We start from the raw sequence: 72089 nt of genomic DNA on the forward strand, positions 1-72089 counted from the left end.
TGAGATGTCTACTCTTTTTTCTTCCATACACATGAAATGTGGATACTTTTTCTGTACACACAAAATATGGTATGGTTTTCCTAGAATAGCAGTCCATCCATCCATTCTCTTCCACTTATCATTTTAGGATTATAAGTAGGCTGGAGCCATAAAACACAAGGCAGCGTATACCCCGAATAGGTCGCCAGTCAGTCACAGGGCTAATACAGAGAGACAGACAGCCATTTGCTCTCATATTCACACCTATGAGCAATGTAAATTCACCAGTTAACCTCACTAACTTCATGTCTTTGGACTGTGGGAGGAGTCCCCAGAGAGAACCTCGCCCAAGGATGAGAATATGCAAAGTCCACACAGAAAGGCCTCTTATTGTGAGACAACAGTAGTAACTGCACTGCCGGGCCCACCGTTCTAACTTTAGAACAGATCCAACCCCCTTTATCGATGAATTATTAGCAAAAATGTGAGTGAATGTTTTTCAAAGCGTTTCAGGATTGTTAAACATTTAAAACATGTCCCACTGGATTTTTTTAGCTGCTGGACTTGATGTAGTTCCTCTACTGAAAACAACACAAGGCTTGATAATTGTTTACTTAACTATTCTATATAAGAAACATATTTGAGCTGGGGAACAATCAGAATGCAGTTCATTAATTTAGCCTATTATTACAGTAGCATATTAATATAATTCTGTATTGTGTTCTGCAGCTTGTACGCCATATTAAGAAATGGCTTCATTCACTGCTTATTCACGGCGGTTGTCATATACATCTTTATTATTTATGATTATTATTATTATTGTTTAAAACCGGTCAAAAATAATGTTTAAAGCTGGACTGAAACCAAGTCACCTTGCAGGTGGGCCTATAAGGAAATGATGCCTAATAATGGCACGATCAGATCGTTCCCATTGAACTGACGTCCACACATGACTTAAAGAGATCTGAAAAATGAGATTTTAGCTATTTAACAGGATGAGTTCCACAAGTGTCTGTGAAATGATTAAGCGAAAAGATTTCATTTATTTCACTGTGTGGAGGGAGATTGAATGAGTGAATAATTGATTTGATAGGATTTGTCCTTTGATGAAATAATTCTTCACTAATAGTTGACAAGCATTCATTGTGGTCACAACCTCCAGGTCTTTTATTTAGTTGTTATCAGAGGGCACAGGATAGTAGAGCTCATCACCATAGAGTTTATTTATTAAGGCCTGTTTGTACAGAGGCCTCTGGGGGAAAAGAATCTCTCCCTGGTTGGAATAAAGATGTCAAAGCGAATCAGATGGCGAGCTGATTCCCATCTGCTCTGTGCGGCTGCATTTGAGTTTGCCGTCATTTCTCTGCCTGTACCCTCAGTCTGTCCATCTCTTTATTTGTCTGTGAATAGGTAGAATGCTTCCCTGTCACAATTCCATCCTGGTGTGATTACCATGTAAATGTATTTCATTAGGATGTAAATGATCAACATAATGATGATTTTTAATTAGAATGTAAATGATGATTATTTGTATGAAGATATCGGCAGCTGTGAGAGAGAACTGTGACAGCGAGCTGTTGTTTCTGACTGACTGAGTGAATGGATGGATGGTTGCTCTTTCATTTATATAACAATATTCTCTCCTTCTCTTCTCCTTCGCTCGTCTCTGTTTCTTTTTTTGTTGTTGTTCTTGCGTCTGGACTAACAGAGGATACACACACAGAGTACATTTCTTTCTTCGCTGGACACAAGCGACAGCACTTGCACTTCCAATTAAGCTTAATAGGCTAAAACTGTTCTCAAATAGGAAATCTTCTGCCGTGTGAATGCTGTCAAAACTAGCACTGGGACAATACGACACACTGGGAATGGTTAAATCAAACAGAAACAATGCAAAAACATTAGTATTATTAATTTCTCTGACTAATGAGAGTCTATTTCTTACATCTAGGCTGCAGTATTGTAATTCCTTAATGTCAGATTGATATAAAAACATGATCCAAAACATTGTAATTAGAGTCCTAGCAGACTTTTTTTTTTTTCAAATGACTATATATGAAAAAGAGTTCCACAGCCTCTTTACCTACAATGCAAATGCAACTTTAGTTAGTAGTAGCTGTTGGTTATCTACTCTTATCTCGTAGATTAGCTTAGCTACTTTCCACCGCTCCCTTAGCAAAGTGGTTTCCACAGCAGGTACTAAGCAATGACTGTAGCTCCCCAACTTGATTTGGCAGAATTTGACTTTGTGAACAGCCACAAAGACAGTTTTCATGTTCAGCTGGAATTTAACCAGCAACCTTTTACTCGCTCAGCAAATATGTAAACCAGTGTGCCAAAAACTTAACTTATTAGACGAGTGCTAGCCTCAGAAATCCTGTTACGACCAAAATAACCCGACGATCTTTTCATAACTCTTGTTTCAGTGAAGGACGGCAGGAAGCAATCATTGATCACTCTTCAAATCCCCTTTGATGATTGGAGTTCCTATAATGGTGTTTGAGGCGGGCAATAATTGATAGGTGCTGACATGATGTGGATTGTGAGAGATGTAATGGAATTAAACTTTTCATCATGAGGCTGCAGGTCATCTATCTTGCAAGCCCTCTCTCTTTTCTCTGAGACAGCTCTTCTTTCTCTCTTTCTTTTTTCCAGCCTTTTGTTAGGTAAATGAGGAGAGGTTGACCCCATTCTCATTTAGCAGCCACCCGCTGGCCGATAGAAGACAGAAAGCAATGACGAGCTGAATGAGTGAATGAAACAAAGGGAGAGATTTTTTTTTTCTTTTCACCAGTGGCTCACTGCTGAATTTGCAGTGTATGCAATTTGTGTATACCTTGTAAATTAGTTCCTAGACTCTTGGATAGGATGGTAGAGACTAGCAGGAAAGTGGGTAGAGAGAAAGAGGGAATTAATTATTAATTATTAATTTAAAAATTAAAAATGATTGTAAACGTGTTAACAATGCTCTACTAACTGGAAGCTGATTGTGCTTTGCAAAACTGGATTTTACTGAAAAGAAGTTAATATAATTAGAGCTAAAGGGTTTCCCTAAATCAACAATTTTCCCAACTTACTGCTTTGATTAAAATAGTTTATTCCTTTTTTAAAGTAAAGAAAATTTATAGTTGTTGATCAATTTCCTTCAGAATTATTTGATACTGCAAGGCAGACGGCATTCGGTCACGTGGTTTCCACACGGTGACAACACACTGTAACCATTTGTTTGCAATGTGTATTTTCTTTGGTTTTATAGCTAGACATAAACTCTACTGTAAACATTCAAGCAAACCAACCAACAATTGATTGCACTGCACCAATTAACACTACAATTATTAAATAGCTATTTATATATAATGTCATTTTATTTGTGCATGTAGTGAACGGCATATCTTAACTCAAACCAGGTGATACTGAAAAATGACTTTAGTTCGTTTGTTACTGTTAGGTTGAACTATTATCTGGTTGATGTAAACGCTCACTTTAGTTGATCTAAAATGCTACAATGAGAGAACTACCACAGACTAGGACAGGAAATCACATTTCTCCCATATTAGCTTCACTTCAGTGGCTCTTTAAGTTCAGAAGTGAATTCATGGTCAGTACCAATAATAACTTGAAAACCTTTGTCCCAACCACATTGTCCCAATTCAGCACTTTGATCCAATCATAGCAGACACCTTTAAAAGGGAGATCTTCTTGTCCTTTCTTCTGGGGGATTGTCTGGTTATTGGGGTTCTCTCGGTAATACTGTAGGGTCTTGACCATCCAATATAAACTGCCTGAAGACGACTGCTGTTGTGACCTGGTGCTATAAAAACTGAACTGTATTAATCCTTTTTTTGTTATTAAAGTGAAATCCAAACGAAAAGGAAATTACAAAGCACAAAGTTCTCAAACGGGACTTAAACCACGGTCTCTTGGTTTATCATCTTATGTCTTATGGCACTACCATTTCTGTGAAGAGAAGCAGAAAGCAGGCAGGTTTGTTTATTATCATGAAATGTCTTCACAGCAGGCTGAAGTTGGCTAACATTGGCATTTATGTCCTACATGGGTTTAATGTACTCGAAGATCTGTCAGGCTTCCTGAATGCACCATAAAAATGGTGATAAAGTAATTCAAAGACACTTTCAACACGTCAGGTTAGACAAGAAAATTTTCCACAATTCAGCGCAGAAGCTGAAAAGTGCGACAGATACAGATGAACTCGTTTAAAAAATAACAGCAGTATTAACATTTGTCTAGATTTTTCATCAGCCTTTTAATGTCATCATTTCTGGCATTGAGTTTAAATAAATAAATTAATCAATTCATATTAGAGTTTGACATCTTGATGTACGTTCAATAATCCAGGTAATTATATACCAGAACACTGATTCAGTTCATCTGGACACGATGTTTTCAGTTTTGTGTCCAGTTATACGCAGGACAGAGAGGATGGACAGGAGAAACTAAGAGAGAAACAAAGAGAGACAGAAGATACAAAATTAACTGCTCTCAGAGTGACAACTTCATCTATCATCTTCATGGCTCTGAAGACTGGCTCAGGTCAAAGTTTCTTTGTGTAGCAGTCATGCTGACCTCTGCCTTACGAGTTTACTGCTCATCATACCAGCAAAACATGGAGATTTTCCAGCTCAAATCTGCTGCTGCATACATACATCGTACCTTTTCAGTCCTTTCCTAAACAGTGTAAATTCTTTCCAAGTGTAATAACTTCAAAAAAGGGTTTGTTTTCAGCTTAATGTGGGGTTTTCTTTTGTTACTAACAGTTAATGATTAGAGAACAAAATATCTTTTTGGACAATAATGGATTAATATAATGACTACTACAAATCCTGACTTTGAATTTAAAAAGAAAAATTATAAAAGTAAAAGAGTAAACAACCTGATGCCTGTGATGGCGCTCAGAGCTCCTGAACCTGAGCACAGCTGCTGTGTGTAAGAAATGACATCTGTCTCATTAATAACTTCTTGCAGACAGCTTGTACCTCCGTCAGTGCAAACACAGAAACTGTATTTTGGGCTAACAGTGGTGCTGAAATGCGGTAAGAGGCTGTCATTGTGCTATGTGCACCTCTTGTTTAGCCAAGAAGCTAGAAACTACATACAAAGATACACTAGCTTTACATTATGTATGAAAATCAGATTTCTTCCCTCTTAAAGTGAATGATGTTCCACAGTATTCTATGATATGCACAAGTCATCTTCACCTGTACATATCAGCACATGACGAATCACCACCCTCATGAATCTTCTTGTGCATTTTCTATTGAGTTTTCCTTGTTAAAAGATACAATTTAAAAACATGTTTAATTGAAATAACTTTATTTTGGAAAACCTCCCAAATAACTTGAGAAGACAAATACTTTACACTTGAAATTAGAAACAGGTTTATATCCCAGACTGAATCCAATTTTCACTCTTTTATTTTTTTTTTAAGTGTTTTTACCTTCAGGCTTCATAAATTGATGAGTTTCTGGACATTAGACCTTTGGAACTGGAACAATCTTTCCCCAACAAAGACATAATTTTTCAGTTTAAGATCAGAGTCCATGCCTGTGTTGGGACTTCTACAATACAAAACACATATCACCAGAATTCCCATTCTGAAATTCTATACACATTCCAGGCCAAGGCTTTTGGAATCTGCTTATGAAAACAATCACAGCAGACAGCTTCAAGTTTCATTAAGTTCTTCCCTTTACATTTCAGTTAACATCCTTGGTTTTCTACAAACACGCCGGTATGATAAAAATGACCAACTTAAAGTAGAGGTAATGTGTCTTCCCACAAACTCTCCCAGTGGACTCTCAGGAGTTTATTTCTGTCTGGAGGTTATAATCACCAGGGGAAGGATCCACTTTCCTGAGCTTCCTCAGTACCACTCAGGTAACAGCTTGCATTCTGGACAAAGCATCCACACCATCCAGACTCTGAACGGTAGCTGATAAACATGATGTCCCGAAAACTTTTGATCCACTTACAGTTGAACTTGTACTGTTTTGCAGCAACATTAAAATCCTTCAAATTCTGAAAACCATTTAAAATCCTTGCATCCTGTTTCTTCACAAGCATTAATAAGAGTAATTTATATTTCATACGTATTTGCTGAAGTCCTTTTTTTTTACATTCAAACTGGAGCAAGAAGGAATAGTTTCCATTTTGATGAGACCCCAACCGTCCCGTGGTTGAATTCACTGTTGATGATCACAGCAGGCATGAATAATTGCCTTTCATCACTACAGGCGTGGCCAGTACTGTGACATGTCTGTTTCATTTCCTGGAACTTGAACTGGAACTGAGACACCAGGGGAAATCAAACCTGGTAAAAGAGAGAACAAAAGCTTTCAGTGGTGAGCCATTAAAAGCACCACTTGTTGTATAATAGGTGTGTTAGACAAAGACATGACCAGATGAAAGACTTTCAGTTCTATACTGATGACGATCTACGTTGTGTTCAAATGTCTACACAGACATTTGGTGCTGATGTTCTTGAACACGGAGGTCAAAGAAAGCCTGTCTAAGGTCCTAATGTTGTTAGTGTGAATTTATAGAAAGGAAACACTGAACCAAAACAACAAAAAGCACTTTGAGCGCTCAAGTAGAGTAGAAAAGAACCGGTCCATTTATCATTTAACTACATTGTTATGGTCAGTCAAATAATTCAAACTCAGACTGACCGACATGACAGGCACAAAATGTTAAATGTCTGGAACCTGTGAGATCAGAAGGGATGACATCATAAAGTGCCATAAAGGTACAGCTTCATAACTTCCTACCTGCCGACGACGTTGCAGACGATGTCATTGATTGGCTGATGTGTGGCTGCATGTGTGGAGGAGTATATGTCTCATAACTTCTTCCATTTACAGTGGGGCTGGTGGGCAGCATGCAGGAATAAGAGGTCTGGTTGGATGTCTGAAAACATAAATTAAAACACCTTAAAAAGCAGAGTTTCATATTCCAGTGTAATCAACTTTTTCTGGTATGTGCCAGTAACCACAGATGCAGCTGACATGACACGTGAAAATACTGTTTTTCTTATTTTATATAATAGCTCTTTATGATGCTTTTATTGTTACCCCAACTGCAGAATCAAAAGAATTTTCCAAATATGACATAAAAATTGTATTTCTTATTCTTATTTGTTGTTATTTCTAACTCTATTGGTCTTTTGTTGTAAGGTGAGGAATTACACCAGCATTTAGGTTCATTTCCTTGACTATGTCACTTTTATATCTTAACGCTGGTCTAGGGTATTGAGACACCGATCCTACAGGTTACTGCAGAATGGTTGCCTGGTTTGCTCTGAGCAGATGGAAATGGTGTTTACATAGTGCTTTTTTATCTTACTGACCACTCAAAGTGCTTTAGATTTGACCATTCAGCACTTTATTCTATGCACTTGTTGCACTCTATCTACCTCACATGCATAGCGAGCACAAGACGCATGTCTTCAGACTGAGGGACTATTCAGTTAAATCCAGAGGAAACCAAAGCAGGCACAGGAAAAACAACCATCACACAGAAAGATTTTAGCCTACATTATAAATTATAACCTGATAACATAATTGCCACATAGTGCACTTCACTTTCCAAGCTCGGTAATCTAAATTTGTTTTCAATCAGTCATTCTACTTTATAAAGTCAATTCAAATCAGACAAAGACCACAACCTTCAAACGCTTCAAGATGTACAAAGCATCCCGCCAGAGGTTGAAGGTGCAACATTTTCACTGCTCTATTGTGGTGGACAGAAACTGAGCCTAAATGTGAAGCTTTCCATTTACTGATCGATCTGTGTTCCTAACATCTGTCAGTCAAGCAAGGCAAGCAGTGTGTGCCCAATAAGACAATGCAGAAGCAGACAGGAAGTAAAACCTACAAAAACAAGAAGAAATCTTTAGTCACTTCTTGCGTACATTCACTATGGAAGCCTTGGTAGTAAAGCTTTAAAAATGAAGAGTGGACTATCAACTGATGTTGTGTAAGGTTTGATAAAAAAGGCAAAAGTGACAGGCTCCAATAGATATTTGTGAATTAGCACATTGATGGGACATACTAAATTTACCATGCTAACACACCATAATTTTTCAGGAGTGCTTTTAAATCTCCCTGAAGATATTGACAGGTAACCATGCCACATATGGTTAATTCAACTCTAATCTTTTGGTTATTATCCTAATAGGGTTTATTATCTGTTTTTGAATCAAGGTGTAGGCCTGTTTTCTGAGCTCATTAAAATTATTTTAAAGAAGACAGACTAAAAAGATAATTTTATAGAATAGTGTAGTGAGGTTTTTTTCCTATGATGGGTTTGGTCTGTCTTGCTGGTGTGTATGCATGGTGCATATGACTGAGATCTGCTCTATGCTATTAGGTTGGTGAAAAACAGCCCTAGGTTTTCCAGTGCTGTTGACTGGTTGTATATTGTTCTATCTTGTAAATTAATCTTACTTGCATAGGCAGGCTGGCAGCCATACTGAAGCTGGGCATTGCTGGGAGGCTATAGCTGTTGGACAGAACTGGATCTGACCTTCCCAGCATGGATCCTGATGAAAAGGACACTAGATAGACAGAAATGGAAATATGGATAGAGCAACAATGTGAAATTTTAACAATACTGGAGGAAATATCACAATCAAATCATCTTTGTAATCAACAATCATTGTCCAAAGTGTCCAAGTGTCCAAGTATAGTGGGGCTAGACAGCACATACCCAATATGATGGGAAAAGTAACTGCATAATAAATGTAACTGGACTGCTAGTCTGACATTACAGGCCCAGATGAGTTTCCTTTAAACAATATGTCATACTAGTGTTAGGGAGAAAATATACATTTCATCTCAAATATGTTCAAAATATCATTCATTGACAAACTACTATTGTTCTTCTCTGCTCCACTGTTGTATGTCTTATAGTACTACCAACTGCTCATCAGTGGAATATCCTGATATCACTGGTGGCACTGTGTATATGATCATGTGCATGTGTCTACAAATAAAAGAAAAAAAAAATAGAAACAAACTCATAAAAGACACCCACACATGAAAAAGCCCCAGATGGACTTTGTGTGAAGTATTTGTTGTGTATCTTTGTCAGTACCTGGTGTAGTAGGCTGTGGTAGAGGCTGGTAAACACTGGTGTTAAAGCTGCTACTGATTGGAATATGGTTTGAAGAGCTGGACACCTGACGACGTTGATTTCTCAGCTTTTCCTCTCTTCTCCATTTTGCTCGTCTGTTGGAAAACCAAACCTGCATGTAGCATGAGATATGAGAAAGATAAATCACTGATCATAAACAAGAAAAAAGATGGGAATTTCATTTGTTAAAGTCTATCTTAAAACATACAACTGGCCACATTAAGTTTTCTCAAATTATTAGCAAAACAATCCTTGGTTTTTCAGTAAAGATGGAAAACCGAATTCTGCTTCTAATTTTGAAACTTGTTCTAAAAATACCTCAGACTGCTTCATCTTAGCTTCAGATACATTTACATATAAATGCATGTTTGTGCACAGTGAGGATGGTGAAGCAGTCACACTAAAATTAAATTTCCTTAAAGGACCTCATTACAGTCAATGTGGACAGGTGAAACCACAGTAACACAATAACTTTCCAATCTTGATTTCCAATTGATATTTCCAATCCAGTGTGGAGATATCAACACATATAATATTCTTCTGTAGAAGAAGTCGGTACACCCTTGATATTCGAACCCATAGCTGACATTGGCTAGCAAACCACTTTTCCATGCACAGGTTTTTTCATTTGAAAGATGTTTAAAAGTTTGTAGGTTTTAAAGGTTATTCTTTAATTTCTTTTTTGTTAGACATTTCTTGTTTCCATAAGTATACTTTTGCAAGGGCGCTTATGGGAACATCAAAGCAAAAAAGTCTGTTTCTATTTAAACTTTTGGGAAGATTGCTTCAAATGATCTTCTTGATACAGAATGTATTTAGTTGTTTGAAATTCTTTCCATCTGCAGATGATTTTCCTTACTGCTTTATTTTAAATGACTGAGAGATTTGCTTCTTTTATCTGAATTCATTTGAGTCTTCTTTCAATCTTATGGGCTGACACTATACACAAACAAAATGCTCCACTTCTAATCTTGAAGCCCTGATTCAAATTTTATAAGATTGAAGGTATGTATATATGTCAGTTTAACGATTTAACCCATTTATTTAAATGTCATTTATAAATACTCGTTCTTTTCGAGGTCAAATGCTCACATGTTAAAAAAGGCAAACATTTCCATGTGACATAATTTTTCATCTTACTGTACACACTTTCTTTGTAAACCTAAAAAAAACCCTAAATCTAGAGCGTACCTGTATTCTTGCCTCTGGAAGGTCTATTTTGTTGGCGAGGCGTTCTCGGGCAAACACATCTGGATAGTGTGTCCTTTCAAATTCTAGAACAAAATAATTTGCACATTATGTTGAATGATTGTACTATTACACATTAATTACACAATACAGTATCTGTTTTGGGAGGACCCCTGCTTCAAATGGACTGAAAACATTTGAAAAAGCTGTTGCATAGCCCTTTTTAAAATCTTATCGACCCCTTAAAGCACCTTTGCACTACATTTACCACACATACATTTAAAGAACACTTTGCAAATCAGTAGATGTGAGGTGAGTGGGAGTAGTTAATAACGCAGGTCCAGCTCATTTGTGATCTGACAAACAAAACAAAAAAACAGTTTATGCATGGGTTTTACACTTTATAAATGTTGCTCTTTGGAAACCTCATGGCAACGCAGACCAAGGAGCAGCAGCAAGAAAAATAACATGTTCTGATACAAGGGTGAAGTCTTCAGACGGACACTGAGAACTACTATTCTCTGAATTGTGACAGGTCATGTGGAATATAGAAGTCAACCACCAATGTGCCTCTTTGTTGCAAACCATTCTGCCATAAAAACTGAACCGTAGACTTTATGAAAAAATACACATTTAGCCCAATTTACAGATTTGATGTAAATACGATTATTGCAGCTGTGCTATGTTCATAAATGCAGACATACCCCTCCCTTGCTCTCTCATTAAGTCTAATATTTCAGCAAAAATTACCTCCTGAAAGATATTTTTGCCAAATCTATACAATTATCTGAAATGCTTCTCAGCAATAGTTATATAGTATTTTCAGTATCTGAATATTTCCAATAGTATTTTTGCAGACATTCATATTATAAAAAGAAGATCACTCCTCTTCAGTGAGACAACACCACAGAAAATTCCTGATTGGATAACTCCAAAATTCCTGAGCTGTCATCACAATGTCATTTATTAGATGAGGCTGAACAAAATTCAGTTCAATCCACTTAAATTTTATTTTTATTTATATAGCTCCAAATCACAATAACTGTTGCTACGAAGTGCTTTATACTGTGAGGTATAGGCCCGACAGTGTTAGAGAGAAATCCCAACAATTACACAACCCCCTATTAGCAAGCACTTGTCAACATGGCCTGATTCTTATAAAGAGCTTTTCTACTCCACCTGAGCACTCAAAGCCTTTTATATGACATGCCTCATTTACCCATTCACATGCATACACCTTTTTTTCTGTGCTTCTGTGCTTTCTAACATTCACACACGTTCATACTTTGATGGATGCATTGAAGAGCAGCTTGGGGTTTATATCTTGCTCACTGATATTTGGCTTGCAGACTGGAGCAGCCAGGGAAAAGTTTGAAACCTAATCTTAAAAGTAGAGAGGGTGCCCAAATCCAAACTGGGAGCAGATTCTCCAAAAGAAGGGGTCTGATAGATGAAGCCTCTGCCTCCCATTCTACTGTTAAACACTCAAGAAACCACAACTAAAGACGCGATCTTTAGTTGTGGAAAATCTCTGTTAGGACATACTGTCCTAATGTTATGGGGTTTAAGATATGATGATGGATTTTAACTTCAGTTCTGGATTTAACAAGCAGCCGACAATGAGAAGCCGATCTTTCTCGTTCCTGTTATAATTTTTGCTGCAGCGTTCTGGATCAAATGAAGGCTTTCTGGGAAATTTAGGGAACAATGTGATAATAACGAATCACTAGTTTTTGAACTAGTTTTGAGGCATCACTCGGAGATAGAACGGTTCTAATTTTAGAGATATTGCCCAGATGCAGGAAACCAGTCCTACATATTTGTTTGATATGTGCATCACAGTTTTATCTGAATTTAGAAGCAGGAAGTTAGAGGTCATCGTAACCCTCAGGTCTTTAAGACATTCCTGCAGTTTAACGAATTTGTGTGTGTTATCTGGTTAATTGATAGATAAAGGTGGGTGTCATCTGCATAGCAGTGAAAAAGTATCAGAATCAGAATGAGAATACTTTATTAATCACTAAGGAAATTATGTATGCTATGCCTTTTAATGATACTTCTCATAAGGGAAGCATGTATAATGGAAACAAAATTCGTCTAGTACAGAACCCTGTGGACTTCCATAATTAACCTTGGTTAATTCAATCCAATTCAATTAAATTCACTTTTAGTTATATAGAGCCGAATCACAACAACAGTTGCCTCAAGGCATAAAGAGGTTATTGTACTCTGCCCTGAAAATCTTAGAAATATGGTATCTAACCAGATTCTTACTCTGGATAACATTACCTTGGCCTCCAGTAACACTGTGAGGAACCTTTGAGTCATTTTTTGACCAGGATGTGTCCTTCAACGCACATATTAAACAAATATGTAGGACTGCTTTCTTCCATTTGTGCAACATCTCTAAAATTAGAAACATCCTGTCTCAGATAGTCTCTGAAAAACTAGTTCATGCATTTATTACTTCCAGGCTGGACTACTGTAATTCATTATTATCAGGAAGTCATAAAAACCTCCCTGAAAAGCCTTCAGTTGATCCAAAATGCTGCAGCAAGAGTACTGACAGGAAAGAGAGAGCATATTTCTCCTGTTTTGGCTTCCCTTCACTGGCTCCCTGTTAAATCCAGAATTGAATTCAAAATCCTGCTCCGATTGAATTGAATTGAATTGAATTGAATTGAATTGAATTGAATTGAACTGAATTGAATTGAATTGAATTGAAGTGGACTCTCCATTTTCATGAACAAACTGGAGTCTAGTTGATAAATATGATTCAAAAGTCAGGCTTATAAAATAATTAAAAGGGAAAAAAAAGGAAAATCAGGATACTTGGAGAGGGTCTTTATCCAAGCGCTTGCAAAGATGTATAAAAAAATATTAAACTAGTTTGTAATGCATGCATTACAAAAAAAACGTAACTAATTTAACTACAAAGGACAGAGTTTCCAGGAAGAGTTCCAGTTTTGGCCAAATCGGCAGGTACATATAGGAGGTTGTATTGTGTAGCTGTATGACGTTATGGTGAATGCCAGAAATTACCTTTTTCTAGTGCTTCTATTTGGTCCTGTGTAAAAGATGTTCTATTTCTCTGGAGTTTCCTCTTCAGCTGTAGTCTCATCTGAGTCTCTTCTGAGTCCTCACCATTGGTACTGACTGATACTGTGTTCTCCCCTCCCTCTGCCTGCGGACACTCTGCACCAAAGAAGAAAACAAGAAAGCACACACACAAAATGTTGTGGCAACATTACTCCAGTGTTTAATTTTTAAATTTTTTTTTAAAATAAATCTTACTATGTTATGTTATCAGACTTTGGAATTTCAGCACATACAGTACTGTAGAAAGGTCTTGTACTATCTGATTACCAGATGATATTGCATCTTGGTACTATTCTGTATTCATATCCAATAACTGACAAGCTGTCCAACACCACTGGCTGAAATGCAGCCCCAAGCCAGAGCCTCCACCGTGTCTCCAACCAAAGATTTCAATTTTGGCTTCATCTCTTGATAAAACCAGTTGGCACTGATTTTCAGTCCAGTTCTTGTGTAATTTTGCATATCTCCACATTTCCTCTCTGTCTCCCTTCCTTAAAAGTGGCATTGTAAAAGACACCCTTCCACTAAGATCATTTCTGACTCAGAGACTTTGGTGAACAGCAGACGGATCAGCAAGTGTAGGTAGATTTTTAGGTCTACCACATCTTTTTTTGACCTCCACTTGTCCGGTTTCCTCAAATTTTTAAGGCCTCACTGGATGGCATGGTGAGATATGCCACTGGCTTGGCTAATAGCTTTTTTGGAATCAGCTTGTTGGTTCAAAAATATCCCAGTATGCCTGTCAAACTGTGTTATCATTGGCATTTTTTGTGGAGTCAATTTAAAAAAAAAAAAACGGAATTAAATTGTGTTTTTGCACCTAAAGATACAATTTATAATGAGTTCTTTGCTAATTTGTGTATTATCTCTACACACAACACTGGTTCATCCCTTGAGTTATGTGGCTTTTTTATGCTTTATGATTTATAGATCAATGTTTAGGTAGCTTAACCAAAAACAAACAAAAACAACAACAACAAATGACTCTGAAAATGGTAAGTTCAGAAATCCTCGAGAACTATTGCAGAAAATAACTTTAAAAATCATAATAAAGTCTGCAGCCTTAGATATAAAATATGAAGAAATTTATGTTACTATTAGCTAATTTGAACCAGATTTAAGAAACCAGTAGAAGACACCGATACTTTGTGTTGCTCCAACTAAACCTGTCTTTGTTGTAGAAAGGTCCTTACCCATGTACTATGTCCTTACCATGAATTTTAGAGTAGACCCCCAAAACCTCAATAAGATTGGTATTTGGATATAACAGAGCAGAGCTTCACTGAAGTGAACTTTGTGTGGAGTGCTGCAGGAAGTGGGAGACTCCATTTAAGTTGGTATCATGTACTGGGGTATGTCTTAGATACACACTTGTGTCAGTAACATGAAATGTACTATTTTTTTCATGTAACTAGCTGATAACCTGACATCTCTAAATTAAACCAATAGAGTTTAAAAGCACATATGAGAGGAGATCTACAATTTGGTCTTTGAGCATACAGGAGCTCCAGCTCCCTGTGGAATGCATGTTATTTGTGGTGCTAGCCTAATTATTCATTATCCCCAACAGACAAGCGCTGCACAGCAGAATGAAGCTATTGCTCAGTGTCATAGTCAGTCAGGCAGAAAGAGATGGAAATGAGAGCAGACTCCCCCATTCCCTCTGGCACACATACACACACAGGCACAAACATGCTGTAGATGGATAGGAAGGCAGCAGCCGTGGTAGTATAGCATGACTTTGTTTCACTGTTGTACTCCCAGGGTGCTGCAGGAGGGGCAGCAGCATATGAGCCTACTCCATATAACAAATGGGGCCCTCATCCACACAAATTGAAGGAAAAGAAAAGCAAGTTGCACATATCGATGCTATAAAATGTAAACATTTTTGCATGTGGGCTATCAATGAAAACACACTGAAATTTGAACAAAACACTGGGGGAAAAAATAACTGTTTTGTAATTTGATAAAATGGTCAAATCTTGTCACATTGCAACCACAACTAGATTTAATAAGACAAGAAAAAGCATGACCTATAGGGCACCTAATGGGAAGTAGGGCAGACTCTTTACTTTGAGAGCAAACAGTTGTAAAATTATACAGAATGTCAAAATTACCTCTAAAACATATTTTTTAATAGTTGTTTGGCTTGTCCTGTTATGAAAACAATTATTAAAAGCAAATGTAATTAGCACATCATTTCTTACAGTGGATTGCTGCTGTTGGATGTCACTCATATTCTACTCGTACAAAACACTTTCTAGCAGCAAATGCTGGTTTATAAATCCAGTGACACAGCCCATTCAAAATGACCAACTAACCTACTTATCTGAACTGCTGTAAAACAGTATAGCACAGCACTGTGGCAACATATTGGAGAAAAACTGTATCAAAGTTGAAAACTTCAAACATAAAATGGTGAACCGCATGAATTGACAATAAAGTAAAATGCCCGGAAAGCATTTTCAGCACTTTTTAGTGTAGTTTAAATAGTGACATTGAAATAACACAAAAAAAGGAAACCTGTATTAGAGTAAATACACCAGTAAATAAATCGACGATCTGATGTGATAGGATGAGAAATTATTTCTTCGGTGAGCGTTTTGAATGAAATTTGTGGACGTTAAGGAATCTGGGTCTGAGTTAAATCTCTATTTCAAACATCTAAGTAACAGATGTTAAAAAAACATAAAAACTAACTTAAATTAAAAGAAAACTATCATACTCACATGATGAGAAATATTGGCAATTTCCCATTGCTTAATAATTCTTTTCCCTATTTAGATCATCATATACATCTGTTTTGTTTATACAGTCTAATATATACACATACACTAAGTATGCCTATCTAATAAAAAGTCCCCTGTTATGTTAAAATATATATATTTATATATATGCTCATACATATATATATATATATATAGATAGATAGATATATATGTATATATGTCTATATATATATATATATATATATGCCAAAGATGTTGATCTGTTCAATGAAGCCATCTACTCTCTTTGCAAAGAGTTTTTGCGGTTTCTTGGAGAATTGAGATAGCAAACAAACAGCCCTGTAATTTGTAAAATGGTGTCTGTTCCGTACTTTACATGAAGATATTACTATCTTTGTCTTGTTTGAAAATGTGTGAAGAGACGATATTGAATGCAAGATAACAGTTATAAGCTAAATGACTGACAGCATAAATGGATGGTGGAAATGTGAAGTATGAAAACAATAAGAAAATGATACACAGCACATGAGTTAGAACAATTCATTTCAAATTGAAGTCCTCGTAACTTTTTGGAGCATACTGCTAATCATAATCAAGTTGTGATTGCATAATGTAGCTGAGGAACCTTAGTTCAGAGAGCTGAATTTGGCTCGCAGTTAAAACCTTAAAGCTACCTGAGTAAAGATTTTTATGAAACTAAAATAAAGTTTCCAGAAAGAATTTCCCTCCTTTTAAACAAAGAATCAAAGCCTGAAATCTAAGGACATAAAACAATATTAATATTATTGTTACTGATGTTTCAATATTACTCGCACTTTTGGGAACTGTTAATTTTGTTGTCCTTCTACTATTAGTATACATTTCCAGGTCACTTCATTGCTTCATTGCTGTTCTGAGTTTTCAGAAACTTCTGCTTTATTAGGATTTCCCACACAACCATCTGTAGACAGCAGACAACAGTTCATGGAGTGAAAATGCTTATTGATGCCAGAGGTCAACAGATAATGGCCAGACTGCTTCAAGCTCTTTGGAAGGAAACAGTAACTCAGGTAACCAGTCCTTTTAACCAATGTATGCAGTAGCGCACCTCCTAACTCACAACTGGAAACTCACTGCTTGAATCAAATGGGCTAAAGCAGCAGAAGACCGCACTGGTCACCTGTCAGATAAGGCTACAATTCACATTAGCCCACCAAAATTTAACAACAATTTAAAACATTTGGTTTTGTAAAATTAGAAATCGTCTCTTTTGTGAATGAATTAGTGAAGAATCGCAGTGTTACTTTGAGTTAATGTCTCACCAGTGGCAGAGAGTGCAGTCCCAGGATACCATCCTGAGCGTCCTCCCCAGCTGCTTTGTGCATTGAGCATCTTGAGTTTGTCAAACATCCCTTCAGCTCCCACTGTGCCCATTTGTTGCTTGTCACTAGCCAAATTCCTAAGCACTCGATTTATTGATGAAACCTGGTGACAAACACAACAACATGATTACATAAGACACACCTTAGTTGTATATTATTGTCATTGGTGGAAAAAACGTATAACTCACTGCCAACCAGCTCCATCTTGTCAACATAACTGGTTAAGTTAGGTGTTTCGTGTTACTGCTTAGTCATATAATTTAACATGGCTCTGTGCTGGTGAAGTATTGGCTGTAGTGGGGGGGTGGATGGTTGAGGATGTAGCAGAGGTTAGGAGGAATGGCACACCTGACATGTGTTTCCTAATCATTCTCTCTCCTCATGTAGTTTGTGCAGGACCAGAAGTAATGATTCCTCTTTGTTTGATAATAAAGAACTGAGTGTAATTAAAATCTCCTCTCTCTTTAGTTATTGAGGTACACTGCTACACTGCAAACAGTAACAGAAATGTTGGAATCACAGCTAGTGTAGCAGGCGGCTGATCTGGCACAGATGCCAGTCAGAGGAGTTGGCTGTGCACTTCCTACTTGCTTCACGGCTGTGGCTTAGGAGGTATGGTGATATCAGTCTAGTATTTAGAAGGCGGGTGGTTTGATCCAACCTGCAGTTCAAAGCATCCTTGGGAAAGATACTGAACCCTGATGTTGCCCCAGATGCATCCATCGAAGTTTGAGTGTATGATCATTAAAAGTACTTAGGATTAGAAAAAAAGCACTGAATGAATGTATGTGTAAATGAGGCTTGTCATAACAAAAGCACTTTGAGTGCTCAAATTGTATGGAAATTGGGTTCCAGTCATCTGGAAAGTGAACTGAACTGGCCCCCCAAAGATCATCACTGCCAGTTGAGAGGCACTACAGTGGGAACTGTTCATTCCTCGATCATTTACACCCAGCAGCTGAAAAACACAGCCACATGGTGGTTGCAACTGACCGATGCAGCTTCAGGAAATGGTGGTCTTGGAGCAGTTTGTGGATGGACTGTCAATAGAAACAGCAGACTGGGTGAGGAGGATAAGTCACTAGCAAGCTTGAAGGCAGCGGTCACAGATGAATCCATGCGGGGGACCACGCTGCAGCAAGCTGTGGGCAGAAGGCTACATAGCTGATTCCAGCACCATGGAGGAAATCCCTTCCGTCTCAAGCACCTCGCTGATGTGTTCTCTCTGCCAGGTCACATTAATCTCATACAGCATCATGGTGAGACTTCCCTGGGAATGATGGTTCAGTCACTACTCTGTAGGTTGTCAGAACAGCAAGTTCTGAAAAGAAGCTCTAAAAGAATTGAAAGACATGCTGGAGATGGAGGGGAGAACCAGATTCTCGATGCACTAAGGTGATATCAAATCCCATGCCCTGGCTGAGTGAGCTCCTGGACTGGTTAGGCCAGGGGTGGGCAATCTCAGTCCACGAGGGCCGGTGTCCCTGCAGGTTTTCAATGTGTCCTCGAACCAACACAGCTGATTTAAATGGCTAAATTAGCTCCTCAACATGTCCTGAAGTTCTCCAGAGGCCTGGTAACGAACTAATCATGTGATTCAGGTGTGTTGACCCAAGGTGAGATCTAAAACCTGCAGGGACACCGGCCCTCGTGGACTGAGATTGCCCACCCCTGGGTTAGGTACTCGGAATTTAACACTATTGGCAGATTCCCTTATCTCCAGAGACCAAGCGAAAAAATGCCTTCTCCACTCTGCACCAATTTGTCACACTCACTTTTGTTTCCTTGTTTGGTGCCCTAGCCATCTTCCAATGCCTTCTGGTTGGGTGCCCCCCATGTTGCATATGTTGCCTCCTACCTGGATGACATAATCATACACTGCAACACCTGGGTTGAGCATATGCAGCAGGTAGCTGCAGTGCTGGAGTCCTTGTTGCAGGTTGGGGTCACTACCAACCCACAGAAGTGTGCAGAGAGAGGTATAGTATCTGGATTACCACTTTTGCAGTGGGCAAGTGCACATTACAACCTGCCCACAGATGAAGATCAAAGAGAGGTACATCAGTTTTGGGGGCTAGCTGTTTAGTATGGGAGGTTTATTCCAAACTTCGCAGCCCCCTCTGACCCCACCCAGAAAGGTGTCTCACATCTGGTCCAATGGGTGAAGTGGTGCCAGATGGCATTTGAGAGGGGAAACAGGCCCTCTGTGGTAAGCTACTGCTCCACACACCTAACTTCTTTCTCCCTTTTATCTTGCAGACCAGTGCTTCAAACTAAGGCCTAGGGGGCATTTATATCTCATTGGGTGTGTGGGGTCGACTGCCCACTGCTCCACATTCAGTCTAGTGATTTATCTATTTACATCAGCAGGAAAATGTCAGAATGTGAACCCACTATAGCAGAGTACAAAATAAATGCTTGTGAGTCTGGTGGACTCTTGATTGTAAACGTGCTACAGTGTAGTAAATATGGTGGGGGGGTAAGTTAAGTGGGTTAAGTCAGGTGGTGGGGTATGAGGCCCGGCTGCAAGAGGGAGAGGTGGAGCAGGATGGGGAGAGTGGCACATCTGGTGTGCATTTGCTAATCATTCTCTCTCCCCATACTGCAGGCGTGGGGCTGGAGGATGAGTGATGAACAGAGTGAAGCACAGAAGCAGTAAAGCTTCAGAGCTGGGCTGTTTGGAGGAGTGAACATTGTTCCTGTGTGCTGGAGCCGTTTGTGTAACTAAAATCTCCCCTGTCTGTGGTTACTGGGAGAACTTGCTACAGCCTCTTATAATTTTCTGTGGGACTGTTAACAATATGACTTAACAATGAGTAAATACAGCCGCTGTCCACAGTCAGATCGGGTATATTATTTGAGTGAAGTGTTGTTCTAAAGACACTTTTAAAGACAATAATGCTTCTATATGTAGCAACCCCACTTGCAGCATGTCACCGCACAACAAAAACAGATATCGTCTCATAAAACAACTCACAAGCACCCTGGGACAATTATTTTTGTCATTTGTTTCTATACAAATAAAAGTAATAAGGGTCTTACACTGGGTATATTGTCGTTGGTGCAGACTCCCTCTGCCAGCAGTCGGTCTCTGATCTCCCAGGCAAAAATGGATGGACACTCTCTCTTGTACTGAGCAATTTTCCCCACCACCTCCGGAGTGGCCACTCTGGGTTTACTCCCACCTATGGCTCGTGGACGGATTGAACCTGTCTCATAATACCGGCCTAAGATCTTACTCACACAGCCATTAGACACCTGGGCAACATAATAACACACATCTTTGTTAGACAATCTTTGGAACAATTATGTCTTGCCAGTAAAAAAATAAAAATAATAAAAACACTTATCTATTTTTTATTTGTTCACAATGTCTAGCAAGAATTAGCATTTTTCTGTATGACATGTGATGCATATTTTTGTGGTGTTGTAACCACCTTGCAATACCTGCAGTATTCTGGATATGTCACATGGTCGAGCACCGCTGTGTGCCAGCTCCACTATCTTCTGCCTGGTAGAGTCAGGTAAAGGTCTCCCATTCACAAACACACCTCCCAGCTGGTTTACTCCACTGTGGCCTACACAGATATACCCACATACCCACCATACCCACATGCACGTGCACACACACACACAAGCACACACACACGCACACACACACACACACACGCACACACACGCACACACACACACGCACACACACACACACACACACACACACACGCGCACACACACACACACACACACACGCGCGCGCGCGCGCGCCCACACACACACACACACACACACACACACAAAGGTTTTCAGCAACTTATTTACTGTATTATTTACTCTTATTTTACTCTATAACAACAGAGGCCCAAAGTAATAAAAAAAAAGCAGCATTAATGAAACAAGTGGATGAAAAGGGGGGGGAAGATAAATAGAAAGATTTCCTCCCACATTGTGTTTTTTGCGGTATTCTCATGTATTTTAGTTACTGTATGTACAGCATATAGTAATGTCGAACATTTCCAAATGTTATCTGTCTTTTTTTCTGTCATTAGTTAAATAAACAACTATGCTCTGATGTTCTTCCATGAGTTAAATATGTTTAGTTTTAGCCTTCTTTGACCCCGGCCGTTTGTTGTTGTACCTTCTTCTTTAAAAGGATTGAAAGCTTTTTTTTTTCAGTCAAGTTATAATAAAATAGAATAGAATAGCCCTTTATTGTCATTGTACATGTACAATGAAATTATGGGTTTTTTTGTTTTTGTTTTTTTCATAATGTTTCATTGTATTCGAATGTTTGGGATCATTGATGTGACGTTAAATTCACCTCCTTTCAAATTCCTCCAGACGGGTTGCAATACTTTCATTCAGTATTTGGATAAACAAACTTGAAATTATAGTGCATAGTTTTGCATTAGATACAAGAAAGCTGTGGTGGTCACAGGTTTGTCATGACACTTTTCATCCAGTTACAGTTAACTGGAAATTGTATGCTCGATTACTTTTGTTTTAGTGGGCAAAGAAGTACTTTATTTGTACACAGATAATACCTACATCATTTGCTAAAGTACTGAAAACTGTCCTTGTGACAGTTTTCAGTATGGGAGTTTCCTTCAGGATTACCATGATGAAACAAGCATACACACATAAAGACTCACAGGCTGAAAACAACACACATCTGCTGTTGAAGTCTTTGAGTATTACTCTGTATCGATTTCTGATGTGCTCACATTTGTTGATCTATAGCAATAGGTGTATGTGATCATCCTTATTATTCCTGAACTGCAGCAGCTTAGGTTGGAGGCCAACCTCCAGTCTCTTGGGTAAAATAAGTTTGAATGAAGCAGAAAACACTTTTAACATGTTGCAGGTCTGAAATGTTTCAGCGGCAGCAGCAGACACATGCTGTGCCGTGACACTGTTGGGGTTAAGTAGAGATTTATGCTGATTCAATTGTCTATTGTGTATTAATGGCTGTGAGGGGGGAAGCATATTGCAGATTTTTTTAAATCCTCTTGCATTAATAAATCAGACAACCATCCAATACACAAAGACGCACATGCACATGTACACACACACACACAAACAAAGAGAAAGCAACTGAGTTGCAAGGGTTTTTTACAGAAGTCATTTAGATGCACACATGTATACTCTGTTAGAGTTTTGTTTCTTTATTGCTAATGTCATCCATCCATCCATCCATCCATCCATCCATCCATCCATCCAGCCAGCCAGCCAGCCAGCCAGCCAGCCAGCCAGCATCATATAGCAGCGGTAGGGACATGTAGGCCTGCAGGGTGGAGATGGGTGAGGGGGATCCCACCTTCCTCCCCTGCCAAATCACACCCAGTGTATAAGTGAGGTACATAAGAAGCTAAAGAAAAAGGAAAAAAATTACCTTGGCCATTCTCTATGTGAGAAGTCAGACTATTTCCTGTTTCTATATATTTCATATATACCAATGAAAAGTAATGATGGGTGGCTTTACCTCAGAAAGTAGAGCAGGTAATCTACTACTCGCAAGGTTGGTGGTTTGATTCCCTGGCTGGTGCCAAATATCCTTGGGCAAGGCACTAACCCCAAGTTGCTCTCCGATGAGTATGGATGTGTCTGAATGTTAGATAGAAAGTACTTACATAGAAAAAGAAAGTGCTTTTGTGAATGAGGCAAGTTGTTTAAAGCCCTTTGAGTGCTCAGGTAAGGTAAAAAAGTGCTACATATGAGCCAGTTTATTTACCATAAGCTGTGAAGAAACGTATTAATTACTGATAGACTTTGTCAAGTTTGGGACCATTTGCAGTTTTTAGTGCCTCCAGAAACTCTTTCACTAAGGTTATTGAAGAGTAAAAGTTAAATCAATGTGATGTTGCAGAAGATGTTTAGTTGGATCCTCTAGCTCACTCAATTTTAATTCTAATTTTTATAAATTGATTAATCAGCGCTATGTGTATTGTCAAATACAGATGTCAGAAGACACATTCAGGGTTGTTTCAAGAAAGACAATGTTCACTGACAAAGACACAACCATAGCTGCAGTAACCTGCAACCAGCAAATGCTACTCTGGTCTCTGCATGTCTCTGCATATGTCTTTAATTAATGATTAATAAAACAATCAGCTGTGCATTTCAAAAAGCTGTCTGTTCATTTAGATGCATACAGACAACAGAGAAGAAGCCCCGTCTTCTCCTCTACTGCAGGAGAGCTGCTCAGCTAGAAAAACAAATGGATCTACTGGATCACAAAAGGTTTGTGTTCCACAAAACCTCACACTGTCAAAGCTTTGGATTTGAACAGCTCTTCTGCTTAATTAAATTATAGAAAGAGTCACGGCCTCCACAGAGGTTACTGCTGACTTTAGGTGTGAGACTGCATTATTTCTAATTGTCCTTCATGCTGCCTCACATCATGTTCACTTTGTGTTTTGGGGTTGATAGTTTCACTGAAAAATGTTAATCACAGTCTCATTTCCCCAAGGAAAACACTCAGGCCTTCCTCTCTTGACACACAATTAATAGACAGACATATGGAGTCAATTTGGACCTCTCTCTCTCTCTCTCTCTCTCTCTCACACACACACACACACACACACACACACACACACACACACACACACACACACACAGAGCAGGTGGGCTCTTGGGAAGAGATCAGCAGCTTTCACATTAAATCAGCTCTTTCACACTGAACCTGACTTCAATTAACTTTCACTTTAACAGTGTAGTGCTATCATTAACAAAGATCTTCAAATAAAACAAGAATATGGTTCATTCAAACCTTCCGTTGTTCAGTGTCCACACAGCACAGCTGTTTCCCATCAAACATTCTATTAGCAGGAAAAATATTGTTTGTTGGTGCCTTCAAACATAAATGTTTGATGTTGTGACAGCAGCGCGGTTAAGATTTAGTTACTCTTAGAAAAGAAACTGCTTGATAAAGCTGTGTGATGCATCTATTTTTTCCTACTTATCCAGTTATGGCTCACGGGTGCCTATATCAGCTGTCTTACGGCTAGAGTTAAAGCACACCCTGGACTGTCACAGGGCTGACAGGCAGAACCGTTGACACTCACAGTTTAGAATAAGCAGATAACCCATAAATATTTTTATACTTCCCAGAGAAAAGACATGCAAGTGCCAGACAAACCTAACACAAAGGCCCCAGCCCAGGCTTGAACTAAGGAGCTTCCTAAAGTCAATGTTTGAGGCAACAGCTCTAATCACCACACCACGAAACTGCTATTTTGTATCACTGTGTACTTTACTAAGATCCCTCAAGGCTCATCTACGTAGTAGACGTACACTTTCCGGCAATGGTAACTGTGACAAAGCTAGCTAGTTTTTAGCTTCTCATGACCAGTGTTTTGGAAAATCCATTATCTAAAACCTCCAAACCACACGGCGACAGCGGTAGAGCAGGTCTGCCAATGGGAAGGTCAGTGCTACAATTCCAGATGAGTGGCAGGGTACTGAAGTGTGTGCATGATAGCTAAAAAAAACACTTAAAGGTATCGAATAAAGTACTGTGCAAATGGGTGGGTGTGGCTTGCACTTTGCACTTTGACTGCTCAGAAGAGAAAAGTATTGTACAAAGTTCCAGTCCATTTTCAGGGGTGCTGCATTATAATCTGTTCTGTTTTGTACTATTTATTTCTGGCTACTGAGAAGCAGCACACTTCTTAGACCTCCTTCTAGGCAAAGGAAGAAGAGGTACTCCAGGGGAACATACTAAGCCAATCGCAAGAAAGCCAAGCTGCTTTCAAGGTTTGGCCTAGGGCCTCTTCTCACTTGTACTTGCTCTCAGTTTTATATTGGGCCAAACGCAAACTGTCTCCTGAAGTGCAGCTTAAAATCTAGAAGAAACTGTGCACATTTGCACCTTTTACCACAGAGAACAAAGGGGAGAAACAGAGATTTTTTTTATAGTGCAGCAATATAATCTATGGACCGCCTATACAGTTAGATATATGAAAAGTGCCATACAAATGCAGACTGATTAACATTTATAGACAAACCATAAGACAACATTTATATGACATCAAGACAATGTAAGGCGTGAAGGGAGGGGATGCAGGTCAGACTACGCAAAGCATTCTGAATCAAAGGTGATGCAAAGAATGAGCCTGTCTCAGTCCAGCATCTCGAGTGAATGGCTGGAGGAATGACAAGCCAATGACCCACAAAAGGGTTAATGTCAGAGTAAAAATTCTATTCAGTTGACATAAGTTAAAATATTGAAGATTTCATTCCTTGATGATTTGGTAACACCTGTAGTTGTGGTAACAGCAACTTATTTAAACTTATTTTAAGTTGTTCTAATATCACATCCTACAGAATCCTGTAGAGGAGCAAAACTGTCAGTTGTCATCGTCATAAAGAAACTGACTTATAACTGGCCTCTTCCCGTGCACATAACATGAATCTGGTAACAGCAAAACACAGTTACAGACGGTTCTGCAGCTTATTGCCTGCATCACACATCTTATTGCTTACTGTGGCTGTTCTTTCTCATTCCTTTATTACTTATACACTATTAAACAAATGTTCAATATCAGAGATCATCAGTGCTATGGCTGTTGTTAAGTGTGCTGCACCTAACAAGTTTTACTCTTTTAATAAAAATAAAATGCTTAATAACGATGGAAGGTTAAGTTTCGCCTAAGGATATGTTGCCCTGTAACTGAAATTAGCATTCGAATTAATAACACAGTGAATAACGAATGTACGTAGTTAGCTTCCCTGAGCTAGAAGCTCAGATTCACACTCTTGCCCAAATATCATCATCATGTCCAATTTCAAAATCCAAAATTTGTCTGAGACTTCAGAAACACACGACTGATCCCACAATTAATAAATGAACAATTCATTTTTTATATACAGTTTTATAGAGCAATCTTTGCAATTACCACTGTATAGTGATAATCTTTGTTCTCAATTGTGACTTTTTTGTCTTTCACTTGTTTCCTGTTTAGTGCCAAGTTTAAAGAATTCTGTTTAGAAGTAACTCTTAGACCTAATAAAGAGAAGTCGTCTTCCGTTTGGATTCTTTTTTTTTTATTATTTTTAATGAATTGTCAGGTTCAGACGTGCGTTTATAGGTCATACTGCACACTCACTGAATTATGCTGACTACTGTATGCTAATCAGTCATCAATAAATCTTAACGCATTAATGATCTAAGCAAATAAATAATGGTCATTTTAATGACAACCATTCAGCCATTTAGTAAGGATATTTCACAAATGAAATTGAGCTAAAATTGATTCTTGGCCTCATCGTGGTGAGACTGAGTGATACTTATCAGGCCACAGACGCAAGAAAAACAAGCAGACACATAGAAAAAGTAATCCATGCGCCTTTACTGCAGACACCTTTTGTTAGGTGGAGTTTACTGTGAGTCCTATAACCAGTGTAAATTTTAGGGACATTTACATACATGGTTTAAGAGATTATATATGGATTATTGTTTTTTTGTTTGTTTGGGTGTTTCTTCACATCCTCATAAGTGCATAATCCAGTGTGCTATCATTTTAGATCATAAGTCTAGAAGATATTTTATTGAATAATTTAAGCTTATTCCAACTTGGGCAATATTCATGTAGTTTATATTTTTAATTTCAACTTTAATAACACCGTACTCCCTGAGAACATCTACAGTGTTATTATCAATGGTAAAAAAAAAAAAAAAAAAGTGACAAAACTACTAAATTATACCTTATTAATGAAAGGGTGTTTGTTGTTTTTAAAGACATTAAAACACTAAAAAAAAAAGAAGAAAATGTTTTTACTTTCTGTCATTTGCTTTTATCTGACTGCTTTTATTCTTACCATTGTCTAAGTCAGTGCTGATGTCCATTCATGACCTTCCAAACCTCTCATTAAATATTTCTTTTTTGATCAATGGAAGTTAAAGTTAAAGAAAAGAAAATTAAGCTTAAAAAATAAAAAAGAAGAAAAAAACTTAATTAGATGATGAACTAAGAGTAGCTGAAACCACATTTTTGCAGCAGGTCTGGTAGATAATCTCTTCACCACACCACCGGTATACAGACTTTCAAATATTAAGGTATTTTATTTTGAAAATGTTTTCCTTTATATGTGATGTGTGTGGGAATGTGCATTTCATCAGGCAGCTTTGTTATTTACATGTCCGGCACGTGTGGCTATGACATTATGAATTATTTGGAGTCAGATTTCTGAGCACTTTGTGAATGTGAGGCTAACATTCATTCAGATCTGACTCTGTTTCTGTCTGCTCTTTCATGGTGGACAGATATAGTAGTTTTTAAACTTTTACGCCAGAAAAAGCTGATTACAAGAAAAACAATAAGCTGAAAGTTACTATAAGGACTGATAAAGCTGTTCCACATCAATGTTCCACTTTTTTTCATATTGTTGCCAGGTACACTGATGATATACAAAAACCACAAAGCAATAAACCAGAATTGTCATTTAATGTGATCAAACTGTTTTACAACATAAGTTGCTGCATTTACAATGTGACAGAATTAGAGTCAGCGACTTAAATATTTTAAATGATTGTAAAGGTTAGAGATTTCTACATGTATGTATAGCGCTATAACACCTGATAACACCAGACCTGGATGTATTATTTTTTTTTTTTTTTGATAAAGTAACTTTAAAAATGAATAAGAACAACATATACTTTTGAGAAGTAACTTACTGTTTTGCATCATGGAGGCCACACCACTCTCCCAGCTTGTTTGACTTCTGTAATCTGCACAAACAGAGAAGATGTGAGAAACAGCGTATACACATGCCTCTACCTGGATAGTGAATTGCAAGAAAGAATAACCTGAATCTCTAAAGGTCAGATTTGCATCATTAACTTTATGCAACAATGTAGAAGATCACTGACTATTTTGTTTTTAAAATTCTTTATAGGGGGGAAGCTGAGATAAGACTGAAAAAAGACCTTGTCTGGATGGTGGACTAACTATCCTGTGGTTGGTAGTAATGCACATATGAGCGCTCACACTCAAGACTCATGGAATGACATGATTTAAAATGTACAAAAAATCTTTCTCTGTACTTCTTTTTTTAATTACCTAACTGACCATTCATTATATTTTCTCGCATATATGTTTTAAAACTAATAATAAGAATAAATATGGTTCCAAAGAAATAGGTCTAGTCATGTAAAAAGTAGGGGTGGTTGCACCACAGACAAGGATCAAGCAAAAATACCCAATAATATCTTTTTCTCAAGTTTCTTTTTTTGTTTTTAAGAAAATATCTCCATCAATACTGTAAATTTACAGGACGAAAAATCTTTTGGGGGGAAAATGTGACTATTTAATTAAATACAGAAAATAGCCTAGCTAGCCAAATAGCCTAACCACTGAGCTCTCTAAGTGACAAACTATTTTTCCAGCTTTGTGGTTTTCTGAATGATTTATTCTACTGCACTTTACTGCAGCCAATAGCAACATGTTAATCCGCCTGGATAATTTCATATTTTATTTTTGATTATTGGAATTAGATGTTGATCATAATAAAATAATAGTCAAAATATACAAATAGTAATCTAAAAATGAATTATAGAAATATGTCAGTTAAGACTTGTGTTACAACAAAATTAGATTGTAGTATTTTGTCACAACGATACAAAGTTTTGCACAAAAATCCTCTATTTTGTGCAGTTTCAACATGATTTCGAGTGTAGTGTCCTGGTGAAATATATATATGAAGTGTTTTCATCTTTAGTATATAGAGCCGCTTATCAATCATTCAATAAATAAATCACCATTATGAAGCTTGATTAGGCAGAGCAATAGGAGCAGTTTTTTGTGATTCATGTGTAGAGAAACACATGACACCCCTGTTCTCAAAATCACAGCCCTATTAGGTTAAGTTGAGAAAAAGCTAACCAAGAAAGGCTTCAAAGCAGCTTTCTCTTAAGCGCTTGTCATTAACAACCTGCATAATGAACATTAAGCAGCTCCACACAAGAACAAACGCATACACATGCCGACTGTGGCACCTTGTTCCCGCTATAACTCGGGCTTTTCTCCCAGTGAAAGAAGACAAAGAGCCGGAGGAGCGGAGCGGCGGCTCAGCTCGGTAAATACCCGCCGGGCTTTGTGTGTCCGCGGGGTTTTAGTGTCGTCGCCTCGTTAGCTGCGGCTCGTTAAAAAACTCGCGACACAAAAACGCAGCGGGGAGCCCAATTTGACCAGTACAACTGACATAAAAGAGTTCTGTTGGACGCAGTGATGACAATATAAAAGTTTCATTCAGCCGCATTCACTGCGTGGATATGAGAGACAGACGGGGAGAGAGAGACAGAGAGAAGCAATTCAATTTGAAATCAGGAGTTTACATATATATATAGATATATATATATATGCATTTTATTATATATAGAGCGTTCCCTTATAACTTTTGACCAGTACAACTTAAAGCTTTAGGCCACATCACTTACAAGAGACCACAGAAATAACTTTTTACTGGAATCTGTTCCCACTTCAAAGTATTAAGAGGCTGGACTTTTTGGTAACTCATAATTAAGCAGTGTGTTCACGATCACGGTCTTTTAAAGGCTGTCCACATCACCATGGAACACATACACTGTCATACTGTGGATCTATACTTTGTACATCTGAATATAAGTTGGTATTTAGTGCTGCTAGTCTGGTTGTTATTTGGGTAGTTTTGTATTATTGTAGGGTCTTAGAGGCAACTGTTGTTGTGATTTGGAGCTATATAAATAAAATAGAATTGAATTGAATTGGATGGAGGAGTAGCCTGTGTGTTACACAGATATATAACTAACTGACGGTATTCAGTTAGCTTCTAATTGAAAATATTAACGTGGAACATGAAATGTAAAAAGAATGCCTTCTATTCTAGCTTTTGCATCATGATATTACTCGATAAAATACCTCTTAGATAGAATGAGGCATTTTCTCGCTTCCGTCAAATGAACAAAGTATCAGATGTGACTCAGGTGCACAGAGCAGACACGTGTCTTAATCCTCCTGTCCCCAGCACAACATATGGCAGCAGCCCACACTTCGCTCTCATCCCTTAGACACACACACAAAAATAATATGTTCTGAATTCGCACGCTGGATGAATTTATTCCGGCCTGATTAATCATGCGTTTAATTGGCTTCAATTTGATTAAGATGTTCATTAACGACTGACTTAATTAGATCATCAATTAAGAAAATATTTATCGTAAACTGCCTGTGGATTTCAAAATCATCTCAGTCAAAACAGCATCAGAGTACAATGATAGCAAACGGTAGACTCTGAAATAATTTTTGAGTGACGTATTTTTAAATGTGCTCCTAAAATAAAACACGTTTTCCAAACTGGGATTTCTAGTCGAGGCCTAAAAAATGAAAAAAAATAAAAAGCAAAGGTCTTCTCCCACAGTGTGATCGTAGATGGGTTTAAATAAACTGACGAGAGTAACTTTAATGGTTAGTGTCCACATTCTGTCGTTTTAGGGTTTGGAGGTTTTATTTGTTTGTTTTTTGTTTGTTTGTTTAAAAATGTTAAAGAAACGATACGTCCTGCATATTTTAGATGCAGTCTTTACAGACAACAAGTGGCTACAAACGGTGATGAAGTTCGTGTGTTTTATTTTGACCCTTCAGTACTGTTTAAATACATTCGTTTTAGTAAGATGGCAATTATTACCATCATCACTATGATCGCGATGATGATGTGATTGTTATAATATAATGAAACATTGCCAGTCTAGTGTCAAAAACAACGCCCAGGTTCGGTAGAAACACGGGGAGTGCGTAAAAGTGTTAGAAAGCGGTGTTCACCACTGTTCACTTGTCATTATAAATTTGATATTTAATAACTGGTCAATAGAGGACGCGCAACAATATGGTAAATATAGTCCTATATGTAGCCCCTTTAATATGGGTTTAAACAGAATATCCAGCATGCCCATAATATCCGACAACTTTGTTGCCGGATTGTTTAATTCCAATGGAAATGAAGAAAAAGGCGGGATTAAGTTTATTAGTTAAATTAGAGTTTAAGGCTCCAGCTTTTTAAAAAACACTCTGGTTACTTTCTGCGGTAAAGTTCGGGGAAACCTTGTCCTGCGTGAAGGCAGCAGCGGCTCAGTCCTCAGCGGCCGGGATCACCTGGCGCTCACCGCACCGCACAACTATGAAAAGAAGGAGTTTTTTTTTTTTGTTTTCTCTTTTCTTCCTGACCCGGCTGTTTTAGTCTGAAAGAACATAACCCTGAACAAAGCACAGCAATCCGGCCTTGGGCAGAGGCCACTGGCCCGCGATCATACACACATCAATGTCTTAAACGTAAAATCAATCAATGAATAAAAACATTAAAAATCGAATTAAATTAAATCACATACTTAAAACAACATTTCTCTCTGTCTGTAATGAAGTTTGTTGCAACAAAAGAGGGGAAGGGCTTGTTTGGAAAAGTTTGTCATCATTACGTGTTCCGTCTTTCTTCTCTTTTTCTCGTCCTTCTGTTTTTTGGTAATTTAATTAATTTTATTTAAAAAGGGGACCGAGTACAATTAGAAGATAAATGTTGCCATTTCACGCAGTGTACCAGAGTTAGCGTAACGCTTCTAATAATTTTCTCTTTCTTCCAACAACAACAATAGAAAAGAAACAAATCAAACGAGCTAAAATGCTTTTACATCAGCACTTGGTTCTCACCCTTCAACCTTATCCGTTATACGCCCGATAACTTTTCAACTCCATCCATGACTAAGAGAGAGAGTGAGCAAGCTTACCTTTCTGTGGCATGTTGCAGAATCAAAGTTTTGGTTTGTTTAGTTTTCCAACAACCTCTTTCTTCTATTCTTTCCTTCACTTAGTTTCTTCTTGACTGAAGAGACAAGTGCACAGAGATAGAGACACAGAGCTGGTCCTCTGAGAAGGAGGAGAGAGAGAGGAGGACATAGAACAAGTGGGAGGGCTGTGCCAGTGAGAGAGAAAATGGGGACCAAGAGTGGAAAGGATGGGGAGGAGGGTTTGAATGGTATGGGCTAAGAGTTCTCATGTGTTACTCTGATTTATTGGGTATAACTGGCAAACATTTAAAGAGATAGTGCTTTAAATTGTTACAATTGCATGCACATGCTTTGGACAGGCACGTTTTGACCTGGATTGCTTCAGTGGTTCATGTAGTGGATCTGAAAAGGTAAAAGAGCTTGGACATGATTAAACCTGTTGTCACTGTCTCCTTGATTTTTCTGTGTCTTTTCTGTTTCTTTAAGTCTCTTCACTAAAAAGTCATGGGGGGTGACGAATCTGGCAATATGAACTACATATGTTCTGTGTTACTAATTTCTATTTCTCATCTAAGCATGTCTTAGTTTTGTACTTTACTGTTTGGTGTTGAAGCACTTTTAGTCATTTAATCATGTTGAAATGAGAAAAAGTTATATTTTTTCACTTCAACTACACCCTCTGGCCATGGAGTAAAAAAGTTTGTACAGTCTTCCATTGTGTGCTCCCGTTCTACACTTTGAAGAAAAATGATAATTGAAAGCTAAAGTACTATTGAAAAAAGGTACACCCTTTAAAGTTAAAACTGAAATATTTTATTATATATATATTAACTGACTACAACACACTTGTGTTACTGAATTGCATTTAAGTGGCAACATGAGCAGAAATCCCGTAAGTAGTATTGACTTAACAGTAAATGCAAAAAGACTGTATTCACTGTTGATGTGGCTGCTCTGTTGGAAGTGTGTGAGCTGTAATGTTACATGCAAACAGGGAAGGAAGTGGGAGGAATACCAGGGCCTCAGGGAAGGTGAGTAGGCAGGAAGTATCACAGGCAAAAGTAAGTCCAAATCCAGAAATTGTTTAATTCAGTCAGAGGGTTCATCAGTCACACACACCAGGGAGGCCGTAGAGGATAGGACAAGAATCCAAGCACAGCTCACAAAACAAGGTAGACAGTGAATAAAATACCGCTACTGGAGTGCTGTGATCTGTCAGAGGATGGTGAAGCAGACAGGTCCGTAAATCCACTGGAGGTAATGAAGAAAAAGAGAAAAGGTTTAGCAGCTAACCCTCAGCAGCAGCTGATGATGCCACGCCTCCTGGTGGAGCTCTCAGGGGCTTACAGAACGAGAGAGAGCGAGCAGTTTCAATGTGTTACACACAAACACACACATACATTTATAAATTCTGCTTTTAAATAGCCTAGGAACCACGAGTAAGCCAGCAGTCCGAGAACAAAACAATCTACTGGAGTGATATGTTACTATATTATGATTGATTTCAAATTATGTTCTTTTGCCTCTTGTTTTCAATTCTTGATTTAATGGGGACCCAATAAAGAGACACTAATATGGGCCAGATTATTCAATATCTCTGAATTTAGAAGCAGGAAATTAGAGGTCATCTGTGCCTTTTTGTTTTTAAGACCGTTCCACAGTTGAACTAATTGTTGTCTCATTTATAGCTGTAGCTGAACATAATGACATGTCTGTGGAACAGTTTTCAGAAATTTTTCTATCATGGTTAAAATTTTATTTGTAAAGAAATTCTTGAAGTCATAACTAGTTAAAGGAAGGTTTGGCTCAACAGAGCTCTAACTCTTTGTTAGGCTGGGCTAAATGAAGGAAAGATTTTCTTTTTTCTGTTTTAAGATCCATGTTTATTATACCAGGGAGTCAAACACTTCTGATTTGACACTTTCTTTTTAGAGGACCAAAGTATAGAGGTGGTATGCAGTGAGGGTATAGTGCTGTTAATCAGATAATCGAACTCTGTTGGAATAGAGTTTAGGTAGCAGCTCTGCATTGTGTTGGCACATGGCATTGAACAAAACTGGAATTACTTCCTTAAACTTAGTTACAGCACTTTCAGAAAGACATCTACTGTAATGAAATTTATTCTCCACTGCTGTGTAATAACATTTCAATTTACAGTATGAATTAAGAAATTATCAGTGAAAAGAAGATTTTCAGGGAATCTAGTTAAGTTTTCTGTCAGGTTTACATAAAAACAGGATCAAACGCAGGACTTCCTGATTTGTCGACAGTGAGTTTATTTACAGTGAACAAACAATCAAAAATGTGCAAATAGTCCAAAGAACATGGTTTCCTCCATGGCGATTTCCCGACTCCCGTGCAGTGAATCCCTCACATGAGCCATCATGATATGTACAAATCTTTCAACAATATTTACAAATGTACTCCACACCTTGAGGTCTCCTGACAAAACAAGATGCAAACCTTAGTTACGTCGCACCAATGATGGACAAAGACAGATTCACCTGTGCAAGCTGGTGTTTACTGACTGTGTCCCTCAACGAGCATTGACTGAAGCTCAGCCACTCAGTTAAGTAGTGACCCAGTGACGAGGATCATCAGCAGCAGGTGAGTATGATTACTGGCAGGTGTGGCTGGCATCAGCTCAGGAAAACACCGTCACACACACAAACACAAAGACAGAGGGACATGAGGGACAGCAAACCCCAAACAAAACAGACATGGCAGGTCGACCGGCGGGGACTGGTGGACCGTGACATTTTCAGTTGTTATGCCATATATCAGAACAAGATCCAGATTATGATTAAATTGGTCAGTGGGCTCATTTACATTTTGAGAGAAGCCAAATGAGTATAATAATAGATTAAATACAGTGTTGAGGCTATCGTTTTCAGTGTCTACGTGAATGTTAAAAACACCCACTATAATTATTTTATCCAAGCACTACATAAGATAAAATGTGAGAATTCAAATAGAAGCTCGGAGTAAGGACCAGGTTATGACAGAAAACGACAAAATAAATGTATCAGAACAGAGTTGCAATAACCGGAGCTTTTGGCTGAGTTGGGAAAAATGATTTAAACATTCCATATTACACCTTCCATTCTGGGTTTCCTCTGGGATCTGCCGCAGTCCAAAGATTTAAGTAAGGTTATGTTAACTGGTGATTCTAAACTGGCTGTTGGTGTGAATGTGACTGTGAATGATTGTCTGCTTGTCTGTGTTGGCCCTGAGACAGACTGGCAACCTGTCCTGAGTATACAATGACTCTCACTCTTTGGCAGCTGGGATAAGCATCAGCCCCACATTATCCTGAAGTGCAAAGAGGAAGAAAATGGAAGGATGGATAATAACACAAGTGAAAATCAACTTTATTAAAACTTAAGTTCTAAATCTTATGAATTCATGCAGCTTGATACAGCAGGGTACCCCTAGTGGTAGGACTGAAACTGAAGCATGTTATTTTCATACCAGATTGGTCAGCGCCCAGGTTAACAATGACTGCCTCTATATCTTTTGACTTACAGGGTTCCAGTGATCAGGAGGTTTTGGGTAGAGATGGTATTAAGGAAAGAAATGTGAAAGGACAGATGGTAGTAAAATTGAATTGAATTAAATCGTATTCTGAATTGAGTAAAGGCAGAGGCAAGAATTATGGTTCCATTCAATTCAATTGCTCAATTGCTTAGACAGCAGTTGTCCTTCTTCTCTCCTGGATCACCTGGAGCTTTCTTTAGGTGCCTTCCCAGCTTGGACAAATGCCCATCTGGGACAACCATATGGGCCTCAGGGCCTTTTTGATATGATGTTCTTCTGCCTCACTGGCCGCTGTATCTGTGGTGATGGTGTGTGCTCTGTGTTGTAGCATCCTAATGACACCCAGTTTGTGCTTCAGTGGATGATGAGAGCCAAACCTTAAATACCGATCCGTATGCATGGGTTTATGGTAAAAATCAACTTATAAATGTCCCCCATTACTGATAGAAATCTGTCTAAGAAGGCTAACCTGCCACTTTTTATATCTTCCCTGGTGAATTGGATGTGTTGGCCCGTGAATTCTGGTACATCCTGAGATTTGATTTTCACCCAGGTGTCATCCACATACCTGAACAAATGACTTGGTGGTGTTCCAGGGTAGGATGACAGAGACCTCTTTTCCACATCTTCCATGCACGAGTTGGCTACAATGGGTGAAACTAGGGAACCCATGGCACACCCATGTTTCTGTGTGTAGTACTGACCCTTGTATGTAAAATATGTGGAATGAAGACACAGTTCCAGAAGTAAACAGACTTGGTCGCTGCTGAGAGCGGTGCTGGGGTTGGGGTCATACTGTAATCGCTTATGATCTACCTCCACTACTTCAGTGACTGAAACACAAGAGATGTAACATCATATGAGACCATTGTTTAATCTGCCTCCATAATAAAATCTCTCACCTTCTCAACAAAATTCAAGATGATCAGGATGTGGTGTTTAAAGCTGCCTCCTAGCTAAGTGTGAAGCGGTGAAAATGAAAATTAGCTCATCTAATTTTGAGGCCAGGGTTGTCAGCCGAAGAGTGAAGTGCCTGCTTTGAATGAGGGGCAGGTTTCCGCTCAAAATGAAGGAATTCCAGTACCTCTGGTCTTATTCATGAGAGAGGGAAATATGAGCTTGACAGAGGTATTGTTAAGGTGTCAGAAGTGATGTGGTTGCTGTACCACTCCATTGTGGTGAAAGAGAGCTCAGTGTAAAAAGGAAGCTGTCATTTTACCAGTCGATCTGTGTCCCTACCTCCACCTATGGTCACAAGCTCTGGGTAGTAACTAAAAGAATGAGATCACAGATATAAGAAGCAGAAATGAGCCATCTCCAAAGGGTCACTGGCTTTTTTCTTAGAGCTGGGTGAAAAGTTCAGTCATTTTGCAGCGACCCAGAGTACAACCACTACTCCTCCACATCGAGAGGAGCCAGCTGAGGTCATTCAGGGATCTGACTAGGATGCCTAGTGGGTGCCTCCTGGTGGAGGTACTCTGGAGATATCCTACTAAGAAGAGGCCTCAGGGCCAGTACATGCTGAATGAATTATATCTTTCGACTAGGCTTCAAACATCTCTGTGTTTCTCCAGATGAGCTTGAGGAGGTGGCTGGGGAGAGGAAAGTTAGGGCTTCTCTGCTTAGGCTGCTGTCCCCATGACCTGGTTCCAGATAAGCATCAGTAAATCAGTGGATGGAAACACTGATTGCCTATCAAGGGAAGTAAAAGAAATAAAGAAACATAAATGTTTCACACTGCTGTTGAAAGAAAGGGAGAGAAGTTTTCACTGCATGCTGGTCTCTACATAGATATAGATAGATAGATACTTGGTGCGGACCATAACAACTGCACTTAGACCCTTTGGAGGAGGTGGTCTTGGGATGGTTCAAAATGAACAACAGTGCAGTTTATTTATGGTATGAACATGATCCGACCCCGATCGAATCAACTACCAGGTTTACATTGCAAGTTTGAACTAAAAAATTATTCTCCTAGCTACATATGCTTTAGATTCTCAAAAGGGGAATGTACTGTCATGGTCCAGGTTGCTGAGTCCACCTCTTGGAAGAGACCTCATCAACACACCTGTCATTCTCACCTGTTTGCGATCTGGGATATTCAGCCAGCAGTATTTAAGAGCAGCACACGCAACTTTTCTTTGCCAGTTCGTCTGCTAACCCACGTTAGTATTAGGCCATCTTTTGCTTCTTGTGATTAATTGTGTGCTTGTTAACTTACCTCATTCTCCAGCAAACTAAGCCATAAAAAACATCTGTCCCATCTCTTTACCACAGTCCCACTCCTAACCTCTCTATCCCCCTGTTTCAGAGACCCTTGTTCAAGTTTCACGCACCACACATAATTCCCTTGTGTACAGCATTCACTTGTGCTTATAAATGAAGTCTCATTAACCCTGATTCCTGCTATCCTGTCTGAGTCTGCATTTAGGATCACATTCATGTACTGGCCTCAGCCCACCTTCACAAGTGCAATAGATGTGCAAAGGTCTGTATGGGCTAGCAAATAATTGTGAAATGAACGTAAACTCTCCTTGTTCTTCAGTAGACCAGAACACAGCACCTTATTCCTGTGTTTACTTTTGTTGGTCTCGTCCCAGACACATCTGGCCAATGAGCAGACTGGACATTCTCACATTGTTTGTACTGATGCCTTTTGGTTCATTGGATTTTCTCTTTGTGAAAACAAACCAAACCACAGGAAACAGCTACAAGTTTACAAACTCATCAACTGATTTGCACATGCTTTGCCACAGTGACACCTGGGCAAAGCATGTGCAGCTGGTGGCCAGGGCCCTGTAGTCCCTGGGGCAGGTGGGGCTCACGGCCAACCTATAGAAGTGTGCGGTTGCACGGAGGGAGGTACAGTATCTGGGTTACCACTTGGACAGGCTGGTGTGCTTGCAGATAGATAAAACATCAGCAACTGCATCGTGCCTGCATTCCTAGACCAAAAAAAAGAGGTGAGGCAGTTCTTGGAACTGGCTAGTTACTACCACTGGTTTGTGCCCGGCTTTGAGGCACTGACCAGGCCATGGCGGATCTTGTCCAACCCTTTTATTCTGCAGACTGACACCTTGAACAGAGGGCTTGGGACAAATATCCTGCATTTAAAAATTCTATTGTTGACATTTTCTTTTTAACCCCTGGTGAAACACTAAAGAAAAAAAGAAACCTGTGTATTACTAAAAGCTCACTCAAAGGGTTCTTACAAGTTACTCTAGATCTAAAAATTAATAGATCCTTGGGGCCTACTTTTCCAGTCCACTAAATTAAATTCAGTTAGTGACCAATTTAGAGGAGAGCTGCTGATAACAGGCCACCTGACAAGCATGCCTTCAGAGGAAGCAGGATCAACATCCAGAACTGAGAAGCAATTAGAAATGGGCGAGTATCCTTCCCGGCTTGATCTAAACTCTGTGTGCCTACTGGGTAAAACTAAAAGCTGTCACAAAGGGGCCAGAGGCCTGTACAAAAACTGAGCTCATGTGTGGGACCAAGTGCAGAGATGGTTGAGTTAGCTTTGTACAGTCTTTTTTATTTTTGCACCAAACACAAAGTAACAACTTGGCATGGGAGCGAAGAGTAAACACAAAATACCACTATGTTTGGGGTGAGGTTTCATGTCTAGGGAAACTAGCGCGGAGGTCTACGGCAGGCAACACAAGAGGGTAGCAAGAGTGGTCCCACTGAGGAGAGAGGACAAAAAGCAGTTAGTGTAACTCCTCCAGGTGTATATGGATTTAACAGAGGGAATGGCTTACATTGCAGGTAGTGTCAGATGATAGCTGATCTGAGTTCCAAGGAGTCTAATGTGCAGCAGTGGCAAAAGGGCAGGCAGGTGTAAGACTGAAAAGCTCCTTGGCAATGGAGCATGAACAGCAGTGGATATGGCCGGTTGTCCAAGTAGTGAGCTGAGCCGAGGATGCGAGCTGTGACGTGACCAGAGAACTGAAGCACAAGAGAACGAGGTAAGTACACAGACTTCAGAGACAAAAACATGGAGTGTGAGAGCCTGTTACCAATGTGGGTTAGTACACGAACTAGTGATGAAGAGATGGCAACGCTGGTCTTAAATATCTGCAGCAGATTGCTCCAGATTAGCTCCAGGTGAGGTGATGACAGCTCCGCCCCAGGGAAGGCACAGGAGAACATGGAGTCAGTGGAATTTTCCAGCAGTTTACCCGGACTTTGACAAAAGTGACTTTTTTAAACTGATAGCTGGTTTCAGACCTTCCTTTACTGGAGGCGCCTGGTCGAGATCCACATTTGTTTCTCACTCGATGCCTCCACAAGAGTTCCACTCTGGAGGTGCCCCAGGTGAGTGGCAACAGGCAGGGTGGGTCTACATGTATCCCTCCTTATTTGGTGCCTGTACATTGGGGTTTTCCTTGATAGACAGATGAGGTGGTTGCTTTCCTGCATTTTTGGGTAAGGGAACCGGCATTAACTGTGGTTTGTGCATACAAGCTGAAGGACTGTCATAGTTATTATGCCTGCATCAGATGATGGACATGAAAGATGAAGAGAACTGTCAAGCTCACAAGGGAGACAAGCAGAGTGCAGCTCTGGCAGTAACTTAAAAACAAAAATTCAGGTGTAGGAGGAAAAGATAGATAGATAGATAGATAGATAGATACTTTATTAATCCCCAAGGGGAAATTCAAGGTTCCAGCAGCTTAAGAACACCACACACACAGCATTCACTACAATGTACCAGGATGATACACAATAATCAACAAAACAACATTACTAAATCAATCTAAATCTAAATCAATCTAAATCAGCAGTAGCCAAGCGTATAATGTGCTGGGGATGCAGTCCTGTTTGAGGTGTGTGTCAGGATAATAATGCAATGGTGCAACAGTGCAAGGTTAAAATCTAGTGACCAACAGTAAATGTGTGCAAAAAAGGGTTTAACCATGGAACAATATTTTCAGGCATCAAAACTATCTTGCATTTTTTGCTCTACTCACACTGTGGCATAGACCATCAACCTTCCAACTAGTAAACAACTTCTTCTACCTCCTGAGCCACACCCATCCCGACCTATTAGCCTATCAGCGTAACAAGCCCAAGCTATTGTTAATAGGATATGAACCAGAATATCTCGACGTGAAGATTTTAGTGGCTTGGTGTCAAGCAGAGTCAAGCCTGCTTTCACAGACAATAGGTTTATACCTTTACAGGACTAGTCAGTCTCACTGAAAGGCAATGGTAGAGATCTCGTTGGTTGGATTGGATGTCTACTTTTAGATTTCAATGGACAAGCATTGCTTGCTTTGCTTATCCACAATACTACTATTGTAGTTCATTAGTATCGTGCTTTTCTTAAAACTCTGCATTTGTGTCTTGTCTTTGTCACTGTATGCCCTTTATTCTCTGCCAGAATCAGCAATTATCAGGAGAAAGTTATTATTGGCATTTAATTTTTTAAAATTGTTACTAATTTAACCAGTTGGGGTCTAAGTTGTCACTTGTAATGATCACAGTCCTAGCTTTAACCCTAATAACACTAGGAAATCAGAATATCTAATTTTTGTTTTTTATTAATTTAATCTCCCTTGTCTTGGCAATCGGGGAACTGACACACATCAAAAACTATTCTTTTTTTTCTTTTTTTTTTACCCTATCCCTATATTTTGGAGAAGGCCTTCTCTAAAATATAGGGATAAGGTAGGGTTAGGGTTACCAACTATGATCAATTTGACTTCAGAGAATTACATGTCCACTGGGTATCATTGATCAGAACAAATCACTTATAATGGGTGATTGTAGAAACAGGAAAAGATCTAAAAGGATAGAACCAACAGTAAACCGTTTTTAAACATTCCTACCTGATTGTCACATAACTTGCAGAAAAAGCAGCATCACTGTCACCACAGAACAGATGAGTAGACCTACAATTACTGCTGCTGTCAGAGGTCTGCTTCCTATCTGCAGATGAAGGGTAGATTAATTCACTGGCACTCTCTGATGGACAGTAGCTGAAAGAAGAGACAGCAACCGCTTGACCCTGGCTGACAGAAACACATGTCAACACTCTGCTCTCTGTCCTCAGCTCCTCCTTCTCCACCCCAGCCACTATTTCTCCTCTATCTTTTTTATTCCCCCTTACCTCCCCCACTACCCTACCTACCCTACCTTTTTAAAGACCTTTCCTGTTTGCGCTTCTATTTCAGTCACCTCTACTCCTACAACTATTTCTCCCTTTCATATATATATATTTTTTTTTTATTTCTACTTTCCTCCACCTCCATGTCCTCCCTATCCTCCTCCTCATGTATCAGAATCTGAGATTCTGTCTGATGCTGACAGGTAACAACTAATTACAGATAATCATCTAAATGGACAGTAATTACTTGAAGGAGGGAGGGGTTGGAGTTCTTCTTTACAATATTGTGAGTTGGTGCCTAGCCTTTGACTTGCTTTGGTAAGTCCATCACCTAGAACCATCGTACATATGTACTTAAACACATGCATGCACACTGCTTTTATTATGTCACTTTCATGCTTTCAAGAACATTGTGTAATTTCATTTGGCAATTCCAACATTCACATAATGTTAAAAATGCCAAATGTCTGCTTTTACAAACACAGTTATAATGCTGTCCCAAAAAATAGTTGCTGTAATCAAGGAAAAATGGCAATTCTTTTGGATTGACTGATGACTTTCAGTGACCAAGCATGCTGACCTTCCCATTTCAGATAGTCATTAATTTATGTTAGCATTAGCTGTCTTGCCAGCCCAAGCTAGCTAATCAAATCTTCCCTGACGTGGCAGACAGCAAACTACCACTCAGAATGTGTCCCTGTAGTTGCGATATCTCAGGATCAGACACCCATAATAGTAATGTGCCTCATCTTCAACACACCCCAGCACTATTTCCACACTGAGATCATGTGAACACTACTGTCTCTTTACACTGAAAAGAGTTTGGCAATGATGGCTTCAGCTGAGGCACCAATTGTATAGATCAAGGCAGACACACTGGACAACAGTAGTAGTGACAAGATAAATGCTGTCCTTCCACTGCTGGAATATGCTGAGGCAGCTGTGAAGCTGTGATTCCTCCAAGGGAGCCTCAACACACCTTGTATCAGATGAGACAATAGATTCTTCACACCCTCTGGCAAGGTTCCTTTGGGACAAGGGACTTGTGGAGATAATGTTTTCTCCATTGGTAACCTTTGGTAATAGGCTGCGCAAAGCAAATGCATAACTAAGCATTTGGGGCCAGTATTCTCCAAATGCACTGGAAACCCATTTTGGTCTTCAAACCCTTTTCAAGGAGCAGCCTCATTTGAACATCTTGAAATAAAGGAACTATAGGAAGAGTGAAGTGTGGGCCCACACACCTAGGCAGTGTCAGTCAGATGATGTTTTCTGTCAATGCAGGAGTCTGCATAGTCCTAGTGAGTTATCTCACTATGGAGATGTGGTTGAAAGAAAACTTGAGAGTACTAATCTTGTAACCCCTGTTTTTAGATAACTTCATTGATGTGTCTTTCTAGAATACTCCATTCATACTTCATATAAAATGAGGAAAAGGTCACTCAACACTACAAGAGGTAAACTCCTTTTATAAGGAAAGCAATAGCTTTGACTTGATAGTCTCACAACTGCCAGCCAGTCCCCACTACAGTTATGATAACGTTTCACTTATCGGTTTTCTTCAGTGTGTATGCATGCTTACATACTAAGCCAAAACAATACCTTTAGAATACTTTTGCAGGCATTTGTATCCAGAATCAGTCAGCTCTCTTTTTTTATCTTGGACCAATTTATTCATGTTTTAACTCATTGGAAACAAGTTCTGTTTTTCTTTACAATGGCACACCAAAAATAAAGACTTGCTTTGGTTTGAAACATTTATTTCTACTTCCTAATCAGATATAGCAGGGACCCAAAGCATAAATATAAGTCAGGCATCATAACAGGACAATTCTTAAATAAACATTGTGTGTAATATCAGAGTTATTATTACCAATCACATTAGAGAGACTGTGTGAATACTGCTCTAAAAAAAAACCTCTCTAAACGAGTGTCCATACAAAGCTGTCATGCCTGCTATCAATTGTGTACCTAGCTAATCAAGGTTGAAACCCTGTCTCTTAAAACATATGTTCCCATACAGCTGAAGTGCATTCTCTGCGATCGCTTTCTGAAGCCCTGCAGTAAATACTCCATTTAAAAATTGACACAATTTTAATAAAAATTAACATGGGGTAATTTGAATCTTAAAACAATCCAAAGGCATTTGCTGAAATAGGCTTAGAGAAATTTAAGTATATGATCATTCTGTAGTTTGTTGCATTGCTTTGTAGTAAGTGATTATTGGTCAATCTCGAACGTTGCTTTTATCTCAAAAAGACTCTTGAAAGAGTAGTTATAAAACAGTTAACTGATCATCTGCAAAGAAATGGTTAATTCAAAGAGTTTCAGTCAGGTTTCAGAATTCATCCTAGTACAGAAACAGCATTATTGAAGGTTACAAGTTGTCTTCTTATGGCCTCTGACATATCTGTGCTTGTCCTGCTAGACCTCAGTACACCATTTATTACTGCTGACCACAACATTACATAGATTACAGCAATATGTTCAAATTAAAGGTGTTGCACTGCAGTGTTTTCCATCATATCTATTCAATAGACTCCAGTTTGTTCATGTAAATGGAGAATGCTCTTCAACAACTAAAGTTAATTATGGAGTTCTACAGGGTTCCATGCTAGGACCTATTCTGTTTTAATTATATATCCTTCCCTTAGGCAGTATCATTAGAAGGCAAAACATACTTTTACTGCTATGCAGGTGAGACTCAGTGCCAATGTGTTACATTAGCAAGCTTTTGCTACTGAGCTTCAGTTTGGTATACTTGCAGATGCAACATGTACATTGTGCCTGATGCAGATTGTCCTTAGTCCTTAATAGTCCTTTTTCCTCCCTCAAAACAGTTAATAATCTTTTCACATGCTTATTTTAAAGTAAACACTGGCTGGTCTTGTAAGGTCCATTTGCCATCCTTCACCTGGTACAAACAATTAATCGTCCATTTCCTCCACTGAATTTTCTCTTGTTGCTTGCTATTTAAGTAAAGTCTTCACCATTTCTTCCAAAACGTTGAAAATTCCACACCCTTGTAAAATGGGCCCGGGAGCTGTCACCAATCCCCTCCGGGGCCTTCCCCAAACCGCAGCTCAATTCATGTTTAAGCCATTCACCTTTATCTACTAAAAACACTGTCAAACCTTAGACGAGGACGTGGGCCCAGCTAGTGAAAGTAAGATTTACAAATGTTTGCAGTGATTTGTGTGCAACTTTTGAGGACTCACAAGCACATACGTCAGCTCACACACAAATATGAAGCAAGTTTGCTGACACGTTTAACTCCTTTTCAAATGCATGCATCCAAAACGGAATAAATAGTGATTATTTATGCAATTAATTTGGAATAATTACATTTTTGTTTATTAGAATTTGTGATGAAATTTTCTTTCTTTGCAAGTCAGAAAAATTGAAATTTAGTTTCAATATTTAGATGGTAACTGATACTGATATTTAAGTAACGTTTGTTATTTCCCTGCTATAGCTGTTGGATAAAAACACTGTTTGGAATTCATGCACAGAAAGATTACCGGGCATACAAACAGAAACCCTTCCCTCCAACAGACAAAGAGATGGGGGAGGTGTTTGTCTGTTGGTTCCTTGTCTATTACAGGGGACATATGTATTGTTGTAAGTTGAGAAGCTGAGTATTTAACTGTTTTCTTCTTGATAGTCTTGCTACACATGTATATCAGATTGCACAAATTTGTTTATTTATTTTATTTTTGGCCTTTTATTGACAGAGACAGTGAAGACATGACACACTGAGCAACACAAAACATTTGCTGACACTTGCATTTCTGCCTTTTATTTATTATTCTGCCTTTTGTTATTCTTTTTCACATAGGCTAACTGAAATTGTAGACATGTTAGTATGTATAGCAGCTTGAGCAGCTTGGGGAGATATCAATCCATCCATCAGCTATATCAATCTTTTTAAGGGTTGTAGACTAGTTAAGATTATACTGTGGACATGAAGCCAGTCTGTCCTGTTTACATCCAGGCCTGTTGCAAACCTAAAGGTGACAACTAACCTTTCCTGCATGTTTCTGTGCTATAGTGAGGCTGATCCATCTAGAGAGAACTGTTTAAAACTTGGGAGAGCTCTCTCCCTTTCCTTTGCCTCAAAAATGTTACTAATGCGTATGATATGATGCACAAGCGTAAAGTAAGATTTACAAATGTGCAGTTATTTGTGTGTAGCGTTTGAGGACTCACAACCGCACACTCCAATCCACACACAAATACCAAGTAATGTGACCACACCTAAAACCTATTTTACAAATTTGTGCATCCAAACCTAATAAATACAATAGTGATTATTTATGCAAAAAGTGATTACACACAATTTATTCATGAATGAGATCATTTTTTCTCAAAGCTCTTTGAAAAAAAAAACAGGATGTCCCAGATTTATAGTGGGACTTGAATGCAGTTTACATTTGTGGATGTGTGCAAAGCTGTCATCATGAAATCTGTGTCATAAGCCCATGTCGACATTCAACATGATATTTGCATATAAGGCAATTGTTGCACATGCATTTAAGGTTTTGTAAGTGAGTGACAGGGATGTTATGTGTAGTTTTAGACATTTATGCACAGGAAGCGTTTTGAAAGAGAAAATTATCTGATTTGTGAAGCTGAGTTATTCCAGTTTTTATTCCAGTTTGACACACATTTATCAAATAGTTTTACATGTGGTCACAGTGCTTTGTATTTGTGAGCTTATGAGTCCTCAAAAGTTGCACACAAATCACTGTAACCATTTGTAAATCTTACTTTACACTTATTGATCATATTGTAAATGTTCATAACACTTTTGAGTGAGGTTTCTCTCTGTACAAGTGCTTCATTGGCTCATACACTTGATCATCACCACTTACCTACAGTATAAAGCTGTGGACCTGAACTACCCATCATGCACACTCAGTATAGCATTGTTACTAGCTATATGTAAATACCTCTGATTTCACCTGTGTTTTTGCTTATTTGAACAATGCCTTCACTACTTTGTTGCTGAAGTGTGCCAGCTTTAGACTTTTGCTCACTCTTAAATTTTTATTTTATTTTTTTAATGTACTTTCCATCGACATATAAGGAAATATTTTGTGTTTTAATTTTATGTCATATACAATTAAAGAAACATAATTAGTTATATTCATAAAGCTCTATGCACTGTAAGCCTAATGAAGTCAGAGATCTGATTTTTTTTTATAAAAATATATACAGAATCGCCATGCTATCCCCCAGTCAGTCAGTATGATTTAATATGTAATATTAATGTCATTTAAACCTCCTGAATGAAAACATGCAACAGTTATGCTAAAACCCATTTCATATTACTATCAAGACCTACTTGAGGTCAAATTGTACCATTAATGTAAATTTACTATCAGTATCGTTAGCTGAAGTCAGTGTTGATTTGGATTTATATATCAGCATTTACAAAATGAATAACATTTATAAAATTAACTCAAATCATTTTGACAGAAAGCTTTAATGATTAATTCACCCAAGCTATAATAATCTTAATGTAATCCTGTGACGTGACCTATTACATGCACAGACAAAGCCTGCAAATTACAGTGAGATATTCCTGTGTGTGTGTGTGAGAGAGAGAGAGAGAGAGAGTGAGAGAGTGAGAGTCTGTGTCCTAGGCATGCATTCAGCCAAGCTTGACCAGTTAAAAAAGTTTTATGTTCTTCAAACAGCCGTCCTTTTAGCCATTTTCATAGATGTCTCATTCCCTCATTGATCAAAGCTGGAGACCAGGAAGCTGAGGGGGGAGGCACACCTGTGGGCAGTTTGTGCATTTGTGTTGTAGATATGCTTTGCTCTGATGGGAGCCCAACGGGAGACAAGCAGCAGACAAGTTGTGTGCATTATACATGTTATATTATGCACATTATACACGCAGGTAAATAAGCAATAACACTGTAATTTATCATCTCAACAGCTAAGCCGTCTCCTACTAACTATTATTATTGAGATATGTGATGGGAAGCAGCCTTTAACAACTCCTGTAGGATTTTAGTGAAGAAAAAAAAAGACTTTAGAGAAAAGATCCTGGGAACTCAGAGAGGACCAACCCCCATCGATGCCAGGTTTGATAAAAACAGGCAATTTCAGAAGAAGTTTTAAATACCCATGTAGGTATCAGAAATTAACCATACTGCACAGTTCTCAAGCTCTTTAATTCTCTACAGTGTTTATAATATTACATCTACACATTTTAATATACCTAATGATGTAGGCCTTGTTAAAAGTTACATTTTTATAGCTATGTGCTCCTATCTTTACTAACACAGTTTTTTTTTTCCTTTATTATTTTTGTTTGATTGCTTTACTGCGCAGGTAGAATTATGTGGCGCCATCTTCATCCATTTTTTCTTTCATTCTTTGTGCCGTCATGCTCCTGACACTGAGAGTCATCATTCATCTTTAGAGCTGTGACATCTTCTGTCTCAGTATGATGGGTGATCTCTCTCCTCACTTCAATGACTATTATCTTTAATTTGCAGAGTCTCAATTAACAGCTTATTGCAGGTCAGTGATTAACAATTAGTTGATTTTTTTTAATGCAGAATATTTACAAGGAGGCTCACAGTGGTGCCCATAGCTTTAATATGAACAAAAATTTAGAGGTACAAACTTTTTTTCCTCACTTAATTTTAGAACATGTTAAATGGTAGACATTTTTGCAATGAAATAATAATATTATATTGCATGAATTCTTTTTTTTTTTTTTAGATTCTTTTTTTCACACTTTATTGGATAGTGAAGCAGTAAAGACAGACAAAAATGTGGGAAGACAAAGGGCTGCACCAAGGTGGCATGTGGACCAAGCCCCATACTGCATGACTGACTCAGCAGGCTTATGTATAAACTAGGTGCGTTTTATCACAACTATATAATCAATTCAGTTTTATTTATAAAGTGCCAGATCACAACAAAAGTTGCCACAAGGCACTTTATATTTTAAGGTATATACCTTTAGTAATACACACAGTGCTTGACCCAATTTAAGGCAACAGAAGCCCTAAAATTAACAATATTGGCGGTTTTGTGTGTCTGTAATAGTTAATTTGTCAGTTTGCACAAGCTCTTTAATCAAAATTATCTAATACTAAATTATAATTATGTTTGTTGTCCATAAATTTTTAAAATTGTAATTAATTTAAATTTTTTTATAAAGACATGGAAAAGTAAAGCACATGTTTTTATTACAATTTTAATTTTGCAGTACTTGTTTTATTGGTAGAACTTGTGCTTGATTATTTTTGATATTCGGTGTAAATAAAAATATACATTTTCATTTTAAATGTGTTTTTTGACAGATTTCTAAAATATGTGTTTTCTTGTTTTTATGAGGGCTGTGTTAATAAATTTGTTAAGCAATTTATTATTTAAAAACGAATTTGCTTTAATGTAGTCTATGTGTGATATTGTTGTTACCTATGATTTTAAAATAAAATAATAATGCTACTATGCTCTGATATGTTTTCTAATGTCTTCACCAGGAAACTTGTTTGGTAAAAATCTATAACAGTGTAAACTGTAGGAACAGACATACCCACGGCACATTATCAACACGTAAAGAGTTGATTATAGCAGCTTTTTTCCTTTACAGTGTTGTTATTGTGGGGTCAAATGTATAGTCCGACTGAGTCTATAGTGTAACATTTTGGATATGTGATGTCGTCTGTGTTTGTCACTTTCCTACACTGCATGTCATAGAAAGTGTTCTGAGTATCAAACACAAACACAGTCTATTAGTTGCATCCTAAAGATGGAGCATGCAACATCAGAACGTAAAGTAAAAGAGATCAGTGTACACGGTGCTTCCTTACTGTACTGAATTCATAGTAAGTTTGACACCCACTGATGTTTCAGTTCCTGATCCAAATATCTTTCAGGACAATCAGTACATTTGCTCTTTCTTTGTTTTTCCTGCAGTTTCACCTCTTCTAAAGTTAATGTTTTCAACCTGAGAACATGAGACTTTGGTATTTGGTACACTGTTAAAAAAAAAAATCCTAGAAAAACAGTAATATTCCAGCAGCTGGGGCGCCAAAATAATACCATAAAATAACAGAAAATAACTTTCTCATAAAAATACGGTTATTTTCAGGAATGACAATACAGTTTGTTGCCCTAATTTTACATGGGATTTTTCCTTTTTCAAGTGATTTTAAACATTAAATTGGGAACATGTTAATGTGATTAAACAATGAAATTACCTATAAACAAGGTCAATGAATGTGGCAATATGAATAATAATACTTAAATGTACAGAAATATACAGTTAACAGTTAGTTTAAATAATAATGGATTGCATGCTCTGGGACAGACTGACAGAGGCGAGGCTGCCATATCGCACCATCAGCCCTCTGGCCATCACCAGTAGGCGGTAGGTGAAGTGTCTTGACCAAGGACACAACGACCGAGAGGGTCCGAGCCGGGGCTTGAACCGGCAACTTTCTGATTACAAGGCGAACTGCCAACTCTTGAGCCACGATCGCCCTAAATAGCAATGATTATTATTATTATTTGATGTAAAAAAAAGTTTATGAGAATCATTTTATATATTTTTCCATAGCATTACATTTGAATTTAACAGTTCAATCTTTCAAATAACGGACAGATATTTGTGAAATCATGATACATTTGTGAATGTATTTTAACAATCTAAATATGCATATGTACAGACAAATACATTTAAAAAACAAGAAAATTATGTTTTCTATCATTACAGTGATTTTACGTTAATTTACATTTGAAATGTGAAATCACAGTCTATTTATGTAGATTTAATGATATTCTAGAAGAACAGAACAAAACTGTAAAATACACAGTAAAATACTTTTATATTAGGTTTTTTTTTTACAGTGTATGCTCACACAGAGCGCGGGAAGAGCTCTCAGTCCCTCACTGTGTCTGGAGGGATAGGGGCCGATGGGGGTGGGGACGTACGAACATACATCACACACAGAGTTAATAGCTGCTAAGAAATCACATTTGGTAAATTGCATTGTGGCACTAACCTTTTCTGTAGTAATTAAATGAGTGAAGAGAAGAGGTTCGCCTTAATGAAGTCTGCAATTTACTATCACACACACACACACACACACAACAGAGTCTGCGAGAGATCATCAGTTTATGAAGCCTTGCAAAGCAAGATATTTTAATTTCTTGATAATAAAATGTAGCTGTTTAAGGGTTTTTTTTTAGTTGTTTGGTTCTTGCATATGAAGAGCTGCGTCTACACTCTCACATGGATGTCCAGTGGGCTCTCAGGAAGTGATGGTTTCCACCAGAGTTATACCAATCCTTGATTTTGTTGTCTGGATGAATTGCTAGTCAGAAAAATGCCTGAAATATGATGATGGCAGATTTAGACTGTAACAGGATTTCTGTGTTGGTACATACTCTCCACTGATTTTGTGCTGTCCTCTTTTGTCTCTGGGTCAGTGGGCCTCCAGCTGTCCCAGCAGCCCCTCAGCTGGTGTATGTGCTCAAGGTTTCAGTGCATGTGCAAGAGTGTAACCATATTGTGAGGGAACTGGCATGATTCACTTGGCATGAACCAACTCAGCAGCTTCCATCAGTTTGTTGTCAGCAGTAAAATACTGTGAAATACTGAAGTTTCTCTGGATTAATTGCTGAACCTGATTGGGTGTAAAAGTTAAGCAATGTAAACTCAGACTGTGATGGTATCAATGAAACGAGATCCACACAACAGTTTTCTCACTGTCAAAATGTATTAATAATGAATGAACAAAAAGACCTAACTTGAACTGATGAATTGGTGCTTTAAACAAGGAATAACTGGAACATAAGAAAACACAGGGAGCTTTATTATGGCAAGCTGTCTGCATTTGCATTGCCCAAAACTGACTAACTGCATGCTGGTCTGTTTCTTGTGTGTGTTTATGGACTCGTTTTTTTCATGTCAGTAAGGATAAATTTGTGAGAAATTTATTTCAATAGGAAATATATTCGTGTCAGAACTAGTATTTTTTTCGAGAGAAACTGTGGAGAAATGACCACGACAACAAAAAGAGCAAAGCTTTAAAAAACATGGCAGCTCTTGTATTTTAACCCAAAACATGATTTTTTCTAAACCTAATCCTGTAGTTTTAAATTCTCAATTTTAACCTAGACTTTTTAAATGCCTAAAAATAAGTCTTGTTTTAACAAATCAGTGGACTGAAAAGTTGTGTCGAGGCACATAAAAATAATAGAAAATTTGCATCCAGAAGCACGAATCAGGGGATTGTTACTGTTTCATTAACTACAGTGAGAAAACAATGAATATATTTATGCAGATATTCACTGTAATCCTATTTGGCATTACATATTATTAATATTAGGGAAGACAAAATGTTTCAGACAGTGTTTCCAGGCCAAATGTTTCCAACGTTACACAATAACCACAACCAGCTCCATGTATAAAAATCGAGTCAGCTAATGTCATGATGATGGTGTGGCAGGCACATGTGCGATCTAAATGCAGGACTCAGATGAAAAGGTTTAACTGAGAGAGGCAGCTTTTATTTTCTGCAACAAAAACCTAAACACTAAATACAAGAAGAAAGAACATATCCTAAAACTGAAACTGAATCCTGGAAACTAGAACTAGGAGCATAACTGAGGAGTGCTGGGAATACACAGCAACAAGGGACAACACGACAACAGGCAGAGGAAGACAGAGGATAAAATACACAGAAGATAACGAGTGGATGGGAAACAGGAGGGAAACACAGCTGGAACTAATCAGACATAATGAGACAGGGAGGAAGCAAAACTGAATACATGCAATATTGGACAAGGGACTATCAAAATAAAACAGGAAACATGAGATACACACTAAGACGCGAACTGACTGAATACAGGGAACAGAGGGAGCGGGAGACAACTGGAGCACAGATGAACATCAGGAACATCAGAACTCATAAGCACAAAAAAACTAAACACAAGTCACTCAGAAAGAAAATAAACTCAGAATATAACTTTGAACAGATTCAAACTGTAGAAATACAGAAACCCAGTGCCATGACAGCAAATTTTCTTCATGAAATAATTATTGCTACCGTTTGTCTGAGTTATGCAATGAATTCTCAACCCAGACAGCAAAAGATGCAGCTACTCAGCTACAATCATCTCCCAAAGCCTTTGCATAATTCACACTCTGTTTGGATACACCTTCAAAACAACTTAACAAAGACCTAACTGCTCATTACTTCTCACCTAATCTCACCTAATATTTAAAACAACAAAATCAGAAAGTATTAACGATGTTACTGTAACGTCCCCAGTCCTCAAAGCCGGCAGTGTGGTGGTGTTTACAGTGTGGTTTGTTACACAGAGCAGCTTTCCAGTCGCTCCCTGCTGTCCCTGTGCTCATCACCCTCCAGATCCCAGAGCTTCTTACTTCCCAATAAGAGTTAGTGTGATCAGGTGACTGCTGTAAACCACACCCTGAACTGTCTGCTCCACCCATCCCTGGCAACCAAGCCACAAACCACACCTCACCACAGCCCCCATTCGCCCACCTTAGGCCTGGAACTTGCTTGCTGACACCAGGTGAAAGTGGTCGCAAAGACGATGCTACAATAAAAACCTTTTTACAGTTGCTTTGGTCACTGCTTTGGCAGACTGCCACAGTAACTCATACTTTGCATGAAAAAACAATTGCTTACCTGCATACACTCACAGTTCTGACACACTGTGAAACTGAAAAAGTGCAACACAAACTAGAAACGGAGAAGTCTGCCCTCAAAGAAAAAGTTGTCTCATTGCTTCAGCCAAGACTTGTCAAAAGCTGTATTTACTTTAAAGGCAAATAGTTTCTGCACTATTATGTAGAAATAGTAGATAGTAAAATTATTACATTATTACAATAATTCACAGATAATTACACTTTTGATTATCTGTGTCCTTTATACCCATACCACTGGACATGTGACACGGAAGTCTTCAAGAAACCACAATGTGCAAATAAAACTTGAACTTTACAAAACTGAATCTTTTCTACAAAGCTAAAGCTGTGCCAGTCATATCTTATCTTGACCAATCTTATATAACAGCTATTTAAACTGATATATTCAATAAATATTAAATATATTATTCTTGTATTACACACCACCTCAGTGCATGTTTAATGAAAACAACATTTCAATAACTTGATCCATTTAGTTCAAAACTGAAAATCTAATTGGGAAATTGCTGTGATAGCTGTTTAAGTGTAAATCCATATTTGTAATTGTGTGAGTATATGTGTGTGCTTGTATGTCCAGTGAATAAAAAAGCATTTAATTGCATTGTTCTTTGATCAAGGCATGTTTATAGTGGGTGAAAGTTACATTAACCTTTTCATCAGCCCTGACATTTCCTCTCCTCCAAAATGGAAAATTAAAGACCATTGGAAAGTCATTAGTGAAATTTACTGCTTCTGTTGGCTGGTCAGCCATTAGAAAGGCTGTGGGACTGTTCACAATCTTCTGCCATGTCACTTTTTATTGTTTAAAGGAGAAGTACATGTAGACAAAAGGCTTTTAAATATTAACGCAATTAAAATTATATATATAATCTGCACAGCAAAAAATGTCATCAAAAAGGAATTTGAATTATTTTTCTTGCACCAGCCTGGGTGCTGTGTGGGCAGTGGTGCCTACACTGTTTTTGGCAAGCCGACAGCCAGTAGTATCACATAATTCAACTCCATTCATTTTAGGTTAATTTATATATAGTGCAAAAATCACAAGAACAATTGCCTCAAGGCACTTTGTATGGAGGAAGTAAGAACAGGAACAGGAAGAAGCCTCTCGCAGAACCAGGAAGGGCGAACATCTCTAAGCACATGCAAAAATGAAAACAGTTCTTATATGACACATAATAATACGCATACTGAATGAGGTAGCATCAAGTGTAAGCTAAAGGTGCCAGATAAAACTGAGAGATTTAAATGCATAGCATAAAACAATTATGGAGCTGTCTTTGTTTGCTGAGAGTTTGTGTAGCCTGTCAGTGCTGATAACAATTCACAGAGACTCAGATGATCTAGCAATCTCATCTGGGATTTTGTGAGATTGGTGGAAAGATGCTGAGTCCATTTTCAGCTATTCCAATATTTATTCCAATGCTTATTTAGTCCTTACACCTATCGAGAGCTACTGAAAACAACAACCACACCTATACGAAAACACATCAACTAGAGAGCTACAAGCTTCGGCACTGACTGTTACTGTGTGCAACTTAGGAACATTATTAGCACTTATTAGCACTAAGCACTAACTCAGAATAATATGTGTTTACATTTCTTAAATATATTTCTTATATTAGCACCTTCATGGATAATATTGTGATGGGGTTAATTTTGTAGTCTGGTGCTCCATCTGATGCTGTGGTAAACGGACTGGTTCTTATGTAGCACTCTTCTACTCTGAGCACTCAAAGCGCTTTACACAGCTTGCCTCATTCACCCATTCACACAAACACTTTCTTCTATGCTCTTTCTATGTAACATTCACACACAATCATACTCCTGTGGATGCATCAGAGAGCAACTTGGGGTTAGTATCTTGCCCAAAGATGTTTGCATGCAGACTGAAGCAGATGGCAATCGAACCACCAACCTTAAAACCTTGTAAGGAACCTGTTAAACTTGCGACTGTGTCTGTTTCTGAGTCTGTGTTTTGGTATGACAGCGTATCTATAACAAGAATAAAGTTACATTTTATCTTTTGACTTATTTGCCATAAATCAGAATTATTATAGTGTCTACTAAATAATGAAAGCATTGGTGAAATGTCAGTTACTGTTCCCTTTGAGTACTTTCACTGCTGTATTTGGCATTTGAACACTTCAGTGATACATGCATTCAGTGCATGCCCACATGTTTGAGTAAAATCTCTAAAGTGCCAAAAAGAGTTTTGTATTTTCTAATCAGTTTTTATTGTTTTTATTTAGATTTTTTTTGCATTTAATTCAGTTTATTACAGGTGGTATCCAGAGCAAATTCTCTCTGCTCAGTTAAGCTTTTATTAGTTTCAGTGTTAATTTTCAATTATAATTGTATGAGCTAACGGGTAGATTGGACTCGGAAGATCACAGTTCAGTGCATTTATTCACAGTGACTCAATATATTTACAACAAACACAATCCAACAAAGGGGCTAGAGATCCAGTGGGCCCAGGGAGCAAGGGAATCCACACATCCTATTCACAGGTCAAAATCTCAGTCAGACTCTCAGGGTTAGGATCACCACACCATTGAAGGGAATGGAAGGGAATCCTTAACCCTAACTGTGCCAAGGAAACACATGGTCAGAATCCAAAGACGTCAGAAGCAGAACAAACACACAGCGCTGCAAGAGTGCTGATAGAAATTCCAAGTTGTAGTATCATATTCATCTTTGCACCTGTCTTCTTCCAATCAGATATCCCAGAATGACTGTGAAGAAATACAGGCAGACTGATATTTTAAAGCTCCCACTTTAAAGTAAGAAAGGGGTGGGAGTTGGGGCTGCGCTGCTATTTGGGTGGACAAACAGATCATATCACAATATAACTATTAAAGACACATGTTCAAGTTTCGTAAGCTATCCACTGGAGTTGAGGAAAATTTTTATTGGAAGGGGAAAAAAGATGACCCCTTCCGTACTTATGTTCTGCAATTTACAGTATAATTTAACTCTGAAAATTTAGGGTTAAATATAACTTTACATTGCAAAGTCTGAATTCTACTTCATGGTACAGACCCCTGTCTGCAAGAAAGGAGGAACAAAGAGCAAAGTGCACTTGGCAGAGTATAACAATGTTGTGCAATGCTGCCACCTTGTGGTCCAAGTTGAATGGAAAGTTGATTCAGCTCCAGCTTTAATGAAGCTTACAAACAATCTTCTTATAGCCTCTGACAGCAGGCTCATCTCTGTGCTTGTCCTGCTAGATCTCAATACTGCTGACCATAATAATTTATTACAGCCATTAGGGCATGCTGCAGGTATTAAAGGTACTGTGCTATGTCAAGAGAGGTTGGACAGATAGTGAAGCCCCCCTGGCTTTCCTCTGTCATCACATCTGAGAGGGCGTAAAAGTTCTTAACATCCAGCCTTATCTGTTAAGAATGATACCGAGCACTACTAGCAGATTTTGTGGTATGTTTTTTGCTCATAATAAATCATCTTTATTCTTAATCAACGATATAAATCAAAGTCTAAGTCTTTTGGTATGTTAAATGAGAAATAATTGTGAGTAAAGAGATCAAGTGTTCTAATGTGTGAATTTTGATTAGTGTCTGCAGGAATGTGAAAAGATAAGACATGTGTCACCAGCCAATTATTAAACATGGTCCTGAATAAGAGAAATGGTATTAAGCGTATTAATGGTTGAACACAAAATTATAATTCATATGTGAGTTTGCTGGTGGTTAATTATGCTTAATTGCTTAATACTGATCATTTACACTACGGGTCAAAAGTTTTAGAATACCCAAATTTATCCAGTTATGTATTGCAGTTCAAGTCATTCAAGTCCAATGAATAGCTTGAAATGGTACAAAGGTAAATGGTGAACTGCCAGAGGTTTAAAAAAGATAAGGTTACGCAAAACTGAATAATAATGTACATTTTGGAATTATACAAAAAGGCCTTTTTCAGTGAGCACAAAATGGGTTAACAATGTAAAGCTGTTCTGCACCAATGGAGGTCGATCAGGTCTTGAAAGCTGGTGCTACTAATTCCTACACGTGTTCCAACTTTCCTTCCTTACTTACAACCCCCTCTGTCTGCATAAAAGCAGTGTTGGAACACACTGTGGTGTCGTGAGCAGCTGAGCAGTATTGTACTATAGAAATTAGTGTGTTGGTCCAAAGATGTTGAGAAAAAGGAAATTAACAATAGAAGAGAAACAGACCATCATATCACTTAAAAATGTAGGTGTTTCCTATAGAGAAATAGCAAAGAAAGTCAAAGTGTCAGTGAGTCCAGTTTCCTTCAACATCAAAAGACACTTCCAAAGTGACCCAAAGTGCTTTATACACACATTTATTTGCAATCAGGTCTCCTGTGAAGTGGTGACAAATTAAAGGGAAAAACAGTCAACAGTTGTGGGTAGTGGTTCAAATTCTTCCAATATGCTCAGCTGAAATTACATCTGTGATTCCAATAGCCATAGCACATGTCCCATATCTTTTCTACACTCCATAAACCACGTGAGGTGCATCATCACCTGGAAAGACACCACTGTCGTCTGGAGAACAATGTTTTCGCATAGGATAAAGATTATCACTACAAAATAAAAAGGTCAGTACAAAACAATAGTAATGTTCTAATGTGTCAAATGATAAGTGGACCCAAACCATACCATCTATCTAATGGGCAAATACTCTTGACGCTTTATTACGTACACCTTGCAGATATCAAGATTCATCAGACCAGGCAATGTTTTCCAAACTTCTATTGTCCGCTTTTTTAAATCCTGTGAATTGTAGCCACGGTTTCTCGTTTCTGGTTGATAGGAGTGGTACGTGTTGTGGTCTTTTGCAGCTGTAGCCCATCTGCTTCAAGGTTGGATGTGTTGTGCATCCAGATATGCTCTTCTGCATACCTTTATTGTAAGTGTTTGAGTTTCTGTTGCTTTCCAATCGAATTAAAACTGGCCATTCTTCTCTGACGTCACAGGTATTTTTGCCTGGAAAACTGCTGCTTACTGGATATTTTTGGTTTTATGGATGACTCTCTGTAAACTCTCTGTCAGCGGTGCCGTAGTCCAGAAAGCATTTTCAACAAACAGGCGTTAAAGGAATGTAAAGAAAGTAGTGGCTGACATTTGTGTTAGCAAGCAGTTGAACAGCAGTACCTAGAAAAATGATTGGTGTCTATTCTATTTATACTATTCACAAACTTTTGGTACATTTAGTTTAGACAGAAGATGTACAAAAAAAAAAAAAAAAAAAAAAAGAACAGCTCAACATGTAATAAGCTTATCGATCCTCTGTGCAGACAAGCTAAAGAACAGAGTGAACTTCCCAATGAGGAACTGAATGGGCAGATTTTGCAGCCTCTGCGATTACAGAAAAAACTCCACCAGTAGCTTTGCACTTGTCTTTATAACATCCTTTACATTTTATTGACCTTTGGGTCCATTAAAAAACAAAAATAAAAAAATATTTTATTTCTGAAAATTCTGCTTAAACAGGCAGATAGTTGGTTATCATTAGCTTCAATGCCATTCACTTAACAGTAAGAAAAAGGTTAACAGTATTCCTGGATAACAAAAGGACAAGATGAAACAAGCCGTTCCTGGATACTACACTGGCTTGTCTGCGCCACTAATGTTAGGATTCTGTTTATGCATTTTAATATGTTGAATCAGGTGTACTTTCCTTTGGAAACTTTTATTACAACTTGAACATCTGAAGGACTTGTCCTTGGTGGTGTGTGCCTTTGGAGACGCACTTTCTTTACGTTTCTTGGAGTCGCTTAAAGGTCGTTCTGTAGAACTGGTTCTCATACCTGAGTTTGCTTTGTGAAGAACAAGTTGCGAACCCTGGATAGAAACCTGTGCTGTTTGTGTACCTGTGTGATTTTTCAGTTGCTGCCTACAGTCAGACTTCTTCTCAGTATGAATTTTTGACGACCTTGCAACAAAAGCTTGTTTGAATTTAACACTAGTTGAACCTGACTTAGATTTATTGCTATCCATCAAATCATTATCACTGTCCTCAGTCTCAGTTTCAGATGAATCAGAAGTCTTCTCATCACTAACTGGAGTTGCATCTAACTTCTGGGCTGGTTGTGAGTTAGCAACGCTATTGCCTATCACTACTTTAAAATAGGACTGCTTTGTATTTATTCTTTTCCAGTCATCATCGCTGTCTTCAGTCTCACTGTCTGAAGAGTCGGAAGTCTTGTCACTAGCTGCGTTGGTCGGTGGTTCTGCTCCTCCACAGCCGTCACCATCACTCTCTACTTGCATATGTTCAGTGGACTGGCAGTCTGAAGACTCTGCGTTGTTGTGAAGCTGAGCCGACCAACCTTCCTCTTCATCAGCCTCCCTCTTTACAGCAATGGATGGCAACTCTGTGACTGAATTCTCTCCCAGTCCTATACGCGTCTCTCCCTGGCTTCTCCTGAGTTTCTCCTGTTCCACTTCAGTTTGTGAGCATTCAGGCTCCTCTTTCAGAGCAGGTCTCCACTGCTGCTCCAGAGACGTAATCTCTTCATTACTCTTCTGCAGCGGCTGAAAGTCTCCACGTAACACTGGAAAGAAATTAAAAGTTTTAGTTTAGTAGATAATACGACACCAATAATAATAATAAATCACCTCCATATTCAAATCTCATGATTTCATATAAAATGTGAATACATTCTTTTTTACTCAGCTTTGGCTCTGGTGCCATTAAACAGCTTCCACAACCTAAGAAACCTGACTTATAGAACGACACCCGCAGTGATCGATTGGATTAGTCTAATACAGCTGTTAGAAGAGCTGCACCGCATCATACTGCTCATCACTATACCAGTATACATTTTTATGTGATATGATGAGTAGTTACATTCCACAGTGAACACATGGTGGGCGGCATGAGGAAGATGCACAAATCTGTCAACTCAAATATGTGGAGCTATCGCTGTGGGAGCCTTTTCACACCCGCTGTGTTTAATCTGCTTAAATCGAACTCCGGTTCTGGTTCTCTGACTCGGGTGATTTTTCCTTGTGTGAAAACAAACCAACCCACAGGAAAAAGCTACAAGTTTGCAAACTCAGAGTGAACCAACTAAATCGTAAGGTAAAGAAAAGATGTGTGTGACTCCACGACTAAGTTGCTGTAGTATATAGTTAATCGCACTGTTTTACATTTTAATTGATGTCCAAAGCCGTAAGTTGTCTCCTAAATTTAATGCAGCCATCAGCCACCAGATGGAGCACTGTAGTGTAAAAATGTCATAAATCTATTAAACTAGGCCTGATCGTTTGACTAACACTATTAGTGTTGATTCTTTTAAAGGCAAAAGGAAGAGTTTGTGGATACAAGGGTTCAGTCATTCAGGAGGGGCTCAGAGTTGAGCTGCTGACATATATACATGACAGTGAAAGGATCTAGCGGAGGTGGTTGCATCGTGGTTAAGGTGTTTCGGCTGGTCCACGTACTACCGGGAGGAAACCCCGGGGCGACCCAGGACACGCTCTTGGCTGGCCTAGCAACGCCTTGATGTTTCCCCGGATAAGCTGGAGGAGGTAGCTGGTGAGAGCGAGGCCTGAGCTTCCCTGCTTAGGCTGCTGCCCCCACAACATGACTTCAGATAAGTGGAAGAAAATGGCAGAGTAATTTATTGATTTATTTTAGATTTGAACTTTTAGCAAACTGAACCCATCCATCACAGTCGGTCACGATTTATTTATTATTTATTAGTAAAATGTTTTCATATTATATTAAGCTTCAGTTTATTTCAAGATTTTCTTTTCTTTCTTTTTTTTTTATTTAGCTGTGTATTTAACATGTAATGTTCATAATGCACGATGTGAGATGCTCCACATTTAAGCAGTGTGATTCATTACTGAAGGTTGTGATTGATGGTTTTGCCTTTGTTTAGACATTTTCAGTGTCCATTAAAAGGTTCTGAAATTCAACAGTAACATTTCTTAGTTTCATACTAGTCGGTTCGTCCAATTTTTTTCCTTGTATAGTTGACTAAGAAATTCATCGCCAGGACTATCCCCATTAAACCTTTATAATATTAGAAAGAACAACAATCAGAAGGCCTCCTATGAGCAAGCCCTTTGGTGACAGTGGGAAGGAAAAAATCCGGTTTAGCAGGAAGAACACTTCAGCAGAACCGGGCTCAGGGAGGGGCAGCCATCTGCCACAACTTTTTGGGGGTGAGAGGAGGAAGACAGCACAAAGACACACCATGGGAGAGAGCCACAGCTTAATAATTACTCCAGTTTTACTAAGCTGTTGGTTTAAATCTTTAAATGCAATAATGGTCATACAAACACAAGTGAGGGAAAAGAGTTAAGATGAAATGCTAGTGTGTCGTGGGTAGTCCTTAGCAGTCTAAGCCAACTGCAGCACAACTAAGGAATGATTTAGGGTTATGAGATGATATAGTCTCTATCTTAAGGTGGAGTCATGAACACTGACCTTAACTGAGGCCAGGCACGGATCTAGAAAGGTGGCTGAAGGGTGGATGATCCCTTGCCACCCCTAGTGCCACCCTAGTTTTGCATATCACTTCTTCACACAGGGCCATGTTTAGATTTTTTTCCCCCTTAATAATAAACACCTTCATTTAGAAACTGCATTTTGTGTTTACTTGTGTCTAACATTTATTTGATGATCTGAAACATTTAAGTGTAACAAATGTACTGGCAGATTTCTTTATTCTATGTATTGATCATGTATTTTAACCATATCACTTTAGTAACAGTAGTATCACATTGTCACTAAGGTTAGCTTCACAAGTGGGCCTTTTGCTCTATCACATCTACACACGGGCATAGTGGGGGCCACTGTAAGTTCATGGGAGACGTTAAACAGATAGTGAGACTCCTGCTTATCAGGGATGTAAATCAATAGGTGACAGCTAAGCAGAAAACAAGGTCATAATTCTCTCTGTGAGGGGGAAGGTTTTAACGATGGGGATGAAGGTATAGCTGCTTTGTAGTGCAGATCAGACAAATGAGCTAATTACTCTTCTCCTGCTGTTACATTATGTTAACAAATTAAACTTACATTTCACAAGGTATGGAGAGTTGACCTCCGGCTCCTCTCGGCTCTCAGTCTTTAAGGGGATATAGCTAAGAGAGAACGTCTCCACTTCTGGCAGTTGCTCTCCCTCCTGGCTACTCCACATGTCTTCCTGTTCCTCTTTGATGAAGCGAGCACCTATGTGCTCATGGTTCAAGCTCGCTATGTGCTCATGGTTCAAGCTCGCTATGTGCTCATGGTTCAAGCTCGCTTCCAAAGTTTGTTGTTTCGGTGCTGTGTCTTCTACTGCCAGCGTCTGCTCGGGTTCTGCAAGAAACACAAAGATACAAATACTTGGACAGCAGTTTTCTGCATGTGACCTCCCTATAAAATGCGCGCTCTCGTGTTATGATTAGATCTGACCCAATAACATTTAAGCATCACTTTAAACATAGCAGAAATCTGAAAGCATGCTATCACAGTGCACAGGCCTTGAGCGGCCCCTCATTTCTTTAGATTTCCCTCCCAAGCAGTCAGACTTTCTTGTATTTTTGTTAAAGTGCTCTTGTGAAGATGTCTTTATTCTGATACAACTTACACAACCTCAGCGACGTCTGATACTTGATTTTCTTTCAGCCGTTAAGACTAAACTATAGCAACTGAATTACAATCAAGCAACAGGAAACAGAGACGACACGCTCCACAGACCTGTGTGTGGTGAGGGAGCTCCCGGGGTTTTTACGGATTCCAGCAGCCTGCGCTGTCGCTCCGTTTCCTCCACCAAGCGAGCCACATTGTCCCGGTACTCTGCAAAGGTTTTCTCAAACAGTCCCACTATCTCTTCAGCCACTGCAGTCAGCCGCTGATTCACCAGCACCTTTATTACTTCCACTTCGGACATTTCCGTGCTATAGACGACGGTCTCGTTTGAGACAAAGTTAAAATAAAAAAAACGAACTAAATGCGTTTCTTCTACAGAGAAAGACTCACTGAGAAAGACTGAACTCGCAAAGATACACTGATGATCACTTTATGCTGTTTGATAAATCAACTTCCGAGTAAAAAGAGCGGGGCAGCAACGTTTAGTAGGTGCCGGGCGCCATATTACTACAGCTCTTCTTCTGGTGGATTTCCGGTAGTCTAACGCACCAAAGCCCAGAGCTGCCCTCATCAGGCCATTCGTAGAATTTCAAGATAATCAAATCCTGACATAAGTCGGTACTATGCAAAACCTAAATATTGATTTTATGGGTCCACAATGATCTAAATTGAGTACTGACCTCAAGGAGTAGTCTGTAATGTCCACCCCTGATGATTAATGCAGACAGTTTCTGTCTTCCACATGTCCATTTTCTTTCAGGATGCTTTATTACGGAGCCCCTCTAATGACATGGTCCAAAAAATAAATAAATTGTGGCCACAAAATACTACTTCGTGGGCACGAAATGGGTATAACGTGCGCACGAAATGCTAATTTGTGGGCACAAAACACTTGACCGATAACCGTGATCCTTCCCAGGCCCTTGCAGTTGGTTGACAATAAAATCTATCCAGGCGTCCAGGTCGTACTTACGTCTGTAAAGCAGACGTAGGGCTCTCAATATCCTGTTTAAATGTCTCTCCGTAATAATGGTTCCTTGCATTGCCAGGCTTTTCAAAATGCATTTGTAGCTCATTCCCAGCCTAAAATAAAACTCAATCATACTGTCTCTGTCCATGGTGTATAGGTTTAGCCTACTCTTATGCTTATGTCTCTACGCAGCTGTCCAGGAATTGTATCAATATGATGTGCGCACGTTATCTGTTTCGTTGCCACAAATGCGTAATTCGTTACCACGTTATACCCAGTTCGTGCCCACAAATTAGCATTTCGTGCGCACGTTATACCTATTCCGTGCCCTCGAAATAGTATTTCGTGGCCACAAATAAGTATTTCGTGGGCACATTATACTATTTCGAGGGCACAAAGTAGTATTTTGTGGCCACAATTTATTTATTTTTTGGACCATGTCATCAGAGGGGCTCCGTACTTTCTCATCAATGCCAACCCATGATTCAAAGCACAGTGGCCCAGTGTTAGCCCACTCAGTATCATCCTGTCCCTCCTGCTTATTGTTACATGGAGCAGATGGTGTTTCTGTATGGTTATAGTCTTTTGCAATGAAAAGTAATGACACCCTTTTCATTTTCCTATTCCTTCTGCTGCAGAGCTGTTACGCTTTCTACACTCTGAAGTCCCAGTGTCTAATCTGAGGTCAATACCAATTCCTTCCACATCAGTTCTACTGATCCTCTGGCTTTTTCAAGCCTGTACGATAGAACCAGGAGCTTTACCTTTACATCTGATCAAGCTACAGGTAGGTTTTCTTTAAGTCTCATCAAAACTGAGCTGAAATCTCCACTCTTCTCAACCTGACCTCCTGCACCCACTATTAACAGAAACGACTTCTAATATACTCAGATCAATTTCTGGTGGAAAGAATCCACGTTAGAATCACTGTCCAGTGAATTTGAAGGGCTACAACCAACTTTAGCATTTTCTAATAATACTATGTTGTTGGATGTTGTGACTGATGTCTCCTAAGTTTGATTGTGTATCGCATTGCTGTTTTTCCCTTATTGCTTATTCCTAGTGGTGTTTATCCAGTTTCTACCAATAAAGGTGGAAGTGTATGCAGGGCCCCAAAGCATAAAACTGGGGCTTCAGCCTCAATTACATTCAGTCTTTTTAAATTAGTTTGAGCTGCTGTTCCAAAACATAAGCAGCTGTAGTTAAGTTTTGATCCAGTCTCTGATTGCTGCTATTTGCTTTTCCCAAGTGAACCTTTCTATCAGAATATACATCCCAAAATAAACTTTGATTCACCCTCTTTCTCAAGGTTTATATATACATATTTCCTTCTATTCAGATATAAACCATGATATTTCTGTGAAGGTTCTCAGTCATCCAGGCCATCATAGTCTAAGGAGCTTGGAAAGAAAAGCGTCTGGACTTCTTTAAGTTTTATCAAATCCGGTTCTTTGATATTCTTTTACTGACAGAGAAAACCCCCGACTCAGTGTGGTCAAAAAGAATTATTATTTTATTCAAGCATTACTTTCCAGAAAGGGATGTGCACAGGCTAAATCCTGAGCAGATCTGAAGCATTACAAGCCGAATGTGCATAACATAATCAGTCATATGCCACACATAGCAACACGTAGTTTCGACTAAAACAACTCCTGCGCTGCACTTTGCCTAGTTTCACTTCCTGTATTCTGCAGGCCTGCACAAAGCGTCTTCTGCAGTTTCCTGTCTTACACAGTACTCTGTGACACTAGCCTATTTAAAACAATATAAACAGAAAATAAGCACTAATAATATATATTTATTCCGTAACAGTTTCCTTGAAGATGTTTCACCTCTCATCCGAGAAGCTCCTTCAGATCTAAGAGCAACTGGTGGAGAGTCCCAGATTTTAAACACTATGGGAGTGTCCCCAAGAGTGTTATGGACTCAGGATGTGAGTGGGCGTTAAGGTGTCTGGGAAGGGATCTCAAAACTGGATTATAGATCGCAGACAGTTGGTGTCATAAGCCACCGCCTCTGTGGTCGTTCACAGTGGACATAGATGGCTTCTTTCACTCCTCTTTCAAACCAAAATGTGAACACTGACATCCTCAAAAGAGTGACCATTGTCCTTTAGATGCAGTTGGTCAGCTGAATCTTGTCACGTCGAGGTGGCTCTTCTATGTTGTGCCATGCATTTATGAAGAGCCACTTCATAATTATTCATCTCTGTCTCTCTCTGTCCTGTCTTCCTTCCCTCACCCCAGCTAGTCATGGGAGATGGACACCCCTCCCTGAACCTCGTTCTGCTGGAGGTTTCTTCCTGTTAAAACTTTTTTCCTTCCTGCTGTCACCAAAGCATCTGCTCATAGGGGGGTCATATGATCATTGGGGTTTTCTCTGTTTTCTTTATTACTGTAGGTTATTTACAGTACAATATAAAGCACCTTGAGGCAACTGCTGTTTATTTTTGGTGCTATATAAATAAAATTGAATAGAATTTAACTGACAATTGAATAGAACATCTCAGTGTCCACCTGGATGAACTGGAGCAGGTGGCTGCAGTGAGGGAAGTCTGGGCTTCTCTGCTTAGACTACTGAGGGGATAGTTTATGTTATTCATATCTGGGAAATATATATAACTGCATGTTATACATCAGATCTTTCTGTATTCTCTCCATAAATGTTATGGATATGTGCAGATCCATAAACCTGTACGGATTCTCTTCATCACGTATATATAAACTACACATATAAAAGCTAGTAGTCAGCTTTGTACGCATTTATATGACATATGCCCCACTTCAATATCAGCTGCAAGTAGTCTTCGAGATGTAGAATAAAGATCTACTCATGCATTGATCTTTCTAAGCCATATGGAAACATGAACCACAGAGACACTCTCACCCAGCATCCCCAGTCTTAACTACAAGCCCTTCATAAAGGTCTGGTCTGTGTTTGATAAACAAGTGCAAGTGTAGTTCGTTCATTTACATATTTGCTGTTGTACGTTGTTGTAAGATGACAATAACAGCCTATGCATTTTATTGTAACCAGTCCTGTCTGGTAGGTAAATTAACACAAGGAAGTAGGTAGGCAAACTCTTCACACTGATCTAAAATACTTTGTTTCATAAATATACATGCACAGTTTTCCACCTTCCTCCCACAGGCCAAAGACTGTGTGACTCGTGACTCCAAAGACTCGGTGGATTAGCTGATGACTAATTTAGCCGTAGGTGTCGCTCTGTGGTGGGCTGCTGGGCTATCCAGAGTGCACCCCGCCTTTCTGTTACATCCTTCATGTGCTGTCTGTTATTACATACAATAAATATTAGATAAATGTTGCACAGCAGAAGTAACTCAGTGGTAACTGTTCGGCAGCTATTCTTTGAACAAACACAAACGATTGTAACAATTGGGCGTAAAAACGATGAAGCATGCAGAGGTGGTAGAGACGGGGTGGTGGAGGCTAGGTAGAGCGGGAGAGAGAGGGTAGCTGTGGAGTATGTGACGTCTCACGCAGGCTGCCGATCGTTTCTGATGCTGTGGATTTGACGGCCTTTCATTCAAACATTCGTTGAGATCCTAATCATAATCTGTGTGTGGTCTCTGCTCTGATCCGTGATGTTTTGATCCCTGCTGTGGATCACAGACAGGAGCAGCTTGGTTTCCTGCTCTGCGTCTACATCGTGGTGTCAGCCCTCCGCCCTCCTGCAGCCGAGAGGCAGCTGAGCGCTCCATCGGGCCGCGGGGAAACCACTCTGTCTCCGGTACTCAGGGATGAGGCGGGCCCGTGGATGTGGTGGGTATTACGGCATGTCGACAAGGGTTAATATTCCGCTGTGCTGTAACAAAAAAGACAGCGTTAGCCAGCCTCTTTATTAAGAGGCGCGTAATGACAGACTGGGGTAGCGCGTACAATGATGTGTAAATACATAATGTCACTGATCTGTTGTTTCTAGCCTGAGATAAGCAGCACTATTATCGAGCCTTCGAATATTTATAAAGCAATATATGTTCAACGTTCAGTATGAAAGATATGTCACTGCATGTCATAGGCCTTTAAAAGAAACTATGAATCTATTCCAACACTAATAAGTACTCCAGAACTATTAATGCTTTCAAATGAGTGCACGAAACAGAAGATGTCCAGCATGCAAATAGGGCCATACAAAATTAAAGAGCATTCACAGTGGTTTATGCTTTTAAATCGACTGACTCAAGTTTAACTGACTTTTTGTTGTGATGACTGAGCACTCCTTTTATCTCTTATTACTGTAGTTCCAATATATTTTAAAAAAAAAACAACAACAACAACAACAACAAAACCAAAATTTTGGCTGGATCATACCTTTGCTGTCTATATTGCAATAATATGAAAGATATTGACCATTTTTGACCGGAGAAATTTCTGTCAGAAATGCAAAGAAAGTTAGAAAGCTACCAGTAAGGGCAAGTGTCTGATCTGTGAGAAAGAAAGAAGACTTGAGCAGGCTGTCCATGTGTATTAACAGCATGTAAGTTGGCTATGTTTGATAACTTATTTTTGTTTTTTACTTTTAATTTGTTATTGTGTCTGAGAGAAAAATGACATCTGCCATCAAACAACTGCTGCTTTCATTTTCTTTACATACCTGAATATATTTTTCACGGTTTCAATATGACATTATTTTGTTGGAATCTATTTTGTGAAATTCAGAAACATCTGCCTTCAACTTAAAGTCTTCAGCAATTGGCTACTTTAGCAACATTAAGGCAGTCACATTTCAACAAATTTGAAACTTTACCAACCGTAAGTCTTAAGATCTCTTTGTCTCTTGTCTTCTGTCTGTTGTGTTTCCTTGTGTGGCAGACAGCACTGTGGGATCCTAATAAACCAGTCTGATCATCATGCAGTGTTCTTGGAAGTCCATGGTGTTGTTAGCATTAGCATCCATAGCCATCCAGTACACAGCCATCCGCACCTTCTCCACCAACCCCTTAAGCTTTCTGTGCTCTGTGGGCCTGGCACCTTCAGGTTTGACTGTCAACTGCAGCCCCAAAGAGTTGATGCAGGTGGGCCAGGAGACACCCGTGGACTTGGATCATAGCTGTGATAGAAGCCCCTCCAATGCTAATTCCTCCCCTTCTCTCTCCAATCCTTCCTATAATGTCACCAAGAGAACCCACATCCTCATTCTGGCCACGACACGGAGCGGATCCTCATTTGTGGGTCAGCTGTTTAACCAGCATCCAGAGGTTAGAATATATATAGTTTCTGTGACCTGTCGGATTATGATGAAAAATCATGAAGTCATGCCTTTTCTGATGCTTTTGAGTCAGTGGTTTCAAAATGCATAAAGAGTCTTTAATTTAACAATCAAGACTAGAATGTGTTTGACTTCATTCACAGAATTTCTTTGGCTACATTTTTTAATAGATCTTAATTAAAAAAAAAATAGCATCTACAATAACTTCAAGTTTACAAATAGAACAATTAAATAAGATAAACTTACAAATCTACACACAAAAACTAATTTTTAACACATTTAAAATTATTTCTAAATGAGTTTTTAAAAGTTACATGATCAGTATTTTTCAAAATGAACTCTATGTAATTAAAACATTTATTGCAGTAAAGCATTTTTTCATTACCTGTTGCAGCTGATAATGTGAAAAGAGAGCCAAAATCTCAAGCATGGTCAGAAGTTGAAAAAGCACACCAAACTTTGTTAAGTTTTCTAAATAGACCACAGCAATTAATTCATTAAAAATATATAAATACAAAGTGAAATCAGCATCAAAGGAAATACAATTTACAAACTCAAAAGCTATTAAAAATGTCCATATTACAAAAACCACTGACTTTGTTTCTGTATTTTGTTTTTAAAGAACCACTGAAATCTAAAAGAAAATTCTTGTGTGTAGTTTTTTGTGTTTGGAGTGCGCTTTAATGGCCATATGCTGTTTTTCATAACAGGTCTTCTACCTGTTTGAGCCTCTGTACCATGTCCAGTTGGCACTGCTTCCTCGGTTGGCACAGAGCCGAAACCTGGCTGAGAGGAGGGTCATGCTGGGGGCAGCTCGAGATCTGTTAAGGTCTCTGTACCACTGTAACCTCCACAGCCTGGAAAGTTACATACAACCCCGTCCTGCTAGACACTCCACTGACAAGCTGTTTAGACGAGGAGCAAGTAAGAGACATGAGTCTGCTACTTTTGCGTCTGTTTGCAATCCAGTTCCTGTCTGTCACAGTTTTTGTATGTCCTGTCTTAGGCCGTTCTCTGTGCTCCCCACCTGTATGCGAGGCTCCACTGGGCTCGAAGGAGCAGGTCCTGGTGCTAGCTGATGAGGGGGAATGTGTGAGAAAGTGTGGGCCACTAAATGTGTCGGTGGCTGCTGAAGTCTGCAGAGCAAAGCGGCATGCAGCCATCAAGACTGTTCGGATTCCCCAAGTCAGTGACCTCAGGGCGCTCATTGAGGATCCAAGACTCAACCTGAAGGTAGAGAAATCATTTCATTGAAAGCATTATACTTAATTCATTCATGCAGTTTGTATTCTTTCAGATCAGAGGCTTAAGGACTTGTGTAAGATTAAATGATGATTATGACTAGCCACTTAATTTAGACTTGATGACAGAACACAGAGACTCGACCTCTTGACATAACATAAATTCATAACTTGAAAAATATCAGTATTGTGCCTAGTTTTACCATTATGATCAATTAAAACACAGTTTGCCTTGTCATATCCAGCATATGGCCATTTTTCTGCCTGTAGCTGAGAAAAGACATGCTAATGATTTTTTATATGCTAGTTCCTGTCTTTAATTGTTACGGGTCAGATTTACTAAAGGTTTGCATCAGTGAAGAAAAATGTCTTTTGGCTTTAAAACATGATGTAAAAACAGCTACTGCTGGGATTGATAAAAGGCACTCAGTGACAGGTTTGCAACTGGAAGGCATGGACAAATATTTCTGTGGTTAGCCTTAGGGTACATACTAAAACTTGGGGTGGAGAGTATTTGTTTGAGTCACACAAACGCAATGGTTTAGCAGCAGGCAATTTACTGCAAACTGAACCATATTTAATACTGGAAGAAAGCGTGTCTTACTTTGCACCTGATTTGGCTGTCATAGTCGTGTGATACCTAACAGCATTCATTTATGTGGAACCACAGGAATAAATGTTATAAGAACACATGCATAAGTGGCAGAGGTTGATTCCTCAAAGCTGTGATCGTGGTACATATTTCTGGTCTTCATTGCAATTTTATTGTAACAGAGAATTGAGGTTGAGATGGTTTGGATATGTGCACAAAAGGCAAAATATTGTAAGTGGGAAGTTGCTGTGCAGGAAGAAGAGAGGAAGACCTCAGACGAGATCTGTGGATGTAGTGAAGGAGGGCATGCAGAGGCTTGGTGTGATGCAGAAGATTGTTAGAGAGATGAGATGGAGGCAGATGATCTGCTGTGGTGACCTCTAAAGGGAATAGCTAAAAAAAAATGAAGACCAAAGCTTAATGTGAAGTGTCGGAAAACATAAAAATTCTTGTTCAGCTGTTTCTCACTGAGACGAGCACAATGAACCTCTTGACCGTGTTTGTAGTGTTGGTTCTCTTTGCAGTGTTTTTATGCAGATATATGACAAATAATATGGCTTGTTGTGTGGTTAATTCAACAGTACTAACAGACTGTCCAAGACATCTGCGCTCCTGTTTTGGTGAGTGAAATAAGAGCGGGGTGGTTTGCATTTTTGTTAATGAAATCAAATCAATACTGTAGTAACATTTCAAATATTGAGTTTAAAGTAGTGTTAAAATGAAAGAGATTTTATATTAACATACAAGGGCAATCCCAAAAGTAAAGTGTCCTATTTTTTTAAGAAATACAAACAACCATTTATTTTCTCAAATATTTACATCATTTTAAAGGTTGGAGAATTATTTAATTTTCTACATATTTGC

The 72089-nt window shown here is 38.7% G+C and overlaps 3 protein-coding genes and 1 long non-coding RNA gene across 7 annotated transcripts in view; 1 reads left to right on the forward strand and 3 right to left on the reverse strand.

Annotated features, from left to right (window-relative positions):
• Positions 1-5293: 5293 nt before the first annotated feature.
• Positions 5294-32485, reverse strand: LOC100705868 (paired box protein Pax-6). Of its 2 annotated transcripts, XM_005454237.4 has the most exons (11): positions 32256-32485; positions 28179-28232; positions 20954-21084; positions 20549-20764; positions 17447-17609; positions 13360-13512; positions 10321-10403; positions 9091-9241; positions 8442-8551; positions 6765-6903; positions 5294-6307 (listed from the first exon to the last, which is right to left on the reverse strand). In XM_005454237.4, exons 1-11 carry the CDS (start codon positions 32266-32268, stop codon positions 6225-6227), a joined length of 1296 nt encoding a protein of 431 aa, XP_005454294.1. In that variant the 5' UTR covers positions 32269-32485; the 3' UTR covers positions 5294-6224. The 2 variants fall into 2 exon arrangements, with proteins under 2 accessions (XP_005454294.1, XP_013129230.1); XM_013273776.3 differs by lacking the exons at positions 20549-20764; positions 20954-21084; positions 28179-28232; positions 32256-32485 and adding an exon at positions 17695-18949.
• A 6716-nt stretch (positions 32486-39201) lies between these two features.
• On the reverse strand, positions 39202-39844 carry LOC112847567 (uncharacterized). Its single transcript, XR_003221176.1, has 3 exons — positions 39815-39844; positions 39557-39743; positions 39202-39481 (listed from the first exon to the last, which is right to left on the reverse strand). It is a non-coding gene; the product is annotated as an uncharacterized LOC112847567 (long non-coding RNA).
• An 18083-nt stretch (positions 39845-57927) lies between these two features.
• LOC102076322 (lisH domain-containing protein C1711.05) lies at positions 57928-63729 on the reverse strand. The gene is made up of 3 exons (XM_005454236.4): positions 63301-63729; positions 62638-62919; positions 57928-60160 (listed from the first exon to the last, which is right to left on the reverse strand). The coding sequence occupies exons 1-3, from the start codon at positions 63491-63493 to the stop codon at positions 59208-59210; spliced, it is 1428 nt and encodes a 475-aa protein (XP_005454293.1). The 5' UTR covers positions 63494-63729; the 3' UTR covers positions 57928-59207.
• Positions 63730-67224: 3495 nt separating this feature from the next.
• LOC100705607 (carbohydrate sulfotransferase 1) overlaps positions 67225-72089 on the forward strand; it is a 13437-nt gene continuing 8572 nt past the window's right edge. Inside the window, exons 1-5 of one of the 3 annotated variants that reach the window (XM_013273797.3) lie at positions 67226-67945; positions 68996-69198; positions 69304-69381; positions 70103-70316; positions 70399-70625. In XM_013273797.3, coding sequence (XP_013129251.1) covers positions 69034-69198; positions 69304-69381; positions 70103-70316; positions 70399-70625 — 684 coding nt within the window. In that variant the 5' untranslated portion in view covers positions 67226-67945; positions 68996-69033. Of the gene's footprint in view, positions 67946-68995; positions 69382-70102; positions 70317-70398; positions 70626-72089 lie in introns of all 3 variants that reach the window. The other 2 variants (XM_025908508.1, XM_005454235.4) reach the window with 2 other exon arrangements.

The sequence above is a fragment of the Oreochromis niloticus genome, linkage group LG7, assembly GCF_001858045.2.
Source record: "Oreochromis niloticus isolate F11D_XX linkage group LG7, O_niloticus_UMD_NMBU, whole genome shotgun sequence".
Classification (NCBI taxonomy): Eukaryota; Metazoa; Chordata; class Actinopteri; order Cichliformes; family Cichlidae; genus Oreochromis; species Oreochromis niloticus.

Coding starts and splice junctions, on each gene's coding strand:
- LOC100705868 (XM_005454237.4), bottom strand. Junction 13,513..17,446: donor GACTGCACTCTCTGCCACTG/GTGAGACATTAA, acceptor TCTTTGGTGCAG/AGTGTCCGCAGGCAGAGGGA. Junction 9,242..10,320: donor TTCCAGAGGCAAGAATACAG/GTACGCTCTAGA, acceptor TGCTACATGCAG/GTTTGGTTTTCCAACAGACG.
- LOC102076322 (XM_005454236.4), bottom strand. CDS start 63,493: ATGTCCGAAGTGGAAGTAATAAAGGTGCTGGTGAATCAGCGGCTGACT. Junction 62,920..63,300: donor AGCTCCCTCACCACACACAG/GTCTGTGGAGCG, acceptor TGTTTCTTGCAG/AACCCGAGCAGACGCTGGCA. Junction 60,161..62,637: donor CTCTCCATACCTTGTGAAAT/GTAAGTTTAATT, acceptor ATTTCTTTCCAG/TGTTACGTGGAGACTTTCAG.